Genomic DNA, 72,089 nt, shown 5'->3' with positions numbered 1-72,089 from the left:
ACTATAGCAAATAGAAAAGGGCTTAAAGCAGATCCTTGATGTAACCCAACCGTTATAGGAAAATTGGTTGTCACCCCTCCACAAGTGCGGACATTGGTTACTACTCCTTCATACATATCTTTAATTATACTAATGTACTTGAGAGAAACACCTTTATTCATCATTATCCACCAGAGAACGTCCCTAGGTACTCTATCGTATGCCTTCTCCAAATCAATAAAATCATATGCAAATCTTTGTTCCTCTCTCTATTTCTCTCAATAAGTTGTCTAAGAAGATATATAGCTTCCATAGTTGATCTTCCAGGCATAAAACCAAGTTGATTCTCCGATATTATGACAACCTTCCTCAACCTAGACTCAATCACCCTCTCCCAAAGTTTCATAGTATGACTCATGAGTTCTATACCACGCGAGGCACCAAAAAATAACTTTATAGCAAATTTAAAATTTAACTTTAGAATTGAAAATTTCAGCACCCCTATTACTCATGTTCACTAGGCTTAATGAGGTTTAGGGTAGCTAAAAATGCTAATTAATGAACCGTGAATTGATGCACCAAATTTCTATGTAAGATAGAGACGTTGGCCATTGGTTTCGATATGAATCGTTCACCAAACGCCCATGGTTCATCAACGGTTTAGGCATAAGACCATTGGGTGTTTGTAGGCTAGACAACAACCACTAGTGGCCTAAAACACGAGAAATCCAGCCCCAAGAAATTGGGACTAACGAACAACAACTGGGTTGTTAGGGCATTCTACTGAACACTTGGTGGGTGTCTCACAATAGACCTTGAGACGACGAGCATGCATTTCAAAATAACATGAAAATTCATGAAAATAAAATTGAGAACCTATCCTAAACAATACCTTCTAAGAATTATGATTAAATTAAACAAATTAATTAGACCTTAAAAATTTGAAGCAATCACAATATTCAAATCTGATTTTTTTAATAGGAATAGGGAACACATGAATTGATCAATATATCAATCATATGTAGCAATTCGGAGGCATATTAACACTCAACAACACCTTATCAGATTTTACATGCAAATAATCTCATAAACACTATCTGTCACGGGCCTACTTCTTCAAGAGGCCAGTGTGGCGCGATGGTCCTTCCTTACCATTGCAAGTCTTTCCAGTCACTCGCTTGCTGCTGCAGAAGCTTTGAGTATAAAGAGTGCAAGAAAGCAAAAGAGGAGGGAGAGAAATTGCAATCACTTGAAGGTAATCACAACGAGGGTCAACAAAGAAAGCTCAATGCATTTGCATTTATTCACTATTTTGCCCGCAGACTCATTATAGTTTAGATCTACGGGCTAACCCTTGAAGGTATTGATCAACCTGAACCAAAGTGCAAGGGTAGCTCGAAGAAAATTACAAGTGACTCAACACTTACATCATGACTCAACCAAAGCAAAATAGACTATAGACACAACTGTATAAAGTAGGTCACAAATGAACATGCTCCTCCCTTTAAATCATGTGTCACCTTTGGCGCCATCTGTTTTATAGTAAGCCCTGACTTCATCTGGATAGCGGCTCTTCATCCGAAATGCTGGCTCTCACGTCGGTTCCGTTGTCTCTTCCCACTGCACAAAATACTTCTTTGCTTCGCCCAAGTAGTTGACCTTGTGATGAAAGATCTTACTGAGATGCTTCTCGGCCCGTTGTGTTGCTGGGGCCCTCTGCAGGATAAGAGCGCGTTGTGGCATGTTACGTTTCGGATCTCCCTCATCCGCATAGAATGGTTTTAGGTTGCACACATGAAACATTGGATGCACCTTGAAGTCTGGGGGCAGGTCCAGCTTGTACGCCAGCTTGCCCACTCTCTTAATGATGGTGAATGGTCCCTCGTACTTCCTAATCAGTTTATAATGCCACCCACAGAAGATGCCTGTATGATCCGGGTAAAGCTTCACCAACACCTGGTCCTAAACATGAAACTCGACAGGCTGATGATGTTTGTCCACTCACTTCTTCATCCTCTTAGCTGCCTTTTGCAAAAATGCCTTTGCTGGCTCAGTCTGCTTGTGCCAGTCTCGAACAAACTGATAGGCAAAGGATGACCTTCCCTTCTTCTGTGCGACTAGAGTATGCGGAGTCAGTAGTTGCTACCTCGTGGCTATCTCAAACGGGTTGTGGGATGAAGACATACTCTTCTAAATATTATAGTAGAATTGGGCCACGTCCAAGAGCTTCACCCAGTCCTTCTGATCGGCACTAGCAAAGTGTCTGATGTACTGCTCCAACAGTCTGTTGATGCGCTTTGTCTGCCCATCTGTCTATGGATGGAAACTTGTTGAAAATAGTTGATCGGAGCCAAGTAGCTGAAACACTTTATACCAGAATTTGCCCGTGAAGCGAGCATCGCGATCGCTCATAATGCTTTTTGGTATACCCCAGTGCTTCATAACATGCTTGATGAACAACTCCCCAGTCTTCTTTATGAGACACTCCTTTAAAGTTGGGATAAAGGTGGTGTACTTAGATAAACGATTCACCACCACCAAAATGGAATTGAAACAATCTATTTTTGGCAGACTAACAATAAAGTCCATGAAAATGCTCTCCCAAGAACATTTTGGAATAGGCAGAGGCTCAAAGAGGCCGACAGTCTTCTGGTTGGTCTCCTTGTCTTGCTGGCAGATGAGACACGTTCATATATACCCCTCCACATCATCTCTCATTTGCGGCCAATAGTAGCTGCACTCAAAGAGTGCTAAGGTCCGCACATGTCTTGGATGATCGGCCCATAGTGTATCATGGCACTCCTTAAGCAGTTCATGGTGAAGGCTTCTCCACCGCAGCATGAAGATGTGTCCCCTTTTAGTCACGAATCGTTGAGCCTTTTTTGCTTGTGCCAGAAAGACAAGGTGTTGTGCCATTATGTCCGGTTGTATTCCTTCGCGGATGTGGTTCAACAATGCACCCTCCAAGTGAACTTCGAAAGGCTTCGCCTATGCAGCCATCAGTTTAGCCTTGTGACTCAGGGCATCAACAAGAACATTGGTCTTCCCCACCTTATACTCTAAAGCGAAGTCAAACTCAGCTATGAACATTTGCCATTGAGCTTGCTCGAGCATCAACTTCTTCTACGTTTAGAAATAACTAGTGGCGGCATTGTCCGTCTTGACGTTGAACTGGGTACCTAGAAGATAGTGTCATCAAGTCCTGAGGCAGTGCATGATGGCTGTCATCTCACGCTCGTATATAATGTAGTGCCTCTCTGTATCCTTTAATTTATGTCTCTCGTAAGCAATCGGATAACTCCATCGATGGCGAAGTCTGAAGCATCTGTGTGGACTTCAAAGGGTTTTGTGTGGTCCACCAACCGCAACACAGGTTTTCTCACCAAGGCTTTCTTCAAGCTATCGAAGGCATCTTGGCAGGCTCCTCTTTAGAGCCATACTCAATTCTTCTTCAGCAAATCTGTGAGGGGCGCAACAATAAGTGAGTAGCCTTCGATAAATGGTCGATAATAGTTTGCCAAGTCAAGGAATAAACACAACTCTGGCACTTTGGTTGGCAGGCTCCATTCCTGGATGATTCTTATCTTCTGCTTGTCCATGCGCAGCAAACCACGCCCCACAACGTGGCCAAGGAAGTTGATCTCCTCCTAGCCGAAGAGACACTTCTCTCGCTTGACACAAAGGTCATTTTCTTTCAGCACCTGAAACACTGTTTACAAGTGCCCGACACATTCTTGCATGTTGCTACTGTAAATCACAATGTCATCAAGATAGACTACCACAAACTTGTCTAAGTAGGGGTAGAAGATCTTATTCATTAATGTCATAAATGTAGCCAGAACATTAGTCAACCCAAATAGTATCACCAGAAATTCATAGACACTATAGCGAGTGACACAAGGTGTCCTTGGCTTGTCACCATCTGCAATCCTCACCTGCCAGTAACCCGATCACAAATATAGCTTCAAAAATTCTCAGGCACTGCCTAACTGATCGAACAATTCTACTATCAATGGCAACTGATACTTGTTCTTCACCGTGACCTTGTTTAGTGCACAATAATCTACACATAATCTTTTGAAACCATCATGTTTCACCTGAAAGAGCACAGGGGCGCCAAAGGGTGCTTTTGAAGGATGAACGATGATTGCTTCTAACATCTCATCTAGCTGCTTATGCAGCTCCTTCAATTTAGTTGGTCCCATGCAATAAGGGACCATGGCAGGGGGCTTTGTTGCCAGGGTCAACTCAATCATGTGGTCAACCTCGCATATCAACGGCAGACGCTTTGACAATTTTGGTGGCATCACTTCTTGAAACTCCGCCAACAGTGGGGCAAGGGTTGGTGGCACTGTTGCTTCAACCTTCTCTTATTCGGTGCACACAACAACTAAGAATGCCAACTCTCCCCGCTTGACACCCTTCTTCAATTGCATAGCCGACAATATTGAAGTCTTGTATCCAAGAGTAAGGCACTGCACCATGTGCAAAGAGTTTGGCCCCATGATTATCAATGAGTTCACCTTTGGCAGCATCATTACATTCTAGTTGGGAAGAAACTCCATGCCCAAAATCATTCAAAAATCGTTTAAGGACGCCACTGAGAAGTTGGCTTTGCTGGTCCAACTCCCAATTTGGATAGCCACATCCCTTGCTTCTCCAAGGATAGGCTTGGCCTCAAAGTTCACCATTTTGATGGTCCTCTACTTTGTCCTAGGCTTCAAGCCTAACCGCTCCTCTTCTTTCCTCGAGATGAAGTTATATGTGGCCCCGAAGTCTATCATTCCCATAGTAGATTTTTTATTCGCAATGACTTTTAAGTACATGAGTTCTTTGTTGACTGGTATGTTTTTCACTGCATAGCTTTTGACTGCATTTATGGTCTGCATGGCCCCCATCTTGTGCTGCACGACTTTGGTATCACTACTCTCTGCTTGTATTGCATTAGCCTATTCGTCGACCTTCACGAGGTGCTTAGGACATTGCTTTGCAATATGTTTATCGCCACAGAACCAATAAGTCACAACCCACCCTTTGTTATCATTGTTGTTGTACTTCTTGTAGTTTTATTTTCTGTCAAAATGGTGTTGGGTCGATGCCTCACCCTTGTTGTCACGCCAATCCTTTTTCTTGCCTCTATGGTCTGGTTTCTTTCCAACCTTGGTCGTTGGAGTAAAGGTCTTGTGCTGAGTATCCACTAAGTGCTCGGTCATCACATATGCATCTTTCAAAGTCTTAAAATTGCTCCTTTTCACTTCAGATTGTACCCATGGCTATATACTCACAATAAATCAGTTGAGTTTATCTTCATCTGACATATTGGATACGTCCAATATGAGCTTCTAAAATGTCTTGATGTAATCTATCAAGGCTTCAGTGTGTTTCAATTTTGATACCATACGATATGCTTGACATTGTATATTCTACGGCATAAAGTAGTTTTGTAGCTCAGTTTTGAATGCCTCGAAAGTATCAATGATGCAATGACCTCTTTCCATATCACTATATTTTCGTTTCCACCAGGCTATGGCATCTCCGTCAAGCAAAGTTGTTGCAGCCTTCACTCTCTGGTCCTTGGCCAGTACGTTCTTAATATCCAGATAGTCTTCCATCTAGAACATAAAATTCTATATGGCCTTACTATCTCTAGAACCAATGAACTTCACTGGACTTGGCACATCTATCTTTGATGGCCTATCGCCATTTTCACCATTTAGGGTCACCATCGTCTATAAAGTGCAGTTCTTCAACTGAAGCTCTCCTACTTCAGTCTACAGGGTGATCGTTGTCGTAGTCAGCGAAATAACTTGACCCAATAGCAAGTTCACCTACTCTCGCAGGCTTCTTACCTCATCGTCCATTGCTCTGAATGACTCAACTGTGTGTGAAATCTCTTTCTCATGTGAAGTCACATCAACCACCAGTCTATTGACAATCTCGACCATCTACTCATGACCCCGAGGTGAACCCATCTCCTTGATCTCGGTGATTGCTTTACCTTTGGTACTACACAAATTGTATTGGGGCACCACGATGTCTTGCTCAAAAATCATGGCATGTCGGTGCATCTCTCGACACCGACTCTGGAGTCTCTTCCTCAGCTTGAGAATGAGCTCTAGTACCACTTGTTACAAGCCTACTTCTTTAATAGGCCAGTGCGGCACAACGACCCTTCCTTACTGTTGTAAGCCTTTTCGGTCGCTCGCTTGCTGTTGTGAAAGCTTTGAGTATAGAAAGTGCAAGAGAGGGAGAGAAATTGCAATCATTTAAAGGTAATCACAACTAGGGTGAACAAATAAAGCTCAACACATTTGCATTCATTCACAATTTTGCTCATAGGCTCATTAGAGTTCAGATCTATGGGCTAACCCTTCAGGGTATTGATCACCCTGAACCAAAGTGCAAGGGTGGCCCGAAGAAAGTTACAAGTAACTAAACACTTACACCATGACTCAACCAAAGCAAAACAGACTCTAGACACAATTGTACAAAGTAGGTCACAAGGGAACACTAATAATTCATTCTTTTAATCATTTCAAAAATCAAGATTTTCAATAAATAGTTTCAAACAAAAATGTAATCGACAAAATGATTAAAGTGGACAAAAAATAGCATAAGGGTTGATGATGCATGAAATACACATCATTTTAATATAATATTCATGCATTTTCATGTATTTTTAAGGTTTAAAACCCATGTATAGATGTATTTAGAGATGTAGGAGCTATGATTCTAATTTTGCTCGAATCAGAGTTAAAACGAGGAAAATATCACATTTTTAGGGTTTTGGATCGAATTTCGAGGTAGATTGGATCCAATTCTGACCCAAGAGCTCTAATTTGGATCTTGGACTGGATCTAAATCTTATTTTTACCCAAACCTACGTGATTCAAAGTGATTTTCAAGAATATTTTCTGAAAACTGCCTTTGTCTAACTCATTTTAGTAGTTTAGTGCAAAGAACACATAGTTTAGTATTTTAGTTAAAAATAACTTTAGAATTAGATGGCTTTTTGAATTAGAGCTAACTTAGCATATAAGTAGTTAGAATTTTTTAGAGAGGATGTTTTTTGAACTTGAAAAATCGTCCTTCCCCCTCTCTTCTCTTCCCTCTTCCCTCTCTACTTCACACACCAATGGTGTGTTTCTTCCCCTCCCCTTTACTTTTTGTTTTGTTTATTCCTTAGGTTGGCTGATCTATTTTTCTTGTAGGTGTTGCAGATCAATGGTGGAGCTTAGCCTCGGTGGTGTGCTGTCTACAGCATCGGTGGCTGGCCGTCTCTTCCCCCGTATGGTCTTCTTCCTCCTCTTCTCCTCTTTTTCTTCCTTTCGGTTCTCCAATGAGTATAGTGTCAAAAGGAATGCACCATACCATCAAGGAACGTTTGGGCATGAATCCAACCTCCAACTAACTGCACTACCTCAACCTCACCTTCGTCGGATCTCCCTTGAGGTAGGTCCTCTCTTTTCTACTTCTTTTAGTGTAATTTGAGTCCACCATTGTCCATTTCTCTCATCCCCAAACCCTTTCTTATTTTCTGGTTTTTGACAGCAAAATCACAGTCTTGAGTATGTAATTCCAGTAGTTAAGATCGAGTCTAGTTTCATTTAAGGTATTAACCCAGTTTTGTGCATGGTGTTTAGTCTAAATAGCAACAATCGGCTAAGTATAGCTTAGCCGATTTAGTGTCGTGTCCAATTTATTTTCTGTCAATTTCTGTAGGTAACAACATGTTAGATCAATTTTTTATGCAGCAAAGAGTCAGGTTGAGTCATGGGTTAGTCTAAATAAAATTAGAGTTTTATATTGCTTGGTTTTGTTGGTTCAAAATTATGTTTTATTTTGTCATGTTGTAAAATCGAGTTTTAGTATTTTGTGTATGTCGTCTTCTACCTAGGGGAGGCAGCTATGGCTGTAATTCTGGAGTTTTAGGTTAAGTTAGGAAAGTCATTAGAGTGTCTAGGTTCAATGCATGTTGAATTAGTGTATGATATCTTAGTATTTTCGCTTTTGGTAAACATTGATTTTTGTTAGTAGCTTCCTAAAATTGAGTGTGGTAATATAGGAAAGTTCTTGACGTTTTAGGTTAAGGTATGTTATTGTATGTTAGAGTAGCTAGTATTAGGGTGACATTTATGTTAAGCCATTGCATTATTAAGTTAGCATTTTAGTCCTTTGCAGTCCATTTGTTAGAATATGTTGACTTTGTATTTTGAAAAATCGTGTAGCATGTGGGTTAGGAAGTTTATGTGATTGTCTAATTTAGCCTAGGTTAATTTCCTATATTGAGTTGCTAGGTTTATCACTATAGGTGTGTGCTTGTGCTGATTTAGGTAGGTATTAGATTTTGGTAGGATAGCATTGTTAGTGTCACACGTCATTTTTGGCAAGGTGGACTTGGATTAGAATTTTGGAAAACCCTGTGATGCTACCTTAGGTAAGTCCTTGTGAGTCCTTTATTTAGTTGTAGGTAAATTAAATATGAGACCTTGTTTTAGATTTGGTAATTAGTAAGGTATGGTAGGATAGCATTTCCTTATTTCTTTTTTTTGGTGTTGACTTTTACTTAGGTTTATTTAGTCAAAATCGTGTAGAGTGTTCTATTATGCAAGTCTAACCTGGGTTAATTAAAAACTAACCATAGCGTGTCCACCTGGGGGGGGGGGGGGGGGGTGAACCTATGTCAAATCCTCACCCCACCTTAGTGCCCTAGTTATGTCAACTAACTTTAGTTAGGTTGTTAGTTATAATTTCAATTTAAAGTTAGCTTTAAATTTATTTATTTTTTCTTTCTTGTTCAAGTTAATTAGTTAGTTTACATTAAAGATTAGTTGTATTAAGTTAGTTAATCTCAGTAATTTAGATACTCTGATTTGTAATTGTATTTAGTTTAAGTAAGTTTAGGAATAGTGCATAGCTTAGATTTGAATTAGAATTAAATTGTTAAAGTATTGTTATATTTATGTAGTTAGTTTAAATGATGGTATTTACTGTATTCTAACAGTACATAGGTCTGTAAATCTATTTTGCCTAAATTCAATTTAGATAGTGCAAAAATTGGATGCTTTGATATGAATAGTGTACTGAATTCAAAACCAGTTTTTTGCACCAGCTTGCACTCATCATTTTATGTGCAATTTTTCTGAATTTTTCCAAAAAATTTATTCTATTCTATTCATCTGAGTGTTAACTGACTGCAAACCAAAAATCAGCTCATTTTGAGTTGGTTTGGTTTGGTTTTTAAGCGTTTTGCAAAATCAGGTTTTTCCCATTTTTAAATTTCTGGACAAGTGATTTCTAAAACTTTTACCAATTTGAAACGCTTATATCCGGAGTTTCCGGATGAGTTTTTCAAATATGTAATATCTGACAAATTTTTTAATCTGTCGGGAAGATAGCAAAACAAAAATCTGTAAATTCAAACTTCATTTGCCCCTTCAAACTCATTGTTTTTTAAAACCTATCAGAATCTAATTTTGCACTATATTGAGGGCAAAATAGTCATTTGATTAATTAGTTGATTTTCGATAGTTTTTCTTGTTTTTTTGCATAATGTTAGTGTTTTAACAGTAGTTAGCTTAGTTAGAATTAATATTAGTAATTAGTCTGATTAGCTTCTGCATTTTAGTTATTTTTATTCTAATTATAATTTAATTTTAGTAATTAATTATAGAATTAGACTTAATTGTAGTTTGACATTATTTATAGTTATTTCCTTTACTAACTTTTTATTGTCTTTTATTTAGGTTGATAAGTTAGATACAAATCAACAAGTGTATTCAAAATGCGAGTGTGAATGCATGTATGGTGAAAGGACAAAAATGCCCCTGGCGATCCGTAGAAGACTTAGCACCTGTTTTTAGTTAATTTTTATTTTTAGTTTGTAATTTAATTAGAATTATAATGCTAACTTAGTTGTAAATTTTATTGATATTAATGAATTGAGAATTTTAGAAATAATTATGAATGTATCTCATTCCCTGAGGATTCGACCCGTACTTGCCACATTCGTGGAAAGTCGGTTTCTATTATTTTTGGTTGACGATTTTCTAAATGATTTTATTGAAAATAATGTTTTAAAAATACCATTACAAAAGTTCAACCAAATTTTGGTGCCATTGCCGGGGAACGACGATTATATTCTATTATTTCTGAGATTTTAGTTTATTAATATTTTTTTAGTTAATTATTTTTATTTGTTCTAGTTCTTAGGATTAATATAGTTTAGTAAATATAGGATTCACATGGCATTGTCTTAGGATTCACCGAATTACATTATTCAAGGAGCGAATAGACAAGTGAGTTTAGAGAACATAGCTTCTGATTTTCTATATTTACTAAATTTATTGATTTAGATTTAGATTTATGTTTGTTATTTTAATCGCATAGAGTAATTTTGACATAGTTTAGTGGTTTTATGTGTTAGTGCTTTTATTTTGTTAATTGTTATTCAGTGTGTATCATATGTATGTATATTAGAAATAAAAAAATTTTTTATTTGATTTTTGCTTCAGATTTTATTGTTGTCATGCATGTATACTTTAGTATTTGTGCTTCAGTGTATGAGTCCAGGTTACCAAACACAGAACATGGCTTCAGGAATAGACCATTGACCAGATCAGCAAAAAACTATGCATTTGTGTATGCATAGTGGTGGTGCGAAGTCAAGTCAATCATCAGCTTCAGAGGCCCGACACATATCAGGTTGTATCTATCCTTCCTCCCATATTTATTTTATCGTTCTTTAGTGTGCATCTGCATTGCATGTTTATATTTTTGTATGCTACTAGGGACAATGTCATTCAAGCATGGGAGGATGGTTTAGATGCATACTATTTTTTTATGTCATGTAGCTAAAAACTCACAAAATTAGGTTTTTAAGAACAAGTTTGTATCATATATGAATGTTTTTGTCATAATCTGACAATTTAGAAATTTTTAAGCCTCGTGATTTTTTTTTTCTAAACTAATCTGAAAAGAAGTAGTTATTTATGTAAAAATTCAAAGAAAAGATAGTATTTGAATGTTTGAGTTATTTTGAATCACTAAGTATAACTATGCATAATATGTTTTTGAAAACTAAGCAAATGAAAAATATTTAGAAATATGAGCATAAAAGAAAAAAAACTATGTTTAATTGTTGATGTCTTCGCGATTCTCAGTAGCTGAGCTTAGACACAAGCTGAAGTGTCTGAGTCTCATGACGAAAAGGATAACGAAGGAGATCACCTTTTTGCTTAGTTGATATTTGTGGCCTATGTGGTTCGAGTAAGTAGAGTCTGAAGGGTGTTTTACACATGCTGCCCTAAAGCCACCTGGCTTGGGAGTCACCAACTCAAAAGTTCGTTACATGAACTCCATAGAAAACCTAAGAGATAGAGACATTGCACATGACGAGAGGAAGACTATACTTAAACTATTAAAATGGAAGGTCCAGTTACTCAAGCAATTAAGTCCGAGGGATACTCTGTATCTGGTGCCCTAAGGTCGTCTGGCCTGGAAGTCACTGACCTAAAGCTCGTTACACGGGTCACAAACACTAGAAATTTGAAATAGTGCTCAACTGAGAGAAAATAAAAAATGTGAAAATTGAAAATCAAAAGAAAAAGAATGAGCTTAATGAAAAAAAATCATTGCTTAGGAATAATTGTGAAATATTGTGCAGAAAACATACAAGTGAAGATAAATAAATAACAACATGATAATACTTGATTTTCTGAGAAAAACCATAAATAATTACAAGTTTAGAAAAGTGAAAGAAAAAGGTTTTTACTGTGGTGGCATAAGAATTCTAAATTTGTTATGAGAGTGTAAATTACATGAAATATTTGTTGAAACGAATTTCTTAATTGCCTAATATTTTTGAAAAATAATTTTTATTTTCTGCATGACATTGATGTTTGTGGATAGCATCACTGCAAACCCTCACGAGATCTTACTCGTCCACTGAAGTAACCCAGGGTTTTAAAGGGCTTGTTGTATGTGCTAAATGCAACCGCGATTTCTACGAAAGTGAGTTAAGAATTTTATTTCATTTGTTTATTACATGCATTATTATTTTAGTTCTTAGCAAATTAACCTAGTTTAGCTTAGTTTGTTAAGTGACTAACAAACATTCAAGCATGAGGGTATTTGATGATGCATAAAATGCACATCATTTTAATATAATATTCATGCATTTTCATGTGTTTTTAAGGTTTAAAACCCATGTATCGATGTATTTAGAGGTATAGGAGCTACAGTTAGAATTTTGCTTGAATCGGAGTTAAACAAAGAAAATATCATATTTTTAGGGTTTTGGATCAGATTTTGAGGTAGCTAGACTGGATCCAGTTTCGGCCCAAGAGCTCTAATTTGGATCTTTGACAGGATCCAAATCTTATTTTAAAAATATTTTTCAAAAACCTCCTCTGTTTAACTCGTTTTAGTAGTTTAGTGCAAAGAACACATAGTTTAGTATTTTAGTTAAAAATAACTTTAGAATTAGGTGACTTTTTGAATTAGTGCCAACTTAGCATATAAATAGTTAGAATTTTTTAAAGAGGACATTTTTTGGACGTGGAAAATCGCCCTTCCCCCTCTCTTCTCTTCTCTCTTCCCTCTTCCCTCTTCCCTCTCTACTTCACACGCCAATGGCATGTTTCTTCCCCTCCCCTTTACTTTTTGTTTTGTTTATTCCTTAGGTTGGCTGATGTATTTTTCTTGTAGGTATTGCAGATCAATGGTGGAGCTTAGCCTCGGTGGTGTTCCATCTACACCATCGGTGGCTGGCTGTCTCTTCCCCCGTACTGTCTTCTTCCTCTTCTTCTCCTTTCTTTCTTCCATTCGGTTCTCCAATGAGTGCAGCAGCAAAAGGGGATGCACCGGACCATCAAGGAACGTTTGGGCATTAATCCAACCTCCAACTAACTGCTCTACCTCAACCCCACCTACGTCGAATCTCCCTTGAGGTAGGTCCTCTTTTTTCTACTTCTTTTAGTGTAATTCGAGTCCACCAATGTCCATTTGTCTCATCCCCAAACCCTTTCTTACTTTCTGGTTTTTGACAGCAAAACCACTGTCTTGAGTATGTAATTCTAGTAGTTAAGATCGAGTCTAGTTTCATTTAAGGTATTAACCCAGTTTTGTGCATGGTGTTTAGTCTAAATAGCAACAATCGACTAAGTATAGCTTAGTCGATTTAGTGTCGTGTCCAATTTCTTTTCTATTGATTTCTGTAGGTAACAACATGTTAGATCAATTTTTTATGCAGCCTAGAGTCAGGTTGAGTCATGGGTTAGTCTAAATAAAATCAGAGTTTTATATTGCTTGGTTTTGTTGGTTCAAAATTATGTTTTATTTTGTCATGTTGTAAAATCGAGTTTTAGTATTTTGTGTATGTCGTCTTCTACCTAGAGGAGGCAGCTATGGCTGTAATTCTGGAGTTTTAGGTTAAGTTAGGAAAGTCATTAGAGTGTTTAGGTTCAATGCATGTTGAATTAGTGTATGATATCTTAGTATTTTCGCTTTTGGTAAACATTGATTTTTGTTAGTAGCTTCCTAAAATTGAGTGTGGTAATATAGGAAAGTTCTTGACGTCTTAGGTTAAGGTATGTTATTGTATGTTAGAGTAGCTAGTATTAGGGTGACATTTATGTTAAGCCATTGCATTATTAAGTTAGCATTTTAGTCCTTTGCATTCCATTTGTTAGAATATGTTGACTTTGTATTTTGAAAAATCGTGTAGCATGTGCGTTAGGAAGTTTATGTGATTGTCTAATTTAGCCTAGGTTAATTTCCTATATTGAGTTGCTAGGTTTATCACTATAGGTGTGTGCTTGTGCTGATTTAGGTAGGTATTAGATTTTGGTAGGATAGCATTGTTAGTGTCACACGTCATTTTTGGCAAGGTGGACTTGGATTAGAATTTTGGAAAACCCTGTGATGCTACCTTAGGTAAGTCCTTGTGAGTCCTTTATTTAGTTGTAGGTAAATTAAATATGAAACCTTGTTTTAGATTTGGTAATTAGTAAGGTATGGTAGGATAGCATTTCCTTATTTCTTTTTTTTGGTGTTGACTTTTACTTAGGTTTATTTAGTCAAAATCGTGTAGAGTGTTCTATTATGCAAGTCTAACCTGGGTTAATTAAAAACTAACCATAGCGTGTCCACCTGGGGCGGGGGGGTGAACCTATGTCAAATCCTCACCCCACCTTAGTGCCCTAGTTATGTCAACTAACTTTAGTTAGGTTAAGTTAGTTATAATTTCAATTTAAAGTTAGCTTTAAATTTATTTATTTTTTCTTTCTTGTTCAAGTTAATTAGTTAGTTTACATTAAAGATTAGTTGTATTAGGTTAGTTAATCTCAGTAATTTAGATACTCTGATTTGTAATTGTATTTAGTTTAAGTAAGTTTAGGAATAGTGCATAGCTTAGATTTGAATTAGAATTAAATTGTTAAAGTATTGTTATATTTATGTAGTTAGTTTAAATGATGGTATTTACTGTATTCTAACAGTACATAGGTCTCTAAATCTGTTTTGCCTAAATTCAATTTAGATAATGCAAAAATTGGATGCTTTGATATGAATAGTGTACTGAATTCAAAACCAGATTTTTGCACCAGCTTGCACTCATCATTTTATGTGCAATTTTTCTGAATTTTCCAAAAAATTTATTCTATTTTATTCATCTGAGTGTTAGCTGACTGCAAACCAAAAATCAGCTCATTTTGAGTTGATTTGGTTTGATTTTTAAGCGTTTTGCAAAATTAAATTTTTTGCATTTTTATATTTCGGGACAAGCGATTTCCAGAATTTTTACGAACTTGAAACACTTATATCCGGAGCTTCCGAATGATTTTTTTAAATCTGTAAAGTCTGACAGTTTTTTAAATCTGTCAAGAAGAGAACAAAATAAAAATCAATAAATTTAGACTTCATTTTCTCCTTCAAACTCATTATTTTCAAAAACCTATCAGAATCCAATTTTGCACTACATTGAGGGCAAAATAGTCATTTGACTAATTAGTTGATTTTTGGTAGTTTTTCTGCATAATGTTAGTGTATTAATAGTAGTTAGTTTAGTTAGAATTTGTATCAGTAATTAGTCTAATTAGATTATGCATTTTAGTTATTTTTATTCTAATTTAATTTTAGTAATTAATTATAAAATTAGACTTAATTGTAGTTTGACATTATTTATAGTTATTTTCTTTACTAACTTTTTATTCTCTTTTTTTTAGGTTGATAAGTTAGATACAGATCAATAGGTGTATTCGAAATACGAGTGCGAATGCACGTGTGGTGAAAGGATGAAAATGCCCTTGGCGGTCCGTAGAAGACTTAGCACCTGTTTTTAGTTAATTTTCATTTTTAGTTTATAATTTAATTAGAATAGTAATGTTAACTTAGTTGTAAATTTTATTGATATTAATGAATTGATAGTTTTAGAAATAATTATGAATGTATCTCATTCCCTGAGGGTTCGACTCGTACTTGCCACATTCGTGGAAAGTTGGTTTTTATTATTTTTAGTTGATGATTTTAAAAATAATTTTATTGAAAATAATATTTTAAAAATACCATTACAAAAGTTCAACCAAGGGGCTTAGCACTGGTGTCAAATGTTGGCCAAGAGGAAGGAAGATGTCCAAGCGACTTCTAGCACCCAAACAGACCACGCAATGGTCTACGTCCAACCGAGATCGTGATGACAACACACACACCTTTGAGCGACCACCAAGGAGAGTGATAATGTTTGGTTCTCTAACCCCACACACCTTAATCATGATGTTTGTTTTCACAACAACAATAAAAAAATACCTTCACATCTTTGCTGGTGCATTTTATAAAAGAAGAAAGAAGAGGAAGTCCCCAACATTTTGTTGTTGGGGCTAGGGATGCCACCCAATGGATGGGTTGGAAACCCAATCATCTTCTTGGGTTTCCAACAACTACAAATAAAATATATCCAGGTATTAAAAAAATAAAACTACTCAAATACCCACCACACCCTTCAATAGCCTAAATAGATCCTAACATGCTACTATAACTAGATCTGGATCCACAGGGTTAATATGAAAAAAACAAAATGTTAGAATTTTTTGTTACAAATTTCTCAAAAATCCTAAATATTATCTAGATTCTTAAAAAATGGTTTTCAGACAAAAATAATATTTATTTTTGTTAAAATAAATTTTGAAATATCTTAAAAATAACATTTTGGCATGTGGGCTTGATTTAAGTTGACCATGATCATGGTTGGTGCATTTTGGGTTTGCCAGTATTCCTTCCTCGAACATGTCTTCATCATACTCTCCTCGAGATCACCCAGTTGTGTTGCATCGATCTAACTTTTAGGTTACACTTATTTTGTCAATTTTAGTAAGAGATGAAAATGGTGTTTTGCTAAAGAGTTCAACAAAGGTCTTTTTTTATTTTAAATTAACGTAAAAAACCATCCTATAATTTGGATGCCCCATTACAGGCCGAGAAATGAACATTGATTATCGATCTAAGTCCGCAGTGTAATACTCCACGAGTACCCCCCCCCCCCCCCCCCCCAATGATAGTTTCCTATTTGGCTTTGGCCTTGCAACAAAGGACTCACTCCCTCAATATTGAATTCTCTCTCCTTCAACTTGAAAGCCTTGAGCCAACCCACTTAGCCTATTGTATATATCCCTTGTGGCAATAAGGGGGTGTGTCAAGCTCTTTTTGGGTTACAAAAATAGAATCACAAACCTGGACCCGTGTGTGTGTGTATACATATATATATATAGTAGTGCATAGGTGCTTGAACATTAGGTACTTGACACATACTTAAACATGCTGGCTGTTCATCGCAATCTTGATAGACGGCTAACATATAAAAATGAGTCTTTCCGCCGAACGAGCAATAGCGATGACAAAGTTACTGCTAAAGGTAAATAGCAGCAACAAAACTCACCGCTAAAGGTCAATGGTGGTGATTTTTGTTGCAGCTATTGCTCATTGAGTGAAAAAACTTATTTTTGACGTTAAAATTTTTTTTTTGAGGCTGGACGTCCATTAATTGTACGATAGACAACCCACATGTTCAAATATGTGTCAAGTACCTAATGTTCAAGCACCTACCACTTTTCCCCTATATATATATATATATATATATATATATATATATAATGCTCAGGTCTAATACCTGAAAATCGTGACCCAAACCTGGCCCTCATATTCCATGGGTTGACCTGAACATTATTCTGGTCGGCACTTTCCATGCCCATACCAGGGCATTCGGGTTTGGGTCAGGTCAGGTACCTCATACAGACCGGACCCGTTGACAGCCCTAGTTCATGTTGTATATGTCAAACAATATAGAACTTGGCTTGGCTAAGCATTACTTGCTCACCATGCATGTGGTAACAGACAATTACTTTATTTCAAGTTTTCTTGTTATCCTTAAAGCTAGTACAACCTTTTAAAATGAAATTTGAGAAGAGGATATGACAAGGAATTGACAACTTTGAGGAACATGAACCCAATTCCCCTTCTTTGCGTGGAGGTGCTTTGTTTTGATCATCTGGAGGGCAGTTTGGATTCAAATAAATGATTGTCGGCACTCAGGCCTATCCTCATCAAGCAGGCGCATTGCTAAGATGGCATTACGAGAGCTGTGTCAAAGAATCACTATTAAATGGCCGGACCTTCAAGATCATTTTATTCTACAATTTGAATCTAATATGTAAATTAATGGAATGACTACTCCTCACTCCCGCTGTAAATTCTCTTTACTCTATGCTGAAATGAAATATTTTTCTTTCAAAAAAAATATATGAAGGTAATTGGTCAAAGCATAAACCAAATGGTCCTTAATAACATCAAGGAAAAACTTTCTTTTTTCTTTTCTTCAAGAAGCAAGAATCAAAATTTTGTTAATGAATCATAAAAGATAAGTAAATCGTTCAATTCAAGACTATCACATTAGCATATAACGTGTACCATTTATGTAATCTCTCTCTCTCTCTCTCTCTCTCTCTCTCTCTCTCTCTCTCTCTCTCACACACACACACACACACACACACACACACACACACACACACACACACACACACATTAGCATGACCTCACATATTCTTCTTTGTACGCAACTGGGATGGCTTGTATATAGCCTACTTTTTCACTCTCACATGTTTATAATTTTGGATGGGCATGGTTGGAATCAGTTTCACCTTTAGCTTAGCTACAATTATGTCTCCATCAATTTGAAGTCCATTCCTACTCTCCCATACCCAACTTGATTAGCTGAGGAACTTTTCTTCTAGCATGAAATATTTTGTGTTTGGAACCTCCTAGATCACATGGAGAAGACATGATCAATCGTGTGATTGAGACCTCACAGTAACACAAAGCAGCCTCCATTACTTGTAGTTGACCCCACTGTAGGAGGATCCACATATGCAAAAAAAAGCTAGTCATTTATATTTATAGCAATTTAGTTGAACTCTTTTTTATTGGTTGTCAGCAAGAATAGCCCTTATGAGACTAGAACTAACGAACCCCTAGTTAATGTGTAGGGATATTATCATCCAACAATCACAGTCAATCCTCGCATTAAGATCTCCAATGAAATTAGGGATGGCGACCCTCTCTTACTTGCAACAATGAAATTCCAAAGGAAATAGTAGAATATATGGCGAGGCTTGGGAAGAAATAGGGCTGTCAATGGGTCCGTTTTGTACCGGGTACTCGACCCAACTCGAACCTGAATTCCTAGGTATGAGCATGGAAAGTACCGACGCAAATATTATTTGGGTTGACCTGAACCCGACCTGAGCAATATGTGGGCTAGGTTTGGATCATGATTTTTGCTGGGTACCTGACCCAACCTGGCTTCTTTGCAGGTACCCGACTCGACCTGCCCCAAGTATTTTATATATTAAAAAAAAATCTAAAGTTATGCAGTTTGAGATTCTATTTTCATGACCCAACAAAAGCTGAACCTGGTTATTAGTTATATGGGCAGATCCGGGTCAACCCTGACCCAAGCCCTTGACAGCAGTAGGAAGAAACCAAAAGTTGCAGAAAGCATTCCATTTATGTGAATCTCTTGGAAAATTTATTAAGCACTTTTTAGGCACAATTACATAAACTCAAATGCACCAATTTCTTCTTTTTATAGAGCAAGAAAGAAAATACACCAAATTCTTATGCAATCACTTCCAACAACACAAAGCATGTAGATCTCTCTCTCTCTCTCTCTCTCTCTCTCTCTCTCTCTCTCTCTCTCTCTCTCTCTCTCTCTCTCTCTCTCTCAGAGGATAGAGGACTATAAACTCTAATGCTTAAAACTTAAAACATGGTTAAAAATGGACAAAATTCAGGGCCACCATGTTTAATAAAAAGGGATGTGCCAACTTTTGAATTCATAAAACTAAGATGTATAAAATCAGTTTCTAAACGGTTGGACTATGATCTTGTAGCTTATTTTAAGCCATATAAAGCATATTTCAGCTTTCATACATAATTAGAAAATTGCTTATTTTCAAACCTTAAAGGTTGAACCATATACACTTCCTCTTTCAAAATTCTATGTAGAAAGGCATGTTTATATCAAGTTGATGAATGGACCATCCTTGGCTAACTGCTGCAAAAATTGACATAAACTGTGACTGACTTAACTATAAACTTCTCGAAATAGTCATTTCTTTCTTGTTGGCTATTATATCCTTTCACAATGAGACAAATTTTATACCTCGCTATGGAGGCATCAACATCTCTTAATTTTATAAACCCACTTACATCTAAGTAAGTTTTGCGCTGAACTAGCTAGAGTAAGAGTCCAAGTGTTGTTTATCATAAGTGCAACATTCGGTTCCTGTGTAGTTTTTTACCACTTCTCTTCTTGACTGGCTTAGTCTTTAGGTTAAATTTCTTGTTTTGGCTCACTCACTAAAGCCATACAAATAGGATGTCGATCAAATCGTGTTCAATTCTTGAGTTTTATCCAGCTTGCGATTTCACTACTAGTAATAGGGGCATTAACTCTATCATACAAAAAATTTGATTCATCAAATATTACATGTATGGAGATATATACCTTGATAGAAATAGGATCAAGACACATATAGCCCTTATAACTTGTTCCATATCCCATGAACATGCATGCTTTTGATTTGGACTCCAAAATAACAATTTCAGGCTAACAACAATACAACAGTTCTTAGACAACAAACTACACTATTAACGACAATTCACCAAACTGACTAACACTTTCTAATAGTTATCGACAACCTAGATCGGCATTAAGTGTTCTGAATTGTTCTTAAGATAATTGAACTTATTTTCACAGTACTTTCTGTCCGAAGGATTGAAGTGATTCTTGTTGGTTGTGAAGACTGATTGTAGTTTAATTTTTTTCTTTAGGTGCAAACCTTAAAAACTTTATATTGAGGGTTAAAATCATACATAAAATGAGATCTGCCTTATTTTGAACCTGGAGAACCGTGTTTGAGGATAGTGATCCAAAGATTTGGTTTCCAAAACTTTTATTGGGTAGAATTGGGTGTATTTACCTACCTAATCATCCAGCTATCTCATTCGACCCCAAAATATGATTTTTATCTTTGTTGGGGAGATTTGGTGCATTGAAGGCCAATGAACTTTAGATTCTTTTAAAGCCTATAAACGGATGAAAACCTCGTTTGAGAGAGAGAGAGAGAGAGAGATGACGACTTCAATTTACGTTTTTCGGCCTTAGATAGGTGGGTTTTCTTTTTTCTTGAGATTTATGTAAAACCCTAGCTAGGTCACCTATGACAACGAAGCCTCATCTTTCCTTCCTAACCACACATAAATGAAGGTTGCGGCTAATTATGCAAAGTAACAACACATGCAGTCGAAGTCTGCACGCCCATGACATAGTGCAACTTCTTGTAGTCTAACAGAACAAATCTTTTCATCTAAGAGCATCCTTTCCCTAAAGCATTTACTATAAAATCCATCTTTTTCAAAAGTGCCATATTCAACAAGAGGGAGAAAATCGAACAAAGCCAACATAATTATTCTTCTAGTTAACCTTTAAAGAAAAAGAAGAATATGATAGTTAGTGAAAATGTTCATTCTTGCATGCATGCTTTTGTCAAAAGTGAATCATTTAACGGGGGCTTCGCTTGTCTGGTAGGAGCAGCTAGTGCACCTCGCTTTGTGTTGGGACGTTGCACCTGTTCAAAACCCAATGGTATAGTTGTATGGTAGGGGTCTGCCTAACCCCAGCTTGCCTTCCAAAAAAAAAAAGGTGAATCATTTAAACTTTTACATATGCCAATCTCTTCATTAAAGCAATTAAATTGATACGTCATATATATATATATATATATATATATATATATATATATATATATATATATATATATATATCGGCAATGAGAAAATTGGATTTTTTTCTTTTTTGAAAGGAATAATGATCTCTTGATTACAACTGGATCATTCAATGTCCCATTCGACTCATTTAATAATCTGCCTTCCAAAACGTCCCTTTCCTTCTTCTCCATGCCATCCACACAAACAATGTATGAAAATAAACCCCGAGTACCAAAAATAAACGAATAGTAAATAGAAAATAGGACAAGAATAACAGCAGTAGCATCACCAACAACATTAAAAAGGAGTTGTGGGAACAGATCCCATCTCTCTCTCTCTCTCTCTCTCTCTCTCTCTCTCTCTCTCTCTCTCTCTCTCTCTCTCTCAGCTTTCTTATTTCCAGTTCCACTTATCTCCATTTCTGAAAGTAAGCTGAAAACAAATACTACCAGCTATTTTCATCTAACTTTTCCGTTTCTACCCTGCCTATTCTCCTTTACTAAAAACTACCAACTCCCCATTTGGTCATTTTTTCAAACAGAGAACAGGAGAGAAGAAGAAGAGGTAACGGAATTGAGGAGGATGGGAAGAGGTAAGATCGAGATCAAGCGCATAGAGAACACGACTAACCGGCAGGTTACCTTCTGCAAGCGTCGGAGCGGGCTGCTCAAGAAGGCCTACGAGTTGTCCGTGCTCTGCGACGCCGAGGTCGCCCTAGTCATCTTCTCCAGCCGTGGCCGTCTCTATGAGTATTCAAACAACAGGTTCATCTTTAATCTCTCTCTCTCTCTCTATGTTCTGATCAAGTGTCGCTTACTCTTCCTTGCCTTTTTTTATCTTTCTAGTCAGATTTATGCTTCTTTTTCCTGAATTATTTGGAAAAACTGGGAAGAGAAAATTTCTTCCTTGTATCTTTCCTCACTTTCTTTGAGTTAATGACTTTCATCACCAAATGCAACTTTCTTTGAGTTGATGGCTGCACCTTTGTGACGGCTAACTATTTTGCTTGTTTCAGGCTTCTTTCTTCGCCTTTTTTATTACCAATTTTAATAAATTTGGGAGTTTATCTGCTTATCCAAGCAAGGTTAGGCTCTTCTGCTCTGATTTGCATATAAGACAGCTCACTTGTTTCAATCTATATTCTTAACAGGCCTCCAATAAAAATGGCCTTCTTAAAAAAATTATTTTCACTATTTTCTTTTCTTGTAGATTTCACTGAGGATGCCAATTTTCATTTGAATAAAAGCAGCAAAAGATAGATTTGTGTTTCAAATTATCCAAAATTTTAGGCCTTTTCTTTCTTCATTGGGTTTTCCGACTTTGCTCCACTCAAATAATTTCCGGTTAATATTTTTATCAATTTTTTCTACTTTGAAATCTCTCTTTTGCTGAATATAACCAAATTTATGAAGAAAAGTAGGTTATTTTCTACTATTGATGCTGCCTTATTTCCAGCCTTTTTGTTTCCATGAACAAATTTTTTTTGAGATTTGCATCCTTTTTATGTTTTTTTTCCTTTAATCTTCTCCCTATAGTTTGAACTGCTGATTCCTTCTTAGAGATCAAATGGCCCTGATTTCATCTAGACCATGCTCAAATCTAGTGTTTCATTTATTTTTGAAACTAGAAAAAATGAAACCCCAGATTTGAGCATGATCTAGTTGAACAAGAAGTTTTTTTTTGACAGAAGTTAAATGTTATTTCCATTTTGGTTTTTGTGCAGAGTAACCCTTTTGGATTCCTTCTCTTCTTGCGATTTCCTGATCTATTTAACATCCTGAATATTTTCTTGGTTGCACTAGACCTTGTTTGTCAATCAGAAACTTTAGCACCTTTTAATCCACGAAAATCTCTCTCTCTCTCTCTCTCTCTCTCTCTCTCTCTCTCTCTCTCTCTCTCTCTCTCTCTCTCTCTCTCTCTCTCTCTCTCTCTCTCTCTCTCTCTCTCTCTCTCTCTCTGAGAGAGTGGGCAGCAGCAGCAGCCCGTGAGAGTGGGTTTTCTTCCTTTCCGCCTGTTCTTTCTTTTATAAAATGTTATGCTTTCGACTTAAGGAAAGCAAAAAAATCTGTTTTAGTTCGTTCATCACGTCAGCTATCTCAATAAAAAGGAAGATTGAACGTACCACCGCATTTGATTCTTCCTCAAACCCACATAATCTTTTGAATATATTTTTTCATTTTGCTTTTCCACACCCTCCTTCCCTCCCCCCCATCATCATCATCATCACCACCACCACCATCATTTCTACTGCATATTCTAGAAATACCCTACATGTCCCTTGTTCTATGCAGCAGACACCAAACCTCTTTGTTTCCTGTGAAGGGGTTGTGAGTGCTTCATTTTATCTCTCAAAAAAAGAAAGCATTCACAACCCCTTCATGGCAACAAGGCCACTGTGTCATACCTCAACCTGTTGTATAGCATGTTTCTGTGAGCAAACTTTGAGTTCTTATAATCCCTAATTGTCATTGGTTTCACATCTGCAATACTTCTCTCCACTTTACTCAAGTTCTTTTTTTGCCAAGCTTTCTGCAGAGACATAAATCACCTTTCTTAAAAATCTAATTGGGCTCCCTTCTCTTTAGTCGCAATTTATTTGTAGAGTTCTTTCATCATTGTTAAGGTTGTTATTATCTCGTTAATCTGTTCTCAAATGATGAACCTTCTTCTCTCAGGATAGTACCAGGCAACCAACCATTAGAAAACCCTTATTAAGAAGGTATTTTTGACATTTAACAAAGGTGGTACAACATTTTTCTCCACATCTATGATGGGAAAATCGGGATTTCGATTTTTTTAGTTCTCTGGCCATTTTAACTGTGACTGCATTTGAGAAAACGGCTTGTCTTAAAAGTTAAATCCAAGACTTCGTGCTCCATCAATTACCATTTTACCCTTCTCCGAAGTTGCTTTGGCGCTTCCCATTGGTGGTAGTTCGGTTTAGGAATCATATTCACGTCATCAACGATTTCGCTTTCGTGGTTCTCATCAGAGTTTGTCTTATTCATGTTTTTGGTTCCGTTCAGACTTTTCTTTTTTTTAGGTTTTTTTCCTTTTCTTTTGAGACAATTTTATTTTTTTCATTTTTTTTCATGATGAAAAGGTTCTACTGCAATCATTCATGATCATACATTCTCCTAAAAAAGGGAAGAATTTCTTTATCATTTTAGAAGCTTTATTGACATTAAAATGAGATAAGATGGTTTTGATATTAGAATTAAAACTACGGCGTGTTGGAATTTCTATCTCAGTCCAAAACGTTGCGTTGGAGGTTTAAAAGTTTCATTAGACATTCGGAATCATGTTATTTTGACTTGGGATTTCTTTATTGTGCTTGGTCTTTTCATCAATATTTTGTAATAAGAAAAGTAAAAAAATCAAGCTTTCTGTGGATGGAATGCTTCCCCTTTTTCTGTAGATATCATTAACATCCATAATGATAAAATCTGGGCCATTGTATTAGGAAAATCCCGAGTTTCTGGACATTGATGATTTGGCAGTTTGGTACTGATTTGTAGGATGAATTAGATATAGTGTTAGCGTTTGACAGGTTATCTCTTTCTTTGGCTTTTCTTGTTCTTCTAATCTCATGCTTTTTTTTAACTAAGTTTGGGGGAGCAACAAATTGAAAACATCAAATCATATATGCTCTCTGAAGTAGGAAAGTCATGACAAAATAGACTCAATCTTGAAACTTGTTAAACTGGCGAAAGGCAAATATATCCAAGTTGCTATACTTGGAAAGGTTTCAATGAAGTCTTTGCCGTTCCCCCACAAAATTTTAGTTTCTGCAATAAAATCTTCTTCCTCAACTTATCAATCTAATCTTATATTCTTTTTTTTAGAAAGCTAACCTTATATTCTATTAAAACTTCAAAATCCAACGCTGTTTCAGAAAGAGAATCCTCTTCTGCTTTTGACAGTGTCTCCCCTATGGCTGTATCCTTTGTTCCCATCCCAGATAGCATACATTAACAAAAAAAGCTGAAAAGGAGAAGAGGAAATGGCAGTTCTATGTTTGGCTAACTAACACAAATTGCGGTACGTCCCTCCCTCCTATGAAATGTCATATATCCCTTTACTGTTTTCTCTTATCACTCTCAAACTCTTCCCGTCCCATCTGCAACAATGGCCCTGTAGAGAGGGAGGAGGGTACTGTACGTAGTCTATACACGATAGGTTATAGGGAAGAAGCAATGATACAGTAGGGGAGCCAATGGGATGATTGTACGATGTTTTCTGCATGGGGAGCTTCAGTCTTAACACTGCAGGAAGCAGGATGACATTGTATAATAATGTAATATTAGGATCTTTATTTACTCTCTCTCTCTCTCTCTCTAGATTTGTCTCTGTTGTAGTTGAGGAAACAAGTGATCATGGCAAGAATACCCTCCTTAAGAGGTTAAGACAGTAAACCATGGTAACCATTTATTGTGAAACTTATGGTTTTGGACCTTTGGTACTCATTTAGACAGCCCAGGACCGTCTATGGTCTCTCTCTCTCTCTCTCACTCTCACTCTCCAGATTTGTCTTTGTTGTAGGTGAGGAAACAAGTGACCATGACAAAAATACCCTCCTTAAGGGGTTAAGACAGTGAGCCATGTTAGCCATTTACTGTGAAGATGATGGTTTTGGTAGTCATTTGGACAGCCAAAGGGCTGTCTAGGGTTTCCCTCTCTCTCTCTCTCTCTCTCTCTCTCTCTTGCTGGGGGTCATGTAGGATTTGACGGTTTATTAATGGAGACTGGGGGTTGGACAAGATTTGCCTCGAGCCCATCCCAATCCGCCACCCCGTGTCAGTCGAGAGTCTACCAGCCAATCACATCGCGGGATCACGTGCCAGCGTGGCATCCCCTAGCCAATAATAAGTCGTGGATGTTAAGGTAAGGGCGTACCATAGGATCCCTCCTGGCTCGTACTGATTGGTGCCATGTGGCAGCCTGAGGTACACGTGGCTTTTCACTTCACCCTTTGGATAATAACCATTATTCCCTTTTTCCTGCAAAGCCAACGAATATTTTTATTCCTTTTGAAATGAGTAAACGTGTCAGGTTGGGTACTCACACCGTCTGTTTGGTCTCACCCCTTGTCTAGATAAAGTGTCTATTTCGGGATATGTGAAGATAATTGTGGCTTTTCACATGGTGCAATTTCTCGAATTATCCTGATCACCGGGATAAACGGAAAACCACATACCCTAAAGTGGATAATATGTGTCTCATGTATTCTTGCTGAATTATGAGATACAAAGTTTACGTAGTTGCATGTGAACCGAAAAACTTGGATCTATTTTCTTAGTAGTTTTATCTAAATTTATTTAGGAGTTGAAAGCCTTTCATTGGAATTTTGAACAATACCGAAGCAATGGAGTGATTATTATGTAATTAACAATGTTCCATTGTTCTTAATCCTTGCATGTTTATTGCACATACTAAGTTGTGAGGTTTTGGTGGGTTGCTCTGCGTGTTTAGATGTGCTAACTATTCAGTTATCCTGTAAAGTTGAGCTTCCATTCTTATTATCTAATTGGAAAGCAACTGGAGTTCTAGCCTTGGAGTTTTACGCTGCTGGCACGATGACCATAGGTATGGCAGGCTGAGCCACCGCGACCAGGTCTTTGTGCCAGTGTGGTTTCTTTGAGTTATAAATCGAAAAAAAAAACTAATCTAAGAGCTGGACCAAGTGATAGTAGTGAACCTTGTAAGATCTTTTAATTGATAAATCTGAATTGCTTTTAATCTAAAAAAAGTGATAGTAGAGAGAGAGAGAGAGAGAGAGAGAGAGAGAGAGAGTTTATACTCAACTTTATGACCATAATCCGCCGAAAGGGTGACATGCAGGGATGGACCCAGAAACTTTTATTTGGAGGGACCAAACATAAATAAAAATAATAATTCTTGGGGGGCCAGAAATTTTTTTTTTTGAGGGGGCCCAGAATTTTTCTTTTACCTATGTTGGAGCAGCCAAATAAAGGCTCCAATATAAGTTTTAAGTACTTGTGGGATCCTAATGTAGGTCCGTCTCCGGTGACATGTAACGTACTTCAGTTAAGTTTTCCCTTTTTTTGGGAAATATTAAGTAAGTTATTTGAAGAACTTGTAGTACTGAGCAAAAGTCAAGCAGAGTCGGAACTAAAACTTTTACTTAATTAAAGCTGCTAAACATGGAGATTGGCAGTGTGAAATTATTTTTTCTTCACACCTGTTAGTAGTGTTTTCTTCCTAATATGTTCTGGTCCTATCCCGCCTTCATGTTTAGCTTCTTTCTCTAATGTAGTAGAGGGGGGGGAAATGCAGCAGGAAATTAATGACTTGGATGATTCATCAGATGGGAATTTGGATAGGATGGTGTATTCCAGAAAGATACTTTCCAAACAAACAGTCCTTGACCTTCAGACCAATTATTGCTATGCCAAATTGGCATGGGATCTCCTGAAGGCTACTTCCCACTACCCCACTGTTCTTATTCAGTATACCTCCCATTTGGAAAGAGCACTTTTTGAACGTTCCCGAAAAAATTCGTAATAATAAGTAGATTTAGACGCCATGCATATTATATGTCTGCATAAAATAAACGGGGCACTAATGTATAGAAAAGACCCCATCTCTCTCCCTCTCTCTCTCTAAGTTTTCAGTATGATAACCCCCCATGGTTGAACTATATGAAGTCTAGATGGTATACTAACATGAATGGTTGTGGATGTGCAGTGTTAAGGCAACAATTGATAGGTACAAGAAAGCATGTGCGGACAGTTTGAACTCGGGAACCGTTTCTGAAGGAAACGCACAAGTAAGTTTCTGTTGGTTCTTCTTCTTTGCATACTGCTTTCCTCTGTTTCAAATTAATTTTATTTCTGTAATACGATGTGGCACAAAAATCATTTTATTTAGAGCTGAAACCTCAACATGTGTTGTTATCCTTATTACTTAGCTATGCAGTATTACCGGCAGACTACACTTTTGCAGAGTAATTTGCTCTTGGAGTCCAAAGAACAATTTTTTTTTGAGAGAGAAAAATACTAATTCAATGAAATGAAGTCAAAATAACTTGTTCAACTAATTGACAAGATCTATATCTACCAGTAATGAGAGAGAGAGAGAGAGAGAGTTGTGCTCCTAATTAAAGTCTTGATCGAGTAATATGACCACGATGGCTGGATATAACCAAGGGATGTCATGACTGAACCCTCTAATAGGGGCAGCCCATGACTTGACCCATCAAATGAAGCAAATACAAAAAATAAAAGGATACAGAAAGATTCCATCAAAATGATGATGGTTACTACCATCCATGAGGGTCACTCTTTATCTTATTTTAACCAAAATGTTTGTGATTTTCATAGCTTTTCACTTTTAAAAAGCATTATTTCTTGAAAAACGTTGATACAAAGGATTGTTTGAACTTTACACGTCCGAAACTGCAAAGATGTTGTGTAAGCCTCCTAAGCTTCTTGCTCTGAACCATAATCGTGAAAATGTCACGAGGATATGGATAAAATATATGTTTATTTCAATATCATAAAATCGTGAATGTTATACTTTCCACGGCATTTGCTTTCGAAAAGTATAAACTACTTGCACGAACTTGTTTTTCTTTCAAGAAAAACACAATAACCAGGAAAGTTGTAAAATTCTTATAAGAAACTTCATTCTGGCTTTATAACCTTGAAAGCCAATTTTTTCATTTCTTGTCAAAGACATGAGACAGAAAAGCTATGATTTTGTACTATATATATGTGGGTTTTATAAATGAGCCACCGCTACTAATTAACCTCAATCTCATGGATGCTTCATGATGTATCAAAAACTAGTTATCGATACAATATGGAGTCTGTGCATGTGAGTGTGTGTGATCACAGATGCCTCCACGCATGCTTCAAGTTCCCCAGACCATGCACACCACTCTGAGCATGTAAAAATTTTGTTCTTTTCTGTCATATGTTATGTTTAAGTATCTTTGGCTTTTGAAGAATGACATGTTTGTAAATTAGTGATTTTTTTTTTGCGTCTTGTTCCCCACTTCAGCTTGATCCAGTTAAAATGTTAGGGAAATTTTTGAAAACGCACCTAAAGTTTGGGCATTATTCATAAAGGCACTTAAGTTTTGGAAAATTTTAAAAAGGCACCTAAATTTTTGCACCGTTTATAAAAAATAAACTTCCATCCATTTAACCTATGCTATCACTAACCTAAGACCAGTTAAGAGAGTTTATTTACTAGTTGACACTTCAATGACTCCTTAATCACTCTTTTTTAGGTGCATTTTTAAAAATATGTTGAGGGTAAAATGATAATTCCATATCATATTTAACAGAAACTTGATGAGGGTAAGCTCCTCGGCCTTTTTAATTAACCACAATATTTTTTAGGTGCATTTTTAAATTTTTCCAAAACTTGGTGCCTTTTTTATTAATGTCCAAACTCTAGGTGCCTTTTCGAAAAGTTTCCTAAATGTTATATGATTTGAGAAATGCAAGGCCTTAGCAATTTCATGTGCAGCATTGGTATTGTTAAGTATCCGATTAGTTTAGTAAATTGTTAACTGTTTAGAATTTGAAGGTAGTACCTAAATGTATATTAATAGCAATGAGTATTAATTTGTTTAAATGAGTATGTAGTGGAAGCCAAATGTGGATGTCGTGGAGAGTCACATTCAACTCGTGGGTACATGCTGATGGTTAGATGAGTTATGCATGCATGTAGTTGATACATGGATAGTTATGCATGTAGGTAGCGGAATATACAGTTTTTATATAAATTTTTTGTAGTTGATACATGGATAGTTATGCATGTAGGTAGTGGAATATACAGTTTTTGTATACAGTTTCTGAAGGGTTATGCATGTCATTAACAACAAACAACAACTACGCCTTCATCCCAAAACAATTGGGGTCGGCGATATGAACCAAAAAAGAAAATCATTCTGGGTTTTCCACATGAATCCTTCTCCAATCATTTCTATCCAATGCCATGTCCTCGGTGAGGTTATGCATGTCATTAGTGGATCATTAGTTTTGAAATTTGTGCTTAGTGTTGAGACCTAAAGAAAAAAGGTCAAAAGTCATCATAATTGTATTAAGAGGGTGTAGAAAGGCTCCCAACACCACATATGCATTAAGAATGCACTTTTCATGTAAACAAGTAAGAATAGAAGTACAACAACAACAACAACTACGCCTTCATCCCAAAACAATTGGGGTCGGCGATATGAACCAAAACAGAAAATCATTCTGGGTCTTCCACATGAATCCTTCTCCTCCAATCATTTCTATCCAATGTCATGTCCTCGGTGAGGTTCAAAGCATTCATATCCTTTCCTATCATCTCCATCCATGTCTTCTTAGGCCTACCCCGCCCTCTTTTAACTAATATATTTTCCCATTTCTCCATCCTTCTAACTGGAGCATCATTAGGCCTTCGCCGAATATGTCCAAACCACCGTAAACGATTCTCTCTCATCTTATTTTCAAGGGACGCAACACCTACCTTCTTACGTATCTCCTCGTTCTGAATCTTATTTTTTATTGTATTTCCACACATCCATCTAAGCATGTGCATCTCAGCTACACTCATTTTTTGAATATGATGTCTCTTGGCAGCCCAACATTCTGTATCATATAGTAAAGCGGGCCTAATAGTCGTCCTATAAAACTTTCTCTTCAACCGCAATGGCATTCTACGATCGCACAACACTCCAGTTGCACTTTTCTATTTCATCCACCCAACCTTTATCCTATTATTTACATCTCCATCAATTTCTCCATACTTTTGAATGATAGATCCGAAATATTTGAAACAATCATCTACCGGTATTTCTTGCTCACAAAGCTTCACTACACTTCCATCACTACTTTGTTGCTTACTAAACCGACATTACATATATTCTGACTTACTCTTACTCAACTTAAAACCTCTTGCTTCCAATGTCTGTCTCCATAATTCTAACTTAGCATTAACCCCAACTCTAGACTCATCAATCAAAACAATATCATCAGCAAACAATATACTATAAAAATGTAATATAGATATATATATATATAATATTATTATTATATATATCTATTATTTTTATTTTTTGTTTTTTATTTTCTTTTAATTTATTATACAATAAATATTATCTAGTTTGTATCAAACTAGATAATATCTAGTTTGGTTAAATTCCACTTAGAACTTAACCAAATACTAGCTGTTGGAACTAGTCCAACAGCTAGATCTCCAACCGTTGGACTAGTCCAACAGCTAGAAGGGAGAGCTCTTTATGAGCTCTCCCATTAGCTCTTGTATAAATAGGGGTGCAGCCCCCTTGTAAACTTCACTTCTTGTAATGCTTTTCAAGAATCTTATTTACATAAATAAAATTATTTATTTATGTGTGTGTTGTTTCTATTTTACCCTTTTTAAGGGATTTGCTTAAACTATCTTTTAGACACTTCATTCGATCATTCCAATAGCGTTCGTGGAAGACAACCATTTTATTACATGGTATCAGAGCTACGGGAATATTAGATCTTGGAGAAAAGTTGTCTCGATTTTCGTGCCCTTTGCAAAAGTGTTTCGCTGCTTGAAGGAAAGTGTTTTATCACTTCATTTAAAGAGCTTCCACATCTTGTATCCCTTTCCTTTATCATTCTTTTATTGTTCTTCTCTTCTATCCTTATTCTTTCTCTCCCTTTGTAATTGATGGATGACAATGATAAAGTCACCATCATTCCCATGAAGTTAAGTGATACGAACTATGTAACATGGGCTTCTATCATGAAACACCATATATGGGGAAAAGGTTTATGGGAGATTATGGATGGTTCCGATTCGGAACCTAAACTATCTCTTACCAAAAAAGAGGAGGATAAAGAGGTCACTCTATCGGAAGAAGAGAAAATCATGGTAGTAGCCTCTTATGAGAAAAAATGGAAAGAGTGGAGAATGGCTCATGCAAAAATAATGTCATGGCTTATCAATAGTATTGACATTAAAAAATGTTCAAGCCTTGCCAAATTTGATCATGCCGATAAGGCATGGGAATACCTTAAAAATATGTATTCCCTTAAAGATATTGCACATGTGTGCAACCTCCAAGAAAAGGTTCGAATAATGACTCAAGGTGATAAAACAATTTGTGAATATTACAATGGATTGTCGAAACTTTGGGAGGAACTTTCTCTCTTAGAACCAAAGTGGCATTGTGCCGAAGACATTAAGCTTCGCCAAAAGCAACTTGATGCTGAACACTTTTACCAATTTATAACTAGGTTAAGGCCAGAATTTGAAACCACCAAATCGGCCCTCCTTCATCGGGGAAAGATTCCCTCCATTGTTGAAACTATTGAAGAACTAACAATGGAGGAAAATCGTCTCCAAAAAGATTCCTCTAAAACTGATGATGATTTGGTCCTAGCTATATCTAGGTCTGGAAATCACACTCGCACTTACATGCCACCTCATTTTGGGAGGCAAAATGGCGAGTTTGATAAAAGAAAGGTGATTTGTCAACATTGTCATGAATCGGGGCATTATAGGGCTCAATGTCCAAAATTAAAGAAAAGAGATGAAAAGAAGGTTGCATCAGTTGAAGAATCAAAAGATCAAGATGCACCTATTTTATGGCTCAACTTATGGAGATCCTTCAGCCTCCTTTTCCGCAGAAGCCTCAACTGGAGCGGCAGTTGCATCTGTTTCCGGTCTAGGTAACTTTCCTTGGCTTTTAGATTCTAGTGCCTCATTTCATATGACCCCACATTACAAATGCTTATTCGGATGTCTTAAAAATAACTCAAGTATTTCAAAAGTCTTACAGCAGATGGAACATCTCTTGAAATAAAGGGAATTGGGTGTTTTGAAAAACACAAAACTTTTTGTGCTCCAGAATTAGATACATCCCAAAACTTAATTTGAATCTCTTATCTGTTTCTTAAATTTCTGATTATGGATATAATATATCCTTCTCTTCTGATGGTTGCTGGATACAGGATCGTCACTCAGGGAAGCTGGTTGAGGAAGGCCATAGAGAAGGAGGACTATATTACATAGATTTTTTGGAGCTACCCAAGAATGTTTTTTGCTTAAATGTTCAGAAATTGGAAACAGACTTATGGCACAAAAGACTTGGCCATCCTCATATGTCTAAAATCCAATATTTTTCAAATTTGGGAAAGTTTTGTAAATCTGAAAATTTTGCTTGTAAAGACTGCATTCTTGGAAAAATGAAAAGATTACCTTTCTCTAGTAGAACTTTTGCCTCGTCAAAATCACTTGAGTTAATACATTCAGATGTTTGGGAACCCATACCAGTAATTTCTAAAGGTGGTTTTGCATATTATGTCATCTTTATAGATGATTTTACTAGACATACTTGGATTTATTTTCTTAAACATAAATCTGAAGTTTTTACTCACTTTCAAATATTTCATAAAATGGTCACAAACAAATTTCAAAGTAATGTCTTCATTTTTCGCACTGATTCAGGGGGAGAATTTATGTCTAGAGAGTTTAAAAACTATCTTATTTCATATGGCATTATTCATCAACGATCTTGCCCAAACACCCCGCAACAGAATGGTTTTGCAGAATGCAAACATCGTCACATTATGGAGACCACTTGAACTTTGCTAATAGCAAGCCAAGTGCCAAAAGAATTTTGGGCAGAAGCGGCTTTAACTGCTACTTATCCCATAAATCGAATGCCATCTTCTTCTTTAGAAAACATATCTCCGGTTGAAAAACTTTATACCTTAGCTCCAGACTACTCCAAACTAAGAGTATTTGGTTGTAGATGTTTTGTATTTACAAACAAAAATGATAAATTCCCCCCTCGTGCAATCCTATGTGCCTTTTTAGGATATGCCGGAAACCAAAAAGGGTACAGATGTTACGATGTTCAAAATAATAAATTATATGTGTCAAGGAATGTGACCTTTCTTGAAAAGGAGATTTTTTTTAAAGTGAAAAACACAAGGATATTACTGAATATTCCTTTTTAATTGACTTAACTTCCAAATCCGATGAAGAGGATTTTGAATGTAGTTTTGACATGACCAAAGCCCTACTAGCTTTGATCTTGATTCTGAAGATCAAACTAGTAGGGATGTTAGTCTTCAGTATTCAAGATGAAGAATTGGAGAGCAACACCCTCCATGCGCGTTTGAAAGATTTTCTGAAGTTTGTGTCCTATGAATCTTTTTCACCCTCATATAGGGTAGCTCTTGCTTTAATTCAATCCTATGTTGAACTTTCCTCATATTTTGAAGCAGAAAATCATGCAGAATGGATTAAAGCTATGAAATTAAAGCTAGATGCTTTAGAAAAAGCCAATACTTGGTCCATCCAAGACCTACCGCTTGGAAAGAAACCTATAGGTTGTCGATGGGTCTATAAAGTCAAAACCAAAAGTGATGGGACCCTAGAAAGATACAAGGCACGTCTTGCAGCCAAAGGCTACGCTCAAGAGTATGGCATTGATTATGAGGAAACCTTTGCTCCTATGGTTCGAATGACCACAGTTCAGACTTTAATTGCCTTATCCTCTATTAAGAAATGGCATATATTTCAAATGGACGTTAAAAATGCATTCTTAAATGGGAGCCTTGTTGAAGAAGTATACGTGGAAGCTCCTTCTGGTATTAGTCTTCCTAAGGGTAAAATTCTTCGTCTTGAGAAAGTGCTTTATGGTCTTAAACAGGCACCAAAAGTCTGGTATAACAGGTTTAGTCATGTTATAACTAATATTGGTTTTCGTTCTTGTTTGACTGACACTGCCTTGTTTATTAAGCAATCTGATGCAACTATCATTATCCTTCTTCTTTATGTGAATGATATGATCATCACTAGAGGTGACAAACAGGGAGTTGCTAATATCAAAACTCTTCTTAAAACTCATTTTTGAGATGTCTAACCTAGGACTATTACGATATTTCCTAGGCATAAAAGTTGCTTATTCTCCTAGAGGATATTTGATTTCTCAAACTAAATTTGCTTTTGACATTGTTTGCAGGTCCGGCATCTCAGATGAAAAGAAAGTAGATACTCCAAAAGTAGTTAATGTTAAGATGAAAATTGATGATGGAGAACGACTTGAAGATCCTACTCCATTTAGACAACTTGTTGGAGCTCTTTCCTACCTTTCTATCACTCGACCAGACATTGCACATGTTGTCCACATAGCTAGTCAATTTCAACATGCTCCCACCTCTGTTCACATGGAAGCAGTGTTACGCATTATTAGATATTTAAAGAGTTCTCTTTCATGAGGACTTTTCTTGTCTGCATCATCTTCTTTAGATTTAATTGCTTATATTGATGCTGACTGAGGAGGTGATCCTAATGATAGGCACTCAACCACTGGTTTTTGTGTGTTCTTAGGTGAATCTCTCATATCGTGGAGGTACAAGAAGCAACAAAAGATCTCTCTTTCCTCTACTGAAGTTGAATATAGAGTCATGGCAACCACCACAATGGAAGTTGTTTGGCTCCGAAGACTGTAAGCTAACATGGGAGCTAAAGCAACACAGGTCTCGCGCATGTGCTGTGACAATAAGAGTGTAATCTACATAGCAAGCAACCAGACCTTTCATGAACGCACCAAACACATAAAGATGGATTGTCATTATGTTCGAGAGGAGTACTTACATGGCACGATTGATCTGCCATATGTTACATCTGAGTACCAACTAGCAGATTTCTTCACCAAACCTCTTGCAGTTCCCAGATTTCACTTCCTCTTAGACAAACTTTCGCTCATTATACCGTAAGTTTGAGGGGGAGTGTTAAAATGTAATATAGATATATATAATAATATAATATTATTATATATATCTATTATTTTTATTTTTTATTTTTTATTTTCTTTTAATTTATTATACAATAAATATTATCTAGTTTGTATCGAACTAGATAATATCTAGTTTGGTTAAGTTCCACTTGGAACTTAACCAAATACTAGCTGTTGGAACTAGTCCAACAGCTAGAAGGGAGAGCTCTTTATGAGCTCTCCCATTAGCTCTTGTATAAATAGGGGTGCAGCCCCCTTGTAAACTTCACTTCTTGTAATGCTTTTCAAGCATCCTTTTTACATAAATAAAATTATTTATTTATGTGTGTGTTGTTCCTATTTTACCCTTTTTAAGGGCTTTGCTTAAAGTGTCTTTTAGACACTTCGTTCGATCATTCCAAGGGCGTTCGTGGAAGACCACCATTTCATTACACATACACCATGGCACATTTTCTTGAATTGATCTTGTAAGCTCATCCATCACTATAGCAAATAGGAAAGGGCTTAAAGTAACCCAACCGTTATAGAAAAATTGGTTGTCACCCCTCCACAAGTGCGGACATTGGTTACTACTCCATACATATCTTTAATTATACTAATGTACTTGAGAGAAACACCTTTCTTCATCATTGTCCACTAGAGAACGTTCCTAGGTACTCTATCGTATGCCTTCTCCAAATCAATAAAAACCATATGCAAATCTTTATTCCTCTATCTATTTCTCTCAATAAGTTGTCTAAGAAGATGTATAGCTTCCATAATTGATCTTTTAGGTATAAAACCAAATTGATTCTCCGATATCATGACAACCTTCACCAACTTAGACTCAATCACCCTCACCCAAAGTTTCATAGTATGACTCATGAGCTTTATACCACGATAGTTTGTGTAATCTTGTATATCACCCTTATTCTTATATAGAGGCACCAAAGTACTCTTCCTCCACTCATTCAACATCTTATTTGTCCGCCAAATCTTGTTAAAAAGATTTGTCAACCATTCTAAACCTTTCTCTCACAAGCATTTCCAAGCCTCGATAGGTATACCATCTGGGCCAACTGCCCTTCTTGATTTCATTTTCTTCAAAGCCTCTGCAATTTCTTTCTTTTGAATCTTGTGCATGAAGTCACGATTCATCTCATGAAAATGAATGAAGAAGTCTCCAAGATCCTGAGCATGACTTCCATTTAATAGCTTATCAAAATAATCTTTCCATCTCTCCTTAATCTCCTCATCTTTGACTAAAACCCTTTGTGTTTCATCTCTGATACATCTAACCATACCCAGATCCCTCGATTTCCTATCTCTCATCTTTGCAAGCCTATAAATATCCTTCTCGCCCTCTTTGGTATCCAACTTGTCATAAACCTCCTTATATACCTTATCCTTCGCGTTTCAAACTATTTTTTTAGCTTCCTTCTTTGCTATCATATACTTCTCTAAATTCTCATTATCATGACTCTTAGATTTTTATAACACTTTCTTTTAACCTTAATAGCTAATTTGACATCCTCGTTCTACCATGATGTATCCTTACCTAGCGATGCACCGCCTTTAGACTCACCCAATACCTCCTTAGCCACCTTTCTCATGCCACCCGCTATCTTATTCCACATTGATTTTGAATCCTCCTCGAGACACTAATCAGCTTCCTTAACTATCTGCTCTACAAACATTCCTTGTTTAGCTCCCTTCAGTGCCCACCACTTAATTTTAGGATCTATCATATGTCTATCCCTTTTGCGGCATTGTCTAATTCTAAGATCTAAAATTAAGACTCTATGTTGTATAGCTACACTTTCTCCCAGTATAACCTTACAATCGATGCAACAACCCTTATCTCTCTTTCTAAGTAGGAAAAAATCTATCTGACTCGTATTAACCCCACTTTTAAATGTTACTAGGTGAGACTCCCTCTTCCTAAACCAAGTGTTTGCTAAGATCATATCATAGGACAAACCAAAATCTAAAATCTTTTCTCCATTTTTGTTTCTTTCTCCTATACCATAGCCTCCATGGATACTCTCAAATTCATCCCTACTAATGCCTACATATCCATTAAGGTCACCGCTGATAAAAAGTTTTTCTTCATAAGATATCCCTTGTACTACTCCATCTAAATCTTCTCAAAATTGATGCTTAATGGAATCATCTAAACCTACTTGAGGTGCATAAACACTAATAATATTAATAATATCCGTACCTAATACTAATTTAATAAGTAAAATCCTATCACCTTTCCTACGGACCTCAACTACATTATCTATAAACTCACGACTCATAACAATCCCTACTCCATTCCTATTCCTATTTATTCCTGTATACCAGATCTTATATCCCCAAGGTTCTATCACTTTTGCTTTCTCACCTACCCATTTGGTCTCTTGTAGACATAAAATATCAACCTTTCTCCTACACATGACATCTACTAACTCTATCAACTTACCAGTTAAAAACCCTATATTCCAAGTGGCTAACCTAATTTTATGGTCTTGGACTAACTTCTTTACCCCCACCCGTCCAACAAAGTGAGGGAACCCTTGCCTATTTGACACCACACCCGGGCGCCGGTGTGACGTGTCGCTTCTGGGCGATGACCTAGCAACCCTTGCCCATTTATCACTGCCTCCAGGCCTATAGTGTACAGCGCGTCGCTCAGTAGGGAACGCCCCAACGAAATTCTCATATTAGTTCATATTCATAGGGTATGACTAAGTTTTTATGTTGGTTGTCACTGGCCTACTGCAACCCTCCTTCTTTATCCGGTCTTGGGACCGGCAGTGTATAACTAAACAGTTTTACACAGGCGGAGTTCAAGTAAAAATAGAAGTGAATTAAAAAAATATTCTCTCTCTTTCCATTGGGTTTTCTTTCTTTGTAAGAATGGATGACAATAAGAAAGTCACAATTGTTGTCCCGGACCGATCTTTCAGAATAGGGCATGTGCAGTGTAGAGCTCTATTGAGTGGAAAATGCATTGAGTGTAGGAATGAGCAGTGTGCGATGGTTTAATAGGTGACGTGCGGTGGTAGCATGGCATGCGATAAGCAACTGTATCATCGTTAGTGCATCGTTGTATGACAGCACAAATGTAGAGCATTGTTTGGTTAAACAGTGCTAGCAGATCAGAGGATGTTGTCTTTGAAGATTTGGTTAAGAACTTCTCAGTTTGCAGTTCTCATGCGTAGCAGTTGGATGCACGGGAGTGTGTGTGGGTTAGGGTTAATTCTCCCAAGGATCACATTATGTGATTTCAGCTGAGTATGGTGACTCGAGGCTAGGCGAGTGAATGCCTAGGCGCCGACGAATGAGTCTGGGTGGTGCTCTTTGCTATGATGTTCAATCATCAACTGATCTTTGGACTGGGGGCCGCAAGGTCTTATTCCTTCAGTGGTGAGGTTTTGCTATAACGTGTGCATGGAGTTGCAATGCGCTCCATATCACGTAAGGGTAAGGCAAGTTTGTGCCTCTTTCAAAAGTGATACTGATATGGGACAACTATGCACTAAGCGACATGGTCTAGATGGAATTCGCTTTTAAAAATATGCTTTATCAGCTTTTGCCAGGCAGCTGTGCACGAAGTGGTGTGCAGGGCCAATGAAAATGATTAAGTACATGAAAAAGTGTTGGTGTGTAGCCTTTGGCCATTAGGTAGCTTGGCGCATCATGGGTTTGTAAGAAATTCTATGCCTGTGATAGAGCGATAGGAAGGCTTGCGATGGTAAGAAAGGACTGTTACGTCGCACTGGCTTATTGAAAAAGTAAGCCCGTGATAAATTGGTATCAAAGCAGAAAGATTCACAATAACCTTATTGTTCATGGAGTGTGACACTAAAGAGGACAATGATGGTTTATCTTGGTTACGCAAATTTTTGTAGCTGAAGTATTGTTAACCAAACACAAAAGCAAAATGTTGGCAGGATGGTATAAGACATCTCGACCATGGTAAACAGATAAGCCAAAGATTGTTGTTCAGTTGGCTAAGGGAACGTAGATAAGCCAAAGATTCATACCAGTTGTTCGTTAGGCACACAGGTGGAGTGTAACGTTTGCCTTGTGCATGCAGAAAATGCGTGTTGGATTCGGCTAGATGGATTTGCACCTTTGGGTATGGGAGACTCAACTAAACTTCTAGATTCTCTCCCAAGATTGTGGGTTAGCGGAGTGCCCATGTTGAGCAAAATGCTCACTGTTTTGGTCCCTTGAGTTAGCAGATCCTCTATGAATTGTATGTGTGGAAAAAGTTGTTCATGGCTCGTCGGTTTCTGCGAGAACATTTTGCTGACTCTGAGAGAGAGTTACAGTGTGCTAGCTCCGGGAGGGGAGTTACAACGTTGAGCCAAGGTGCCCTTTTGAGGACGAGTGCCCAGAAATTCACTTTGAATGACCACTTTGGGGTGATACACAAGAAGGCGTCCCCCACATGAGGACTAGTTTAGACCATTGGAAAACCGCAAGTTGGTGCTTAAGGGAGTTGATATCCCTATGGCATGTGTTGGTAGAAGTCTTTCTTTGCGAGGACCATGAAGGGCTTGGAATTGCCCTTATTGGGGTTGGAAAGCACTCCAGCCATGAGAATAAAGATGACAAGTTTGTCGTGTGGGCGAGGATGATCTGTTTGTGTATAAGACTGCATTGGGGTCTCACGAGAAGAGAATGTTCAATTTTGATAAAGCAGAAGACCATTGTCTAAGCGATCAGAGATGCGTTAAGGAATGAAACTTAGTGTGTTAAAGGTTGCAGTGATGATGGATATAAATTAGAACAAGTTGAGTAGGCTGAAGAAAAAGAGTAAACCAAAAAGATAAGTACAAAGTGAAACTGGTATATCAGTGAAGACTGTGTTCTTACCTGCACCAGCATTGCCGAAGACGACAATGGTTTTGGTGGATAAGAATGTCCCAGATTGATCTTTCGGAATAGGGCATATACAATGCGGAGCTTTACTGAGTAGAAAATACATCGAGTATAAGAACACGCGGTGTGCGTTGGCTTGATCGGTGGCGTGCGGTGATAGCATGGCATGCGATAGGCAATGATATCATCATTAGTATATCGTTGTATGGCGGCACAAACATGGAGTATTGTTTGGTTAAGCAGTGCTAGCGGTTTAGAGGATGTTGCCTTTAGAGATTTGGTTAAGGACCTCTCAGCTTGCAATTACCACGTGTAGCGGTTGGACGCACAGCGGTGCGTGTGGGTTAGGGTTAATTCCCCCAGGGATCACATTAGGTGATTCCAACCGAGTATGGTGACTCGAGGCTAGGCAAGTGAATGCCTAGGCGCTGACAAATGAGTCTGGGTAGTGCTCTTCGCTATGGTGTTCAATCATCAACTTGTCTTTGGACTAGGAGCCACAAGGTCTTGTTCCTTCAGTGGCAAGGTTTTACTGTAGCGTGCGCATGGAGTTGCAATATGCTCCATGTCACGCAAAACTAAGGCAAGTTTATGCCCCTTTCAAAAGTGATAGCTGGTATGGGACAACTATGCACTAAGTGGCATGGACTAGATGAAATTCATATTTGGAAATGCCCTTGATCAGCTTTCGGTAGGCAGTTGCACACGAGGTGGTGTGCAGGGCCAATGAAAATGATTCAACACATAAAGAAGTGTTGGCGCATGGCCTTTGGCCGTTAGGCTGTTTAGATTAGGCAGCTTGGCGTATCATGGGTTTACAAGAAATTTTATGCCCGTGATAGAACAATAGGAAGGTTTGCGACAATAATGAAGGACTATCGCACCGCACTGGCTTATTAAAAAAGTAAGCTCATGACAATCGTACTCATGAAACTTAATAATATTAATTTTATAATGTGATCTTCAATAATGAAGCACCACATATGGGGAAAAGGATTATGGAGATTAATTGATGGTTCTTATCCAGAGCCTAAACTAGTCCTCATAAAGGTAGAACGAAAATGAAGTGTCTCTTACGGATGGTGAGAAGACTAAGGCACTAGCAATTTATGAGAAAAAATAGAAAGAGTAGAGAATAAGGCATGCCAAGATTATGTCTTGGCTAATCAATAGTATGGATATCAAAAAATGCTCTAGTCTTGCAAAATTCGAGCATGCCAACAAAGCTTGATAATACCTTAAGAATATGTATTCCCTTAAGGATAATGTACATGTGTGCAATTTACAAAACAAAGTTCGGATAATGACTCAAAAAGATAAAAGTATTAGGGAATACTACAATGAGTTGTCTGAACTTTGAGAAGAATTATTTATTCTTAAGCCTAAGTGGCATTGCTCAAAAGATATAAAACTCTGGCAAAAATAACTTAATGCAAAGCATTTTTATCAATTTATAAATGGCTTAAGACTGGAGTTTGAAAGTACCAAATTGACTTTCTCTATGGAGAAAAAGTCTCTTCTATTGTTAACACTATCGAAGAGTTAAGTATGGAGGAGAATAGGTTAAGAGGGCATTCTTTGAAAAATTAAACGACTTCGTTTTAGCCATCTCTAGACTAAAAAACTACATGTGTCCCTACAAGCCACCTTAGTGAAAACAAGAAAATAAGCATGATAACAACCCTTATTGGAAACAAGGCAATGATTATGACAAAAAAAACTTATTTGTTATAAGTGTCATGAACCCAGGCACACTAAACCTCAATGCCCAAAGTTTAAAAGAAGGGAGAAAAAGAAGGTAGCTTCAGTTGGTTCTTCAAAAGAGGCAAATGAATCTCATGATGCACCCATATCAATGTCACAACTGATAGAAATTCTATAACCTCTTCTCAAAGAGGTATCCCCTTCAAATGAAGCCTCAACTGGAGTAGCAATTTTATCATTCTCTGATCTTGGTAAAACTCTTTATCTTCTTGACTCGGGTGCTTCTTTTCATATGATCCATAATCATAATTATTTATCTGAATGTTATACCAACTTAAGTGTATTAAATGTTTTTACAGCTGATGGTACATCACTTGAAATAAAAAGAATAGAGAATTTTGAAAAGTCTTTACAAAGCTTCAAAAAATTTATCATTCCAAAAGTTAGATATATTTCTAAGTTAAATTTAAATCGCTTATAAGTTTCACAAATATCTGGTCATGGATATGATGTCTCTTTCTCTTTTAATAGTTGTTGAGTGCAGGATCGTCAATCAAAAAAGTTGATTGGGGAAGGCCATAGAGAGTGAGGTCTTTATTACATGATTGTTTGAAAATACCTAAGGATACTTTCTATTATATTGTTCAAAAATTAGAGTTGGATTTATGGCACAAATCGGACATTCTAATTTATCCAAAATCCAATACTTTCCAAAATTGGAAAAAATTATAACTCGAAAAAATTTTATGTGTAAAAACTATATTCTTGGTAAAATGAAGAGATTACCATTTCATGAAAGAACTTTTATTTCCTCTATACCACTTGAGTTAATACATTCAGATGTCTGAGGGCCAACACCAGTTATATCAAAGGATGGATATGCATACTATGTGGTTTTTGTTGTTGATTTCTCTAGGTATACTTGGACTTACTTCCTCAAATATAAATTTAAAGTCTTCTCACAATTTTAAATATTTTATAAGTTAGTCAGAAATAAGTTTAAAAATGATATTTTTATTTTTCATACCGATTTAGGAGAGGAATTTTTATCAAAGAAATTTAAAGATGATCTAAATTTGCATGGTATCACACATTAAAAATCGTGTCCTCAAATACCACAACAAAATGGTTTGATTGAATGAAAACACAGACATATTATGGAAACAACTAGAATTTTACTAATAGCAAAGCAAATGTCAAAAGATTTTTGGATTTAAGCAGTTTTAACTGCTATATATTTCATCAATAGAATGTCATCTTCCTCTTTGCAAAATATAACACCAGTTGAAAAACTATTTAAATCATCTTCTGATTATGATAGACTAAGAGTTTTTTTATGCAAATATTTTGTTTTTACTAACAGAAATGATAAACTCTCACATCGCGTTATTCCTTGTGCCTTCTTAAGTTATGCAGATAACCAAAAAGGTTACATGTGCTTTGATCCTAAAAATAAAAAATTATATATTTCATGAAATATGACTTTTTTAGAAAAAAAAGTTTCTTTGACTTTGAAAAGACTAAGGAAGTAGATGAGTACTTTTTATTTGATTTAAGTTCAAGTTATGAAAAATGTAACTGTGAATGTGACCTTTATAATGGTCTTGATATAATAGATGAATGTGATCTTGGAAATGGTCATAATGATGTAATTACTGCAAAGCAAACTCATATGGACAAAAACTATTTACAATATTCTAGGCATAGAGATGCAAATCAACCATGTGAACTGGAGAAATATGTTGAACAACTTGAAGTACAAATCAGAAAGTCATCTAGGATTTCTAAACCACTTGTAAAGTTTATGTCTTATGACTTTTTTCTCCAAAATCCAAGGCATTCATTGCATTAATTCATTCATACATGAAACCTTCAACCTATACTCAAGCTAAAGAGTATTCTGAGTGGGTATAAACTATGATAATAGAATTAGAAACTTTAGAAAAGACTAATACTTAGACCATCCAAGATGTTTCAAAATGAAAGAAACCTATATGTGGTTGGTGGGTATGCAGGATTAAAACAAAGAGTAATAGAACTCTTGAAGATATAAAATCAAATTAGTTGTCAACAGATATTCCTAAGAATATGGCATAGATTATGGGAAAAGCTTTGCTCCAGTCACTAGAATGATCATTATTAGAACCCTAGTAGTCTTAGCCTCTATTCGAAAATGACCTATATTTTAAATGGATGTCAAAAATATTTTTCCTAATAGAAACCTAGTTGAAGAAGTTTATATGGAGGCACCCCCGAGGATAAGTGTTCCTATGAGTAAAGTTCTTCGTCTGAAAAAGACTCTTTATGGACTTAAACAAACAACAAAGACTTGGTATGACCGATTTACTCGAGTTATGCTTGATATTGGTTTTAGAACTTGTTTGACTGACACTACACTGTTTGTTAAGATTTTGGATGCAGTTATAATTATTATTCTCTATGTGGATGATATGATCATCACTGGAGGAGACAAATAGGAAATTAAAATATTAAAAAACTTCCCAAAAAATATTTTGAAATGACTAATTTAGGCTTCTTAAAATATTTCTTAGGAATCAAAGTTGCATATTCTCCTAGATGACATTTATTATCACAGTCTAAATTTGCTTCTGACATTGTCTTCAAGTCTGAATCACAAATGATAAGAGATTCGATACCCTTCAGATTGCCAACACCAAGATATGAATTGATGATGGAGAACTTTTAAAGACCCTGCTCTTTACAGATAGCTTATTGGAGCACATTTTTATCTTTCAATTGCTAGACTTGACATAACACATGTTGTACACACAACTAGGCAATTTCAGCATGCTCTCACTTCTGTTCACATGAGAGCAATTTTGCGTATTATTAAATATATTAAGACTTCTCTTTCTCGTCTTTCTGTTTGCTTCATCTTCTTTAGATTTAATTGCTTATACTGATGCTGTTTTGAGAGGTGATCCTAATAATAAACACTCAACTATAGGTTTTTATGTTTTCTTAGGTAAATCTTTGATTTTGCGGTGATGCAAAAAGTAGCAGAAAGTATCACTTTCATCAACTGAGGTTGAATATTAGATCATGGCAACCACAACGATGGAGGTAGTCTAGCTCAGAAGGTTGTTGGTTGATATGAGAGTTCAAGTGATAGGAGTCTCTCACATGTGCTGTGACAACAAAAGTGTGATTTACATTGTCATCTATCATACTTTTCATGAACATACTAAACAAATCAAAATAGATTGTCACTTTGTTCGAGAGGAACATCTACATGAAACCATTGATCTGCCTTATGTTATATCAGAATACCAGTTTGCAAATTGCTTCATCAAACCTCTTGTTGCTCTCCGATTTCACTTTCTCTTAGACAAACTTTCAGTTATTGTACCGTAAGTTTAAGGAAGAGTGCTAAAATTATATATATATATATATATATATTATTTCTTTTTATCTAGTTCATTTAGAACTAGGTTTAGTTCTTTTTTAACTAGACCTTGACTAGTCAACAAAATGTTGATTAGTCAAAAAAGTCATTGGAGCTAGTCAAATGATGCTATTTGTAGTTGTTGGACTGTCTCCAATGACTCGCTTAGAGTCTCTTCCTTTCCCTCTCCATTGTATATAAATAGGGGTTAGCTTCTTGCATAAAGGTTATCAATAAAAAAAAATTATTTATTTTTTAGCCTCATGTGTTTGCCCCTTTAGTGGGTTTTGTGAGTAAGCCCATTTGTGGTTTTTCGTGTGTTCGCTTTGGCATTGTGGTGGATCTTGTTGGAGGCTTTCATATGTTTACATTACCTTTTTAGTCATCTTAAAAATTTGAATTGGAGAACCATGGTGGATATGTTAAACTTCACCAAGTTAATTTGACCCACCCTAGACAAAAGGCATGTGGCACATGATTGGGCTTTTGCCCTCACCCGATCCTCAACCTTGCCCCAATGAATTTCATCTGAGACTACCAAGTGGAGTGAGAGGCCTAGATACATCAAAGGTAGAGAACCCATTGCACACTAAAAAATAGTACACTTTATTTTGTAAAGAACCATATTCATCATTTCAAACCAATACTTGGCTCTTGCCCCCAATTCATTCTCAAACCTTGGACCTCCCCAAAACAACTTAGAATCACCCATAAAGCCAACATGTTCTCTTTGCTAGCCTCCCCAAACACCAATAGATCATCCACAAAAAGAAAATGTGAAATAAAAATAGAATTGGACACCCTATAACTCTAAAATTTACCCGGTTGTAGCTTAGTTAATCATCACCCACAATGCTTCCATGGCCAAAATAAATAATAGAGGGCAGAGAGGGTCACCTTGCCTCAATTCTCTTTTTGGTTCGAAGGACTCTCCCTTCTCACCATTAATGAAGACAACAATGAAGGTGGAATGAAGTAGACCTTCAACCCAAGAATCATTTATGACCAAAGTTCATGCATCTCAAACAATTAAACAAAAATGTACAATCAAGAGAATCAAATGTTTTCTAAAGATCAATCTTCAAAATGAATATAGGCTTACGTGATTGCTTGATGGAATGAATAGATTAATGTGTAATGATGCACTCATGCAACCTCAGTCTCCGAGTGAAAACACTTTGTGAAGGAGAGATAAGCGGGTTGATATGGTGCTTCAATTTAGATGTCACAAAGGTGCTTAAAGCCCATGCTAGAGAGATCATAAACCATGTTGATAGTGCATAAGAATCGGTCCTTGAAGTAGTCAGATGTTTTACTGAGTACATTCACACCCTCCCATCGATGGCTATATTAGTGGTTATTTTTAGAGGTGTCCCAATGAGAGAAATGGGTCGAAATCTTGTAATGTCATCGGCTCCTTGCTCTTTATGGACTAATATAAGGGTTGATTGACCTTATCTTTTAGAAAGTTTATCATTTTGGTGAAATTCATTCATGACTTTCATGATGGTTTGATTGCACTATTCTCATGTTGTTTGGAAAATCTCTATTGGAAAATCATTCAACCCTGGTGTTTTACCCCTGGTAGGTCTCAAACTAACTTTCTTATTTCCTCAAGAGAGAAGTTTCCTTCAAGCATTTTGGTTGTCATTTCTTCAAGCTGCTTAAGCCCCATGTCTTACATATCAAATATATCATCATGCAAATGATGAAATTTACATTGAAAATAAGTTATAACCTTAGAAACAATGTCATCTTCTTCCCAACACTGATGATGTGGGTGTCAGAAGCCCATGGTAGACAGCATTAGAGCGTGCAGCAACAAGCACTAGTCGTAACACGATTGACACCAAAAATGAACATCTGTCAGCATTATCGACCAATAGGTGCAGCAACACCCCACTAGCACGCGGATGATGGGTGAAAACCGGTCAAGGGCTCCTCAGCTCATTAGCTCCAGCATGGGCAGGCCAAGAAGCTCGAAACATGTAGCACTCGATGTTGGCAAGGTCGATCTGACCTGCAATCCAAGTGCACAAGCACACGGTTCGGTATCTCTCCCACTCCATTCTCTCTTAGTGTATTACAAAGAACACATACTAGAAGAGGCTTTTCAAAAATAATTTTGGTTTTTCATTTCATTAGAAAAAACAACTCATACATCTCCATAAGGTTTACATGCATTTAAATAGAAAATTAGATAATGACATGAGACAAGCCCCCAACATCTACCTCACCAACCAAAACTTTAAAAAAAACTACACACCTATTTAAATAACATCTACCTACTTACTTCGTAACCTATATAAGACAAAAAAATATTAAAAAAATAAATCCACTTTCTACCTTTGACTCAACTATTTTTTTACTTAACTAAAATATTAAACAAACCAATGTCATCCACCTAACACCTACCCTAATGGCATTTAAAACAAGGAAAGGCGTTGGGGAGGGGGAGAGCTCCCAATGTCTACCATCTCCTTTTAATGTCACCGCCCAATGCTTTGAAAATCCTAGCTCAATTAAATATTAGTTGGGTCCAAACTCGCCAAGGTTGGATCCAACTAACTTTGGATTTCACTAAACTAAAAATAAATTTACATAAAAAAAATATAAAAAAAAAATTTACAAAAAATTAAGAATAAATTCTAAACATTATTCTTCAAAGGCCTTGATATTATCACATGAATCGAGGCAACAAAACTCATTGCATCAGAATAAAACCTAATAAAGGGTGAAAAGTTTGTTATTCTACCAGATGAAGCTTTAAATGTGAAAATATCTTGTGTTTGCATCTTCATGGTTAAGCCAATGGATTTTTGCTCTTTGCTTCCATTGTCTGTTCTCATATAAATGCCATTCTTTAACTTTATTTCATGCTCCTAGTGTATGATTGTCCTTTATTTATATCCTCCATTGTCAATATCTTATTGAAATCACCTCCAACACACTAAGGGATGCTTATTTCCGCAGCGATTTTGTTTAGTTCTTCCCAAAAACACACTTTTAAGTGCCCCGTGCTTGGCCCGTAAACCATGGTTACACAGACATAATTCGAGCTAAACCCATCAAAACTGTTAAAAGTAATAGAAAATTGCCTTTATGCTTGTTGTCTACAATTAAACTATCCTTCCATACAACTAACACACAGCCCGTTCGAAGGTAGGAAATCAAATTTGCAACCCCGCCAAACAATTATCGACTAATTTTCTATCCACTCCCAGAAATTTGGATTTCGAGATACATACTACTTCCAGTTTATTTTGTCGAATGTAATTAGCTAGAAAAGTTTGTTTTTCCAGGCTGCTTATAAAAATAGGTAAGAAATTGTACCTTTTCGTTGTTGCTCCAATTGTCTACCCTGAAGCCGGGTCTGAGCCAGCCATTACCAGATCGCTTAGGTCCATCCTAGTGCAGCCATGTCCTTCTTCACCTCGAGTCTGGCTGGCGATCCCAATTTCAGTTTTAGGGAGGTGAAAAGTTGGTCCCACAATGATATTCACCTCCAAAATAAGGGAGGATTCTCTCAAGAACAAGTCATTAGGAGGGAAGCTAGTTTGGTGTTTCCAAATTGGTCCCTCTTGAAATCATTAAAGCAAAAAAATAGGGAGGCCATTACACTATATTGGAAAGGGAAACATTCAATGTTTTCCCTTTTTTGTGGTGGGTACTAGCAGCCTCAAAAATAGGGCATTGGTAATTAATGAAGCCAATTTTGTGGGGCCCATCTGCCCCAAAAATAGGCCATGGTCCTGTATTGGCCGCTTCCCATTAATGAAACTCATCATGGCTGCATTGGGAAACTTAGCAGGGCCATGATGAGCATGTCGCCGGAGACGGTGGCCGGTGCCGGATTCCAAATTTTAAATATTTCAAATAATGTGCACATTTGATTTCTTGGTTTTGAATTTTACCTTATTCAGTGTCAATTAATAATTGTGGGAATCATAAAATTATCTTACAAGAAATGAAGGAAGCAAGGATTTAAAAGAAATTAACCATAAGAAGGAATAAAACATGCGATGATTTTCTATCATGGAGCAAATTTCCTAGATATTGGTTGTCTAGTCCTCTAAATTCTTCTTCTTATGAACCGCCAGAATAAACAATTCAAGCAACTTAATAATTTTACCCACAATTAATTCTCTGAAAAAACATTCCAACTTACATGTATGTGAGCTGGCAAAAACTTGCCAAACAGGTGAAATTTCAAAACAAACACATGATAAATTTTCACAGGTGTTTATAGAGAAAATTTCAATGTTCAACTGAAAACCACTTATGATGTACATTCCTTAAGCAATTTTTCCAACTTTATAGTACTACTAAAGGACCTTGTTACTTAGCATCTTGGGAAAAGCTTCAAGAAGACTAATGGATCACATGATTTTTACACTGGTATCGACCATTGGAAATGTACTTAAGAAATTCAGTACCAGGAATAATAGCATATGAATGGGTTCTGTCCGTGTTGGTATCCATGTTCAGGAGTTTAGCAGTGCACATGATCGCTCAGATGAGCCCAACTTGTCATCAAATGTGTTCTCTAAAATTCATTCAAGCAATACTTTTTATGCTCGTCTTTAAAAAAACACTTTTTTATGTTCATGGCATCATCCCTTTTTCACTAAAAGTTCATTTTACCAACATCATTATGGTTGTAATTGATGAGAATCGTGGTAAATATTGTAAGGTCCTTTTTATGAGGACGGTTTGTGTGAAAAAATGTGAATGAGAGTTGAAGAGTCAGAAGGTGAAAGGGTGTGTATTTTTTCTTTAAAGAGAAGACATGTAAGTAATTAAAATTAATGTGTTATTGGGTTAGTGGTGCAAATACGTGGGTGTGTGCCCTAATGATATGTTGTCTTTCATTTTGAGTGTTGTGTGTGTGCTTTGTTTTCTTGTTATTTCCTTGTGCTCTTTTGTTAATGCATTGAGGTATTTTAGTAAGTTCTCTTGTTTGTATGTGTGTGGTAGAGCTTGTGTTCCTCTCTCTTTTTTTAATATTTTTGGTCTCAGAGCCTAGTTAAGGTGAAATTTGGCATAGCACTATGGTGGTGAAGGTCTTAGCTGAAGTAGAAGATCTTCAAGTGGTGCAGAGAGAGAATCTTTTTTGTGGTTCATGATGTCGAATGATATGAATACACTCAACCTTTTACAATATCTAGTTCTTATATTTAGTGGTGAAAATGATGAATTTTAGAGTATAAAAATTTAAACATTCTTCATCTCACAAGATCTTTGGGATCTAGTAGAGATTGGTTTTGTAGGAACAAAGAGTTCTAAAGCAAGGGAGAAATACGCAGATGAAAAGGAGATTCGGAAAAGGGATTCCAAGGTTTTACTTGTTTTGTAACAAGCAGTTAGAGATTCTATTTTTCGTTGAATTGCCAATGCCATGAAAGTAAAAAAATCAAGAGAAATATTAACACAAGAATTTCGCAGTGACAAGAAGGTAACCACAATGAAACTTCAAATCTACGTAGAGAATTTGAGACATTGTTAATGAAAGGCAGTGAGTATGTACACAATTTTTTCTCTAAAATTTCTGTAATTATTAATTAAATGTGTTCTTTTGGAGAAAATATTACCGATCAAGAAATTGTCAAAAAAGTTTTGCAGAGTTTACCTTCAAAATTTGATTATATTATCACTGCTATCCAAGAATCTAAGGATTTGTCAACTTACTTTCTTAATGAACTAATGGGTTCTTTGATGGCTCATGAAATAAGAATGAATATATCGGTTGATAAGAATATTGAGCATGCATTTCACAGTCTAAGATGGAGATTTCTGATAAAGAGAAAATCAGCAAAAATTTCTTTGATCACAAGTATGCAGGCAGAAGCAGAGAAAGAGCTAGCTATCATGATCAAAGATGAGGGGGATCCTACACCACGTAGCATAAATCAGATAGTGGTAAGAAAGAAGAACAAAAACAAAGTCACAAGGGAAAACAATATGTTTTATAAAAAGATGAGTCATACTGCGCCATACTATTAGGATAAAGCAAAGAAAAAGGCAAACTTTGTCGAAGAAAACCAAGATGAAGGTAAGTTATTTCTTACTTGCTTAAATCCAAATGAAAGTATTGGTGATGTGTGGTTTCTAAATAGTGGATATAGTAACCACATGATAAACAAGCCACATGGATGAATCAATGAAGTTACATGTTAGGCTTGAAAATGACAAGTGTATAAAAATTAAAGGCAAAGGTACCATCGCAATTAAAACTAAATCAGGTGGTGAAAAGAAAATTGGTGATGTCTATTATATTTCTTGTTTAGGTCATAACTTGCTTAGTGTGGCTTAGTTGAAAAGGTTATTTAATAATATTTCATGATAGTATGTGTGGAATTAGAAGTAGAAAATCTAATGTTCTACATATTAAGATTCACATGGTTGGCAACAAGATGTTCCCTATTGATATCTCACATCTTGATGAAAGTCTTTTTGTTGCTAATATAAAGAATGACTCTTGGTTGTGGCATCTACGATATGGTCATTTGCTCATCAATGGTTTGAAGTTATTAAGTCAAAGATGGATGGTATGTGGTTTGCCTTCTACTATTTTTGTTGATAATGTGTGTGAAAGGTTGTGTTTATGGCGAGCAGCATAAACGGTCATTTTCTATTATAAAAGCTTGGAGAGCCAAGATGCCTCTTGAACTGGTTGATGCTGACATATATAGACCGGTATAAACTCCATCTTTGAAAATGAGTAAATATTTTTTATTATTTGCTAATAACTTTTCTCATATGAGTTGGGTGTTCTTTCTTGTTTAAAAGTTAGAGGCATTTGAAAATTTTCAGGAATTTAAAGCCCTTGTTGAAAAAGAAAGTGTGCATGTTATAGAAACTCCCCGCACTGATATAAGAGGAGAGTTTTAATCTGACGAGTTTGGTTTTTTTTGCAAGCAAAATGGTATTCACATGCAATTGACTGTAAATCAAAACAAAATGGTGTTGCTGAGCAAAAAAATAAAATAATTATAGAAATGGCTCGACGTATGCTAAGTGAGAAAAGGCTCTTAAATGATTTTTAGGCTGAAGCAGTGGAGATGTCAATTCATCTTTTGAATATATCGTCAACTACGGCAGTGTGCAACAAGACCCCATATGAAGCTTGGTAGAAACAGAAACCTGATGTAAGCTTTTTTAGAATCTTTGGTTTTGTTGTTTGTGTTTTTATTCATTCTGATGGTCATGCCAAAATGGATAAAAAATGTGAAAAATGCAAAAAAAAATTGGGTACAGTAAAGAAACAAAGGGTTATCAGTTGGCTAATCTTACTATTAAAAGGTTAATTATTCAAAGAGATGTTTTGATGAAAATAGTTGTTGGAATTGAAAAGGACCAGGTCAACATTTAACATTTTTGGAGGATGAACTTAAGCCTACTCCATCAAATGAGAATATGCCATCCCCTGGGCTTTCTCCTTCCTCTTCAAGGACATCATTCACTGATTTGAATAACCCAGATAGCAACACTCCTCCACAGAAGGTACAATCTTTATGTGAAATTTATAAATTATACAATTTTGCTCTTATAATTGCAAAGCCTAATGTTATGAAGAGGCATGTAGAAAAGAAGAATGGGAAGAATCTATGAGAGAAGATATTGCAACCATTGAGAAGAATAACACGTGAGAGCTTGTAAATTTGCCACCTGAAAAAAGATGCAATAGGTTTGAAATGGGTCTAGAAGGTGAAGTGCAACTCTGAAGGAAGTGTGAACAAATAGAAATCAAGGTTAGTTGTAAAGGTGTATGCACAAAAACTTGGTATAGATTTTTTTAAAACTTTCTCTTATTCTACTCGAATTGAATCCATTAGACTTGTATTGGCATTAGCAGCTCAAATGAAATGGCAAGTTTTTCAATTTAATGTCAAGTCGGCCTTCTTAAATGGGTTTTTAGAAGAAGATGTGTATATTGAGCAACCACATGAATTTATTGTTGATGGAAAAAAGGAGAAAGTTTTCATGTTGACGAAAGCACTCTATGGTCTTAAGCAGGCACCAAGAGTATGATATGAGAGTCTTGATTCATATTTTTAAAAAAATGAGTTTTGTCGAAGTAAAAATGACCCTACATTGTATGTGAAAGTGGAAGATAAGGATGTTCTCATTGTTTGTTTTTATGTGGACAATATTATCTATACTGGTTTTTCAAATCTTCTTATTGAAAAATTCAAGAATAGTATGATGCAAAACTTTGACATAATTGATTTGGGGCTCTTGCATTACTTCTTTGGACTTCAAGTTCATCATACAGTTGATGGTATTTGTATCTCTCAAGAGAAATATACACTTTATCTTCATAAGAGGCACAATATGTCAAATTATAAGGAGAATTCTACTCCAATGAACACAAATGCTAAGTTGTCATAAAATGATGGAACAACATGTATAGATCCAAGATTGTTTAGAGGCATTATTGATGGGTTAATATATTGAACTCTATCTTGTCCAAATATCATGTTTTATGTTAGCCTGGTCAAGATTCATGCATGATCCTTCAAAACATCATCTTGGAGCAGCCAAGCATATTCTTTGCTACATTCGTGCAACCAGCAATTATGAAATCTGGTATAAATCAGTTCTTAATTTTAATTTAGTTGGTTTTATTGACAGTAATTGGGCTGATTTTGTAGACGATAGGAAAAGCACAAGTGAATATGTTTTCAATCTTGGTTCATGTGTTATATCATAGAGCTCAAAGAAATAGTCTTCCACAACATTATCGTCATCTGAAGCTGAGTATATTATAGCTTCTGCAGTAGCTTGTCAAGATATATGGATGAGAAGAATTTTAGGAGATGTGCAACAATCTCGAGCTTCAGCAACAAAAATTTATTCTGACAACATGACTAGAATAACAATGACAAAAGATCTTGTCTTTTATGGTAGAACCAAGCATATCGAGCTCCACTATCATTTAAATGTTATTGCTGAAGATATAATTGTGTTGAAAGGCTATTCTACAAATGATCAAGATGGTCTCACCAAAGTGCTTTCGCATCCAAAGTTCATTAAATTTAGAGATTCACTTGGTATCTCGAGGTTTGCATCAAAGGGGAGTGATGGGAATCGTGGTTAATATTGTAATATCCTTTTTATGAGGACGGTTTGTGTGAAAAAACGTGAATGAGAGTTGAAAAGTCAAACGGTGAAAGGGTGTGCATTTTTTCTTTAAAAAGAAAAAATGTGCGAGTAATTTACGTTAATGTGTTAGTGGGTTAGTGGTGCAAATACGTGGGTGTGTCACGTGTGTGCCTTAATGATGTTGCCTATATAAAGAGGCATTAGACGTGAGTGTAGTAGTGTCATTTGTGTGTCTTTCATTTTGAGTGTTGTGTGTTCTTTGCTTTCTTGTTATTTCTTTGGACTCTTTTGCTAATGCATTGAGCTTTTTTAGTAAGTTCTCGTGTGTAGAGCTCGTGTTCTTCTCCGTTCTTCCAACAGCAATTGGTATAACAAATAATGCTGTCTTTGGTTTAGTTTGAATATAGTAGCCAACCATATTTGCTTCTGTGCAGTATTACCAACATGAAGCACATAAACTACGCCAGCAAATCAGTAAAATACAACAAGATAACAGGTGAAATTTTTGAGTTTTTGTATTTTGTTTGTTCTTCCTTACCACCGAGCTACTAACAAGAAAGCTTCTGCAGGAAAATGCTGGGTGAAGGAATCAGTGAAATGTCTGTAAGAGATCTCAAGAATTTAGAGGGAAAATTGGAGAAAAGCATTGGCAAAATAAGATCCAAAAAGGTATACTCACATGTCAAAGTCCACAGAAGGGAGGTCTTAGATAGGTAGAGCCCCAAAAGTAATGATGTTGGTATATATCATGAATCCCATCAAGGATTTCTTAACGTTATAATCCATGCATGAGCACAAATGTAGGCGTGGCAAAACCTGACACGACCCGCCAACCCGCCTCTTAGGCGGGTTCGGGTTGGGCTTAAGCCAGCCCGTTTAATAAATGGGTCGACCCGCCTAACCCGTTTATTAAACGGGTCGGTTTTGGGTTGGGGGTATGCCAACCTGCCAACCCGGCTGATCCGTTTAATAAACGGGTTAGGCAGGCGGGTCAACCCGCCAACCCATCTGCCAACCCGACCGGCCAACCTGACCCGCGAACCTGAGAACCCGTTTACCCGACCCAACCCATTTATTAAATGGGTTGGCGGGTCGTGTCAGGTTACCCGTTTATTAAACGGGTCGGGTTTGTGTTTGCCACAACCGACCCGTTTAATAAACGGGTCGGGTTCGGGTTGAGGTATGCTGACCCGCCAACCCGTCGGGTCGACCCGCCAACCCGACACGATAGCCACCCCTACACAAATGGGTCATGTTTTATGCAATCCTAAATGGGCCCCTGTAAGTCCCAGAGTATCATGCTGCACCCACCTTGATTGTATTGAGAATACAAGTTTGTAATCACCTGTTTTACTGATGTATATATTTGATTCGTTTGTCACCAGAATGATTTGCTGAATAGTGAAATCCAGTACATGCAGAAAATGGTAAACTTCTTTTCAACTTCTACTTGCCATATTCTTTGGCCTTCCACTAACCACATAAACAAATAAGAATATTGTTGTTATATTTCTTGCAGGGTGATGATCTGCAAGAAGAGAATATGTATCTTAGAGCAAAGGTAATTGAATATCTCACCAAATGCAATGATTTTTGCAAAGATAGGTGATGGTCATTACTCATTAGGCTCAGTTTTTATGATGGGGAACCCTCGCAGAGAACCGGGTTACTTAATGGGCTCGTCTCCCTGCAAGGTAAACCCCGGGTGTGGTCACCGACACCCAAGCCCTTATGAAGCCCACCAGTTAAAGGCACCCGCACACCTGGATGCTCAGTTTTGACTCAAACTAAGTTTTTCATGAGTCTCTTAGTGATTCACTTCTTATCAAGATGTCCTTGCAGATGCCTAAACCAAGTACTGAGTCCTTACCGAGCTCAGAGCTCATTGTCAAGTTGGGGTTGTGGCCACACTTAGTCCTGACTCAGGCCCAAGCCAGTTGGGCCAAGTTTGTATCAGTCTTCTGGTGATAATGTAATTTACATTATTCTTGCAACTACTGATGGGTGAATCAATTCTTTTGTTGCCATGAATTAAGTAGATTAGTGAGAATGAAAGGGCGCATCAGCAACAGCACATAAGCATGATGGTTGGACCATCAGAGTATGAGTTGCTACCAACGACCTTCCAGCATGTCAATCAATTGGAACCCTCCCACCACCATTACTCGCACCAAGAAAGGACGGCACTGCAACTTGGGTATCTCTCTCTCTCTAAAAAGAAAAAATTATTGGTGCAAACTTTATTTGCTCAATCTTACCCCACATGCGCATTCAATTTGCCAGTGTATTAGGAAACAGACTTTATATATTTTTCTATACAAAGCAGCTTGGATATGAAAAAACTAATTTTTTCAGTCTAAAGATTTTGGCAAATTGTAGATTATTTATTTTTGTGGTTCTTGAAAAACCTGCCTAGATATCATAATTGCATAATAATATGTTTTTTACTAAATAAGTTGTGTGCCCGTGTGTGTGTGTGCATGAGTGTAGCATGTATTCCAAGATGCAAGAACCAAATCATGGAGAGGCACAATAAGCTTTACACTTTTAGGTAGACTGAGTTTTCCCAATATCTCTAAACTTTTTCATCAATAGCACAATGGAAAAAAGTATTTTGAAGACCATGAGCATATGACCACTTGCAATCATCCCAAATATTCTTTTTTGAAGACTCTTTTTTTGAAGACAGCAGTCATCCCAAATATTCACATTCATTAACTCATTCATTGGCTAATAGCAAAAACTGTCGTAGATAAACAATTTTTTTTTATGAAAAAGGAAAATCCTTACCCGAATCAGGTCCCTTAATGGGCCCGCCTCTCTGTGAGGTAAAACTCCCGGTTGAAGACACGACCACTCAGCCTTAGGTGCCCCAACCATGATAAAGCAAAGGCAGCACCCATGCATCAGTGGGATTTGATCCTGGGCTTTCAGCTTGACACAGGACCCTGCTGATCAATATTTTTGTGCCACTAACAGTTTTCATGTCTTTTTTTCTTGAATAAAATAATTTTCATATTGATCATCTTCTTCATTTGTTTCCTTGTTTCCATTTATTAAGCAGATGAGATTTCTAAGGAACCCAGAATCTCAAGATGGTTTCGTGTGGAAATATGCTTCCAATTATCTTGCCACTCTAAATTTGCAGTTATGTGTTTATTTTCTAATCAAGAAAACAAGTGGGGATGGAAAAAGGAATCAAGAGGCAGACTAGAGATGTGGTGTAATCTTGACCATTCTCTCAGTATTTAAAACTCTCATAAACTTAATTGTAAGCATATAACTTTAGTTGATTATCCAATCTGTTCTATATCTTCCCTTAATTTCAGCATCTACCGATTTTGTGGGTACAGCAACGATCATTGGATGTCATACAATCATTAGTATTAACAACATGGTCATGTCGGGTTAAATATGGACCATTCGACATGACAATCACATCCTATAATTTTGATCTAATCAATACAAATCTTACCGCTGGAACTACAAGGCAAACACTTGGGTCTATGTGATTTAAAAATCTTGGTTCTATTATGAATGCCAGTCAAGAACTAGGCTTGTCAACACGTTGGATCTTGGTTGGATCTGATTGGAAAGTCTGAACCTCGGCCGATGGGTCCGACATGTTACTGGGTCAAGCTAGGTAATATGTGAAGCCCTTGGTTACAGAACTTCTAAGTTCTAACCTCCAACTATCTCCAACCTTAACTGGATCAAACCCATTAATTCCAAATGCAACAATCTTGGGGATCGACTTTTGTTTGTTTTGTTTTTTTGCATAATTAAAGTTAAATAAGCCCCATCACTTGTAGAATCTCTGTAAGAACATCCTGAAGTGTGCAGATGTAAAGAGAACACAGAGAGAGTTTTGGTTATTCACAGCCTGCTTCAGGGGGCTTGTTTTCACTTTCGATATTGGATGATCATCCTTATCGTTAGTTATGTGCTCTTATACGAAGAGCGGAGGCTGGGGATAAGTCCTCTTCCTCTGGGTAGCAGTTACACAGCCAAACTGCATGCATTCGAGAATCTCTCAACATGTAAATAATTTTTCCTTTTTGAAACAGTTTCAAAATCATAAGTTTAGATAAACAACGCTTTTGAAAAACATTTAACAGAAGAGTGGTATCTCATGTGTAAATCAAAGAGTGGGCCCACCTCACTCATTTATGCATGGGTCAATGCATGAAAGAGAGCATGGCCAACATCTCTCACTTGCCATACTATCTGACTGCAGGTGAAGGAATTTTCAAACACTACTTGAGACTTACGCTAGCATCAATAATATAGCAATGAAGTAATTTGCTAGTAACCATCCAACTAGATGTCTTAGATATATCTCAATGGCATACAAGATACATGTTTTGAAAACAATTTTTCTGGTATGTCTTTTGTTAAGGGATCTGCACTCATATATGAGGTTGGTAAGTAAATGACTGTAATTTTATTTTTTTCAATCATGTCATCAATATAATGATATTTTAACATTATGTGTTTGCTTTTAGAACTGTCGGCTTCACTCTTCATAAGAAAGATGGCAGCTTGATTGTCATAGTAAATTTGTATTGTCCCATTGGTTATATCCTATTTTAAATCACTGATGAAACAACTTATCCAAATAACAAAGGTAACAACAGCAACATACTTAGCTTCTTAAATATGTTGAGCTACACAACCTTGTTTATTGCATGACCAAAAAATCACACCTTCTCCAAAGAAAAAGATATATCCAAAAGTGGATTTACTATCATCTCTATTGTCAACAAAATCAGCATCAGAATATCTAGTCAGTTCTAAGATATCCTCTTGAAAACAAAATTATAAGTTTTTAGTCTTTTTCAAATATCAAAATATTGTCTTCACTTCTTGTCAATGAGGCCAACCAGGATTACTCTGATAGTGATTTAACTTGGCCAGTAATAAAGCTTATATCAGACCTCATGGATACGTAGCATACATCAAGCTTCCAACAACTTGTGCATAAAGGACATTCAGCCTTTCTTGTCCTTCACTTGGACAATCATTCTTGCTTAATTTTATACCTTTCACTATGGGTGTTCTAACATGCTTGCAATCACTCATGCTGAACTTCTTAAGTATATGATTAATATACCTCTCTTGGCTCAAGCTCAAAAGCCTACAATTCCTATCTCAAGTAATTTTGATTCCAAGAACATAGGATGTCTCTCTCATGTCTTTTATCTCGAATTGAGAATTTAACCATGACTTGGTTTTGACAATCATATCATTGTCATTTTTAGTCAAAAAAAGGGCATACACATATGGTGAGAGAACAGAGATTTTGCTCGTACTTTTTCAAACATAAACACAGTGATAAAATATATTTGCCACAAATCCCAATGTGATAATTGTCTTATGAAACTTTAAGTACCATTGACGTGGTGATTGATTGAGTCTGTATAGAGATTTTTTCAACTTATACACTTTGTCCTCTTGGCCTTTAACAACATAGCATTTAGGTTATTTCATAAAAATGGTCTCCTTAGCTCATCATTTAAGAATTCATAGTGTGCTACAATAGACAAGAATATTCTTATAGAGGCAAATTTTACCGTGGGTGAATATGTATCAACATAATCCAACCTTTCTTTCTGAGAAAAACCTTTTGTTTCCAATCTAGCTTTAAATTTATCTATACTTTTATCGGACTTGAATTTCTTCTTTAATATACATTTGCATCCAATGACTTTTTTTTAGGTAAATCGATCAATTTTCAAACTGCATTTTTCTTAGTGTACTCAATTTCTTCATCCATGACTTTTACCCAATTTGGTGATAAAAGTAATTTTATTGCCTCATTATATGCCAAGTTATCTCTCATGTTATCAAGGTCTATCGAATAACCTAGTTCCTCTGAAAAGTAAACATAATAGTCATCCAAGTATGAAAGAGGTGCTTTCAACCTTTTGAAACTAACCTGAGTTTGATGTGAAGTAGAAGAATTACAAACAGTGGGTTCATTATTACCTAATTGTTCTTGTGAGTCATCAGAATGATAAATGCGATCAAATGGATTAAACCTTTATCAGATTGATAAAATCTATAACCCTTAGATCATTTTGAGTATCGAATAAAGGTACATCTTATAGATTTGCTATCAAGTTTATCTCTTAATCGATCTATAACTTTTACATAGGCTATTGAACCCCATCTCTGAATATGAATAAGGTATGATTTTCTTTCAGTCCATAACTCATACAGTGTAGTGATAATGTCTTTACATGAAACCCTATTTAGAATATATGTAGTTGTATAAATAGTTTTTCTTCAAAATTCCTTCGGTAATGATGCTTGAGCTAACATGGATCTTATCATGTCAAGCAAAGTCATGTTATATCTTTCAGTCACAATATTTTGTTGAGGTGTTTCAGGTGTTGTGTTTTGAGGTTTGATTCCATTCACCTTACAATATTCAATCAATTCATTTGAGGTATAGTCTTCTCTTCAATCGGACCTCAAGACCTTAATCCTTCTTCCAAGTTGGTTTTCAATTTCTTGATGATATTCTTTAAATTTTTCTAATACCTCATATTTATATATTATAAGATATATATATAACTATATCTTAAATAATCATCAATGAAAGTTATAGAATATTGTATTCCTTTATAAGTTTGGGTCCTGAAAACAAATGTTTATATGGATAATTTCTAACAATTTAGATGCTCTAATTACATCAGTTGAAAATGGTTTTCTTAACATTTTTTCATAGGTACATGTTTCACATCGATGAAAAAATATTTCTTCAAAGTTAGGCATTACACTATATGAAAAACGTTAATTAGCGATAGACATTTGCGACGGAAATAATCTGTCACAATTTCATGACGGATTAGCGAGAGAAAATTAGTCGTTCCTAAAATTAGAATTAATTACAGAATTTGCGATGGAAAAATTCTGTCTTAAAATCCGTCGCTAATTAGCGACGACTTAGCGACAAAATGTAATCCGGATCAAACTCCGTCGCAACTTAGCAAGGGATGAGTGATAGAATTTTTTTGTCACTACTTCGTTCTAATTGGTGATGAATTTTGAGACAGAATTTTTTTGTCACTAAGCCATCACTAATTTTCCTCATAAAACCTTAATGTGAGCCCCTTTCTTTCCCTTTTTTGTTTCATCCCTCGCACGCCGCCCATCACCTCCTTTTTTCCTCACTCCTCTCTCATCGTCGCTCGTTGCCCGTCGCTCATCGCCCATCACCTCCTTCTTCTCTCACTCCTTCTCTCTCATCGTCGTGTGCCATTGCTGCTCGTCACCCTGTGCCATCGCCGCCCATTGCCAGTCACCTCCTCCTTCTTCCCTCACTCCTCTCTCATCGTCGTGTGCCATCGATGCCCGACCACTGCCATGTGTTGACCTCCTCTTCTTCCTCCTCCTCCCTGAGTCCTCTCCTCACCTCCTTCCTTCCCCATTCGCAGGCCGTCAGAGCGGTGCCATCATTGACCTTCTCTTCTTTCTCTCCCTCTCCGAGTCCCACCCAAGTCGTCGCAAGCCGACAATCACTGCCGCCATTGCCGACCTCCCATCCCATCTTTTCTTCCCCTATTTTCTTTTGTCTACCCTACACCACCGTTGTCGTTGGGATGCACTTTGTTTCCCTGACGAGTGTCGACCCGGAGGCCCTCTACTGTCACAGTTCTCATCGACCGGTACCGGATTCCCCATTGACCCTTTTTTGTATTTTTTTCTTTTTCTTTTTTTCCCTTGTTCATGAAGGAATAGCGGTGAGCGATCATGTACCAGTCAAGCTCCATCCATCTTGTTGAGCCTCTGACCTGTATCCGCCAATCATGAAGGTCTGTTCGGGTGACGAAAAGCTAGTCGTTGTGTGTGTGTGTATGTGCAGCTGTAGCGTTCTCTCCTTATAAGAGGGATGAGTAGATCATTTGGTATTGTATTGTTTTGTATATTTGTGCTTTGCGGATACGTAGTTGAGCTAATTGAGTGATGCTTAGTGCTAAGCATCGCATGCGGCTAAAAATGCAATGCAAAAAGAAATAAGAAAAAAATGCAAAGGCAAAAGCAATGTAAATCGGGTAAATACAAGTGATACAAGTGCATCACATGTTATTTACTTTCTTGGATGCAACACTTTCTTGTTCACACACACACTTAGTTGTGGATACTTAAGACTACTTTGCTAGAGTTCGGAGATCATGCTGAGCATGATTTGAATGTATAGAAATAAAAGTACTCTTATTTTTTTAGTTTGGAGTCTATGCTAGTCATGATAGTAGTTAGCGAGATATTGGAGTGTGTTTGTTGCAGGTACATGTTTCACATTATTGTGATATGAATGATTGAATGCATTTCAATGTTTAACATGATTGTATTCATGTTTACATGAAGCTATTTTTGAATTAATTATGCCCTTCATGTGAAATTCAATTATTAAAACATGCTTAAATTGAATGTATCGTGTTTATGAATGTGATTTCATCTTTCTAAATATCTTTATGATATATATATATATATATATATGTGTGTGTGTGTGTGTGTGTGTGTGTGTGTCGTGTGTCGTGTATCGATGCTTGTATAAAGTTATTTTTGAATTAATTATGCCCTCCATGTAAAATTGTATTATGAAAACATGTTTAAATTGAATATATTGTGTTTATGAATGTGATTTCATCTTTCTAAATATCTTTGTGATATATATATCCAACAATGCATGATAAATTTGATATTTTTTTCATCGATACATTATTATGATTCTCTTTTAATTGGTGAAGATAATATATGTAACATTATAGGATAAAATGGCTGCAAACCGTGAATGAATATGCCGTAGGATAGTTGATAATGAGGTGTCGCTTGAATATATGAATGGTGCAGATAGTTTTATTGAATTTGCAATGGCAAGTGTCAGTACAGTGGATCCCATCGGTCGGATCAGGTGCCTCTGCATGATGTGTAAGAACAATCGATTTATAGAACCTCATGGCGTTAGACATCACCTATACAAGAAGGTTTTGTGAGTGGTTATCAGAATTGGATGCTTCATGGTGAAGGATTTTGGAACAATTTTGATGTACGGGTGGATGTGGTGCACAATAATCCATATGTGGATTTGATATTTGATGTTGCAGGACCAGAACTAGGTTCTGCTATGGGTCCTAGTGATGTACAAACTAGGGTAGAGGAAGAAGCAGCAAACAATGCAGTTAGTAGATTTTATGACTTACTTAGAGATGCTGATGATCCACTATAGAATGGTTGCGAGAGTCACACTATCTTGTTTGCAGTTCTTCAACTACTGAATTTGAAGTCAGAGTATAATTTGAGACAATCATGTTTTGACCATATGTGCTCTATTGTAAAGACTATGTTGCCCAAAGATAAGAAATTGCCACAAAATTTCTATCGTGCGAAGATTATGGTCAATGCTCTAGGTATGGGGTATCAAAAGATAGATGCTTATCTAAATCACTGTATGTTGTATTTCAAAGATCAAGAAAATAGCAGATAGTGTTCGTTATGTGGGCATCCTCAATTCAAGCCAAAGACAAGAGGCAATGGTAGTACGAGGTCACAAGAAGTGTCATACAAGTCACTCTGTCACTTCATGCTCACCCTTAGATTACAACGATTTATATATCTTCGAGAACAGCTAAACACGTGAGATGACATGCAAATAAAGTTTGACATGATGAAGACAAGATCACGCATCTTGTTAACGCGGAAGCTTGGAAGCACTTTGATCGTACTCATCAGACCTTTGCAATGGAAGTGAGAAATGTTAGGCTAGCTTTATGTATAATTGGATTTAATCTATTTGGGGGTAGATCAACCTCATACTCGTGTTGGCTAGTATTTGTCACCACATATAACCTTCCTTCAAGCTTGTGTATGAAGCGTCAAAATCTTTTCTTGTCTCTATTGATCTCTGGTCTGACCTCTTCAGGCCAAAATCTTGATGTATATTTAAGGTCATTGATTGATGAGCTAAAAATATTGTGGGATGACAGTGTTCTCACGTACAATGACTATAAAAAACAAAAGTTTAATATAAAGGCTATTGTTCTATAGATAATTAGTGACTTCTCTGTTTATGGTATGTTATCTGGTTGAAGCACACATGGGAGGTTGGCACGTCCGTACTGCATGGAGGATATAAACTCTTTTAGATTGATGCATGGAAGGAAGTCGTGCTGGTTTAATTATCACCATCGATTTCTACCAAGCGACCATTCGTTCTGACGATAAAGGAATGTGTTTCGAGCATGCATAACTGAAATAGAAGGTCCACCTACACAGTTGTGTGGTATAGAGATTTTAAGACGATTGCGATACTTTTCATATGAACTGACAGATGCACGTAGTCTGATACTCTTCCTTGGATTTGGGAAGGATCGCAATTAGACAAAGAAATCTATATTTTGAGAACTACCATATTAGCTGACCTTATTGATACGACATAATTTGGATGTGATGTATGTGGAGAAAAATGTGCTTGATAATATGTTCAATACGGTAATAAATGTCAAAGGAAAAATGAAGGATAATCCGAAATCTCGTATGGATTTAAAAATAATATGTAAAAGACCAGAATTGGAACTCTAAGAGTAAAATGACAAAGTACTGAAACCAAAGGCAAAGTACGTGCTTGGGCCAGATCAAGTAAAGCAGGTATGTCAGTGGTTGAGACAATTCAGATTTCCAGATAGATACGTCTCTAATATTGTTTGGGCTGTGAAGATAGACGAGGGACAATTATATGGGTTGAAGAGCCATGATTGTCATGTCATTATACAACGGTTGATTTCTCTAGCATTCCATGATATGTTAGACAAACCTATATGGGAGGTATTATCCGAGTTGAGTAGATTTTTTAGAACATTGTGTGCATCAAAAATTATAGTAATTGAGGTAAAGAATCTAGAGAATTCTATCGTCACTACTATTTGTTAGCTAGAGAATATATTTTCGCCAATATTTTTTTATGTTATGAAACATGTGATCATACATTTATCATATGAACTCAGGGTTGGTGGTCCTATGCAATATCGATGGATGTACCCATTTGAAAGGTATATTTTTTTTTCTCTCTAATGCTATTGGGAATTTATTATATTACAAGATGTATATTGTTGACAGATGCATGTTTGACCTCAAAAAAATGGTTTGAAATAAAGCAAGAGTGGAGGGTTCAATTTATAAAGCGTATACTTTATAAGAGATTTCAAATTTCTCATCTATATACTTTGAACCTCACATTCCAACATGTTACACTTGCCCACCTCGTAATGATGATAGAGAAAAAGTTACTGTGGCTGACAAACTATCGATATTTAAACAACTTGGGCATGCCTTTAGCAGTTGTCGGTCAAGACTCTTGGAAGATCGAGGGTAAAATATAGCACAAATCTATATCTTTTTTAATTGCTCAGCGATCGACCCCTATATCGAGTAAGTATACTTAATATGTTACGCTAAGTTCTCTAGGTGCGTACATGGTTCGGTAAAATCATTATTTGTTAAGCGCAAACGATTTGATTTAGAGTTGTGAAGAGAACTTCTACATCTCACTAATTCAGAAGTACAAAAATAACGTGAAAATAAGTTTGTGGCATGGTTGAAAGAGTTGGTAAGGATAATGACATGTAATCGTTCCATGTAAATAACAATATGTTACTTAATTGGTCATGATCACAATCATTGTTTATGCTTGTAGGTCTGTCATGGTGATGTTAATGACAAAAGAATATATGACTTATAAAATGGTCTGACCAAAGTTGTGTAATGTTACAACGGGTACATCGTAAATGGTTATTGATTCCATACAAAAGACTATAGTGTAAACAAGTCAATGATGAATAGTGGCGTGTGTGTCAAAGGTAGCAGTTATGATGAAAATGAACTTGATTACTACAGTGTTATAGAAAAAATAATGGAGTTGACTCACTTAGGCATAAATAACAGAGTAACTTTATTCAAGTGTCATTGGTTTGATCCCACAGCAACAAGAGTCGACAAAGCTTCAGACATTGTGGAGGTGAATCATAAATCAAGGTTTGGAACATATGAACCATTCATATTAGCATCGCAAGCTCAACAAGTTTATTATACTTCATATCTAAATACAAGGAAGTTAGATAGAAATGAATGGTGGGCGGTTTGCAAGGTGAAGTCTAAACTATACCCCGAGTATAATCAGTTACAGGAAGACAAGATTGTTGAAGAGGGTGATCACTATCAATCTGATGATATGTATGACTTCTCTTATGGTCACGATGTCACACATGGTTTGCATGTCACATCTCCATTGTCTGATGGCACACGTATGGAAGAATGTGATCCAAATGATATACCAAGTGGATGGGCGCCCAATGAAGAAAGGGATGAAGAGGAGGAGAAGGAAGAAGAAGAATATGAAAGTTAAATAAGTGATGAGGAAGCATACTTGAGCTAGTGAAATACATCTTCTAATACATATCACATCACTTTCTCATATACTCTTATTTTTGTAGTTCAGAGTCCATGCTAGTCATGGTGGTAGTTAGCGAGATATTATAGTGTATTTGCTACAGGTACATATTTGATACTATTGTGATATGAATGATTTGAATGTATTGCAATGTTTGATGTGACTACATCTATGCTTGTATGAAGTTATTTTCGATTTGATTATGTATCCATGTTCATGGAATTGCATATCATGTTACATTCCATGCGTACTTAGCATGTAAATGCAAAGATCATACATAGTTATAAAATTGATTCATGTAGGACCTTTAAATCTTTATATTTCATGCATATGTCATGTCCATGCTAAGATCAAGCGTTATGTAACTAATCTAAATAACATTTTTATTTGTTAGAATATGATTTGTGGAGGTCACAGTGGTCGAGCACTCAGCGGTATCCAGTCTCAACCTTTATCTTCACGTAATGCTTCAATAGGTATATCATTTAAATAATTATATACTTGATTAGTTTAAATATGCACTGTGTGAATTTCTAACTCATTATTCTGTATATGATGTTTCACCTGCACATGACCCACCTACACCAAATACTCATACACATTACGAGACAATACCGAATGCTGGGTCTTCTCAGTCAGACTGTGACGCCCCAAACCCCGACCTTTTTAAAACCTTTGGTTTTTTAGCAAAAAAAAAATGAAGGATATACAGAGTGAAAAACAACTAGCGGAAGTAAAGGAGGGAAAACAGGGGTAAAACAAAGGCCGCAAATCTGAGCGAGCCACAGTGAGAAAACCAAACCACAAGACAAGTAAAGTACTTTTTATTTCCACAATATTTAAAATGATACAAAAAGGATACTGGGTACAAAAAGGAACAATCTCTCAAAAGGAGAGGAAAAACCCCTCAAACCCCAAAAATCAGAAAGAGTCAGGATCTGTTGCAAAGTGTGGATATCAAGGCTTCTGATGTGCGCCATCGCATCACGTTGCGTCTACTCGTCACCTGTATCCCCATAAAACGAGGTCAGTACTCTTGCGAGTTGGTGAGACAAACCATCCATACAATATTTTTTTTATGAAAAAGCAGAAGGTAAGCAGCATGCTATAGATATGCTAAGTGTCAGGCTACAACTAGCATGATAGAACAGTTAGAAACATTTTAAATAAAAGTACAAGTGTGTGTCAGGTAGGTGCACGTGCTACAAGACTGTAAAACTACAAAGTAAGTAACAGTGCAACAACGAAAACAGAACAAGAACTAACCAACAGAGTGTAGCAACTGAACAAAAGTATAAACTATGCTAGAGTAATAACTACAGTACGTCAGTATGTTTGGTTAGTATTTATGTTCTTCTTCTTACCTCCTTCGGGTACGCGAAGGAAAACCCTCAAGTTTTGTGAGACATGCACCCGGCGTCTGTTATTCAATTTCTAATATGGTAACCGGGGATGCTACAGACCGAGAAAAAACACTTGCGGGCAGCACGCGACTAGGAGAAACCTTTCGCAGGGGCAAAGGATTGTAATTTGTACTACTGCAGTAGCAGAGGTCCCTGTAGAGGGCAACCTCGACCTCCCTAACTACGAGAGACTGGAGGTCAGAGGGCACATCGGCTCCTCAAAAGAACATGTCGTAGTAACGACATGTCACTCAGGGTTGTACCATTCACCCTCTCCCTGGATGACAAAATAGTGAATGGGGCACGACAGGTTTATCTTATTTAGGCTCATTCTTCAATTTGTACCTCCGCCTCGAGGTAGTTGTGCCTCGTGGTCCCCGCGGAGTACGCAACCGAGGACTTGCCTTGCCCATTCACGTGCTCAGCCTCACACCACCACGAGCACGTCGCCTGTGAAGACGATAATATACCATTTTCATTTTATGCCTAGGGTGACACCGTACGTGAGCGCACTCTCACAAACTCGGGCCATTGCCCGTAGACCTCAACTGAGTCTTAGAACCTCAACAGTTCAGAAGTGTTGAACCCTACAGTGCTTTATTTTCTAAGTGTAGGTCACATCGATTGTATAGCACGCCTCTGGTGCGTTGCATGTTCATCAATATGTGAAAGTAAGCCAAAATAGGATGTACTCGATAAGCCAAAATCAGTGACCTATGTGTCAGGATGTGCCAAAGTGCATGTGCGAAAACAAAGAAAACTATTAATTCTCAAATTCGCACAAGTATTGTAAATGCACCATAATACAACAATATATACTTAGAACTGGCACAATTCACAATCTTTGAGTGACACAGGGCTCAAAATGCATATATGATAACCATTGTATATGCGAGGAGTGACCTGGGCTTGGAATACGTATTTTCTCAAATATGTGTATTTCAACCCTCACAATGCGACAAAACTCGCATAGTGAAGCCTTTGGCGAAGGAATGTTGCAGAAATTGACACCCAAGTGTGTCTAGAGCGAGATCCAACTCAATCCTATCTGAATGGGAATTACATTGTCGCTATCAAAGTACAGTCGCACTATGCCCATGCAACCGGGGCACAAAAAGCGCAAATTACCGGAAGTGTCCGACAAAACAAAACGAAGTACACGCAAATGTGTACCGTGATGTAAGTCATAACTCAATCACCTCGCTGCCACAGCGGTCAGCGAGGTATGATCATCCAAATCCGTGGCTGCAACGACATTGTTGCTCGAAAACCAACGTTCTTGCTAACCGGGGCAAATCCGCTTGGCGACGACGAGAGAGACAACTGCCGCCATCGGAGGACATCCGCGAAAACTCAAAGGGCATCATGATGACCCATCTGAGTCCACTAATGGTGCAGACCACGAGCTGGGGGGGTCCCGCTCATGACTGCCTAACGATGCCAAGGCTACCGGGTGCCTTAGTGCACGGTGCCTAACTTGGCGCCAAAGGAAGCCAAGGTACGACCCTTGTGGAGCCTGCAGCCGACGACCACCTGGCCCCACAGCCACCATGGTCTGCACACTGTGTGCGGACCATGTGTTGCTAGGCTGCATCACAGGCCAACACACTGCCGAGCACACTCGGGTGCACCCGCACTCGGCTAGGCGCCAAGGGAGCTCCTTAGCGGGCTCAACGACCCTAGGCCCAAAAGGGCCAGACCTAGACCCCCTAGCAGGTCTGATCCAACGAGGATCAGACCCACTAAGGTCACTAGGGAGCCCTTGGATTGCACCCTAGTGGGTTCATTCCAACGGGTCGGGCATAGCCGGCACCCACATGGGGTGCGGCTAGCCCAAAAGCCCCCAGCCGAAGGGCTGGGCCAAATCAGCTTGGCCTAGGCCCTGTGGGTCTAGGCCCAGCTGGGCTGACAGAGGGCTGGGGCACACCATGTGTTCCCAGCAACAGCCACTGGTTCGTCCCGAAGGTGGGCTCGGACCAGAGCACGAGAGGGGTGCGCACCCATGCCAATGGAGCGCCTAGCGCCCAAACGTGTGGTGCGCCCAAGGGACACGGTCTAGACCCAGTGGGTCCAGACTAAGCTGGGTCATAAGAGGGGCCTTAAATGGGGGTTTGTACCCCCTTGTCAGACTCATGTTTGGGTCCAGACCAAGCCATGCTAGGGCTCGACGCACCACCATAGTGGGTGCGCCCAAACAAGCTTGGACTGACCTACCAACGGTCAGTCTGGGGCTTGGCTGCAGCAAACCCCAAGGTCATGGGGCCCAACGAAGCCCCACAAGGGCCTGGGCTGGCTGTGGAATAGCCCATCCCAGCCACCCAACGAAGAACATCCCCCTCAAGGGGTTGTATATATATATATATATATATATATATATATATATATATATATATATATATATATATATATATATATAATTCAAAATTTGCAGCTGAAAGGCTGCCATTTTCCGGCAGTCTGCTGGATGTATCGGCAAAAACACCAAACACAAAACTCGTAGAGAGTTATGTTATCTTTCTACAGAGTCCAAGAACTCTGAAAACCGATATACGGTTCGGAAAATATTGTCAGAAAACTCGGCATCACTCAAGACATTTCTGGGTTGCTGACGGGAAATATGGCCAGACAGAGATGTGGATTTTCAATGGCTCTTCAAGCCGAACCCGACAAAGTGAAAAACTACTAAGTTGTAGGGCCTTTTTTGCGTTTTTAGAAATGCTCAAGAACTCTGCAATCTGACACTTATCCAGGGAGATACGTTTATTTTACAGAAGGGTTCTCTGACCACTCGGAAAAACGAGAATTGCATTCAAACAAATATGCGACGTTTTCAAGAAGTAAAGCATAAATATTTCATTTTTGCCTAACATGTGGCGTTAAATGCAAGCCTAATGCTTGCTTAGCAAAGCCATGGTACGAAACCACCATGGATTGGTTTGCATTTCGCAAATGCAAATCGTCGTCATGGTTGCCATTCACGTTTTTCCAAAGAAAGGAAAATAACAAGGGGAGGAATTTCTCACCTTTGATGGAGGCTGGGGTGGAGTTGAACTAGGAGGGGCTGTGGTTCCTCAGCTGAAGTTGTTCCACACCAAGAGAGAG

The 72,089-nt window shown here is 37.1% G+C and overlaps 1 protein-coding gene across 1 annotated transcript; it reads left to right on the top strand.

Moving 5' to 3' along the window:
* The first annotated feature begins 21,867 nt into the window (after nucleotides 1-21,867).
* LOC149843462 (floral homeotic protein AGAMOUS-like) lies at nucleotides 21,868-58,358 on the top strand. The gene is made up of 8 exons (XM_089999829.1): nucleotides 21,868-22,061; nucleotides 28,006-28,087; nucleotides 55,568-55,629; nucleotides 55,703-55,802; nucleotides 56,519-56,560; nucleotides 56,653-56,694; nucleotides 57,173-57,330; nucleotides 58,198-58,358. Exons 1-8 carry the CDS (start codon nucleotides 21,880-21,882, stop codon nucleotides 58,199-58,201), a joined length of 672 nt encoding a protein of 223 aa, XP_089855955.1. The 5' UTR covers nucleotides 21,868-21,879; the 3' UTR covers nucleotides 58,202-58,358.
* The last annotated feature ends 13,731 nt before the right edge of the window (nucleotides 58,359-72,089 follow it).

This window comes from Nuphar pumila, chromosome 3 (assembly GCF_984573655.1).
Source record: "Nuphar pumila chromosome 3, dmNupPumi1.hap1.1, whole genome shotgun sequence".
NCBI lineage: Eukaryota > Viridiplantae > Streptophyta > Magnoliopsida > Nymphaeales > Nymphaeaceae > Nuphar > Nuphar pumila.
The sequence above is the reverse complement of the archived record's forward strand: the minus strand, read 5'-3'. Positions and strand labels throughout refer to the sequence as shown.

Excerpts from the sequence above, each read along its gene's own strand:
- LOC149843462 (XM_089999829.1), top strand. The coding sequence starts at position 21,880 with ATGGGAAGAGGTAAGATCGAGATCAAGCGCATAGAGAACACGACTAAC. Across the intron at positions 55,803-56,518 it reads GCAAAATAAGATCCAAAAAG|AATGATTTGCTGAATAGTGA; the intron begins GTATACTCACAT and ends GTTTGTCACCAG. Across the intron at positions 56,695-57,172 it reads ATATGTATCTTAGAGCAAAG|ATTAGTGAGAATGAAAGGGC; the intron begins GTAATTGAATAT and ends TGAATTAAGTAG.